The sequence below is a fragment of the Melospiza melodia genome, chromosome 26 (assembly GCF_035770615.1).
Source record: "Melospiza melodia melodia isolate bMelMel2 chromosome 26, bMelMel2.pri, whole genome shotgun sequence".
Classification (NCBI taxonomy): domain Eukaryota; kingdom Metazoa; phylum Chordata; class Aves; order Passeriformes; family Passerellidae; genus Melospiza; species Melospiza melodia.
Window position 1 is genome coordinate 8,164,289 of NC_086219.1, and position 69,498 is coordinate 8,233,786.

A 69,498-nucleotide genomic window follows, 5' to 3' on the forward strand; every position below is an offset into this window, starting at 1 on the left:
GTGACATTTTTGGGGAGGCTCCATTCCCAGCCTATGGCTGCTCTCACTGCAGGGATGCCCATCATGTCTCAGAGCACAAAACCCAGCTGACATACCTTGGACAAACCCTAAATAGCCCAGCACAAGCTCCAGCTGTTGCTGTGTGTCCCTGACTCCATCAGATAAGTCAGGATCCAATCCCACCAGCACTTAAGAGCCTTCCAGACTTACATCCCTTATCCCAAATCATCAGTAACAAAGAGATTCTGTCATCACCCCCTCTGCAACAAGGATGAGCCTGCAGTGAAGGTAAATAGTTCATGCTCTCCATGAACACCTTTGATTATTAACAAGGTTTAGAGCTGATTTTTCCTAGCATTAAGATTTTCTTTCTCTTCCTTTTTCTTGATGTTATAACTGAAGTGGTTGAACAGATTTTCTTCAAAGGCTCCAAAACAGCTGGGCTCTAGCAGAAACAAATAATGCTCTGGGGAATGAGCTCAGAAGAGAGCCTGGGGAATTAAAAAAACTTACTGTAAATTGGGGTCCAAGAGACTGCCCACTTGGAGTGAAGCTGATGGCCATGCTCAGAGATGATGGGAGAGTGATGCATTTACTGCCAGTGAGATGCCAAGAGGGGATGTGGGGGGACATGGGGCACATTGGGTGTGGGGACAACCCTCCTTCCGTCTTTGCCCCTCAGGGAGCCTGTGCCGTGCCAGGGTGGGCGCCCTCTGGCTGGAGGTACTCAACAAGGATGAGTTATCATTTCATGGTAATTAACTCATGTAGCTCAGAAACTCATCTGGTGCTGCTAATTAACTCATTTGTATGAATCCCTGTCCAAAGGGTTATTGCAGTGGTTGCAAATTCAGGCAGTAAAATATTTGGCTTTTTGGGTTGCAAAACATGACAAAATAGGGTTCCTGTCCCGGGTTTGCAGACACAATGTCCCCAGCTCATACCCTGGGCACAGCTCTCTTCTCTCCAGAGCCCCTTCACCTAGGCATGGAAAACATCCATCTAGGATGGAAAACAAATGGTGCCCTCCCTTCTCCTCTGTGGAAAGCCTTGGCAGCTCCTCAGGACACCCACATCATGCCCCAGCAGCGTTTGTCCCACTTGGAATGGGAGATGTGTCTTTGGGCTTGTGCTTAAGATTAGGACACCTCCATGGGACACTTGTTTGTACTCCAATCTGGATGTTTAACACCTCATAGTTTTTCTTGGAGTGAAAAGCTGTCGGTTTCTCGGCTGTTTCAATGACCTGGAAAGGCCCGGGGTGGCCTTGGACAGCCCGCGCTCCAAAGGACGAGAAGGGGCTTCAGATCTTTTCTCGGTCTCGGTGTTTATTAATTGTTTATCTAAAAGATTTTCTCTTGGCCCGACAGAGTCTGCACAGCAGCCAGCCATGAGCACACTGAGAGCCCCCGGGGCGGTCACCTATCTTTATACTCAAAATTACGTATACAATATTTATCATTTTTCCCCAATACCTTTTACCCTTATTAACCAGTGCACTTTTAGTAATAACCAATCCCAAAGTGCCACCATCACCACAGAAGATGGAGGCCAAGAAGAAGAAGAAGAAGAAGGACAGGACACGCCCCAATTCCTCCATCTTACTTCTTTAGACCCCCCCTGTACAGAAATCTTAAACCCTGTGTTTCACTCTCTAATTAACTTATCCCTTCACCATTCACCCAGTGAGATCCTCCCATCCTCATACAGGTGTCGTCTCCCGTGCAGGATCAAAGTCCAGCCACCAGACACTTCTGGCAACATTCCAGGACTCCCGAGCCCCCCAAGGGTGGTCTCGGTCACTCTGCACATCAGTCCTGAGGCGCTGAGATCGCACAAAAAGCAAAAGCAAGAAAAGGCAGATGTACCCACCAAGTCACATGGCAGGGATGGGTCTCTAGAGGTTCTCTGGAAACATGCTTTAGGTCACAGGTTTTCCTAGCAGCAGTTATTTGACAGTGGTTTCCAGCATCTATTGATTGCCAAAGGGCAAGTAATGATGGTTGGCATTTTCTATTTGGAAGAAAGGGAACCAATGTGGGAATGCATCCACTACAAAATTACTGTGTGTCTAAAAGCTCTCTCTACATGTAAACCTCGTGGCCCAACCTTGGCTGAGGATATTAGAGCGTTTTGACAGCAAGTGAGCACTGTGAGACAGGACCCAGATGACTCTTAGGTATCCAGAGGATGCCTGGCCTCGGTGGCACCTTGTCCTTGTAAGATTGGGTGTCTGGCAGTAGCCAGAGCAGAGTTGGTGAACATCTCTGTGCCCTTGCAGGTCTCCCCATGGGTACAGCCCTACAGGTGACAGCATTCGGGCTTGCTCTTCTCTCAACACTCTTCCTACTCCTGGCCACATGCACCGACTGCTGGATGGTCAATGCTGATGACAGCTTGGAGGTGAGCAGAGTAGCCACCTGTTGTGGTGTGCTGTAATGTCCCATTTTGGCCTTCCAGGTCATTCCCCCAGGTGTGCCTATACCTCTCTCCCTTCCCCCTTGCCCCCATGCTGAGTGAGTCCTGTCAATCAGGCTGAACATTCCAGCAAGGCGTTGTGTGCTTGGTCAAGTTCAAAGGATGCCCCTGTGCCCAGAGGTCATTGGCCTGTCTGGGTGTCATCTTCCCCTGAGACCCTGCCCCTCTCACCTGGTTGGTGGCTCACCTGTACCTCCCCTCCCCCTGTCCCTGAGCTTAAAAAGGTGATCAGACCATGCGGCCGGGTTCTGTTGGAGCACTGAGGGCTTCCAAATGGTAGACTTCAGGAGGGGGAGATGAGCTTGAAATTAACTTGAGCACCATGCGTTTGATTAGTCCAAGAACACTGCTAAAAACTACAATAACTATAACTAAAATAAACAGCACTAAAAACACAGTTTTCAGATCCCAACCAGCCCGAGAGTCCTCAGCCTTTGAACAGTCCCTCAGCCCAAACCACATATGGACTACCTTGACAAAGGCTCTCGGACATCAACAGAGAAACTGACAACTGGCTGAATGGACTGTTCAAAGGCTGGGGACTCTCGGGCTGGTTGGGATCTGAAAACTGTGTTTTTAGTGCTGTTTATTTTAGTTATAGTTATTGTAGTTTTTAGCAGTGTTCTTGGACTAATCAAACGCATGGTGCTCAAGTTAATTTCAAGCTCATCTCCCCCTCCTGAAGTCTACCATTTGGAAGCGCTCAGCCACCTTTAAGGTGAGCAAAGCAACCATCATCCTCAAGGTGAGAGCTGAGAGCAGGGTGGGTGCCTTGCCATCCATGAGTGTAGGAGTGACGGGGGTCACGCATGGTAGGGACGGACGGAGACGAGATCTCTTTGAAGCCAAGCCGTGTAACTTGTTTATTACAACGGGCCTGGGTGCAGGGCCCTGCTGGGAGCTCCCAGCCGCAGCTCAGAGCAGGGCCGAGAGAAGAGAGGCCTAAAGTGAAGAGAGTCAACGGCAAAGGTTTAAGAGCGGAGAGCATGTAAAAGGAGGGGGTGAAAGAGTGCAGAGGGAAGACAAAGAGACAAAGAAAGAAAAGGGCGCGAAGAGGAGTGCAAGAGCGAGCAAAGAGATAAGGGAGAAGAGAGATAAGAAAACGCCAAAAGAGAGCAAAGTTCCCGTTACAATACAATAAATCGTCTTCAGTGTTGAATATGCAGATTCTCATTAACCAATCTACTACAGCATCCATATCTTATAACATTTCCACACAACCTATAGGAATCACTACATTACCGTACTATGTTTATGTGTTAAACCCTAAATCTTATTCTTTGGGTCCCGTCTGCCAAACTGCAAGGCCTGCTCTGACTCTTAGGCCTGCCTGCTTGCAGAGGGAATTGTTTCCTCCAGGGGGGAATACATTCAACTGGTCACAACTAAGGTATCTCAAAGGCTGCTTTCATTTCAATCTCACTTATAGTTTCTATATTCTCAAAATCTTTTGCCAGGCAGTCATATTTAAAAGGCTTTCTTGTTTCATCCTCCCCAGCACATGAGGTTGCACAATGGCTCCACAGGCTTGGAAAAGGGACATGATGGGGCAAAGCCACTGCTTTGTAAATTGAAGGATTAGATGATTATGGAGGCAGAGGAATGGAGCAGGAGAAAACAGAGAGCAGGTATGGGCAGGGAGTCACCAGGACATGTCCAGGTGTAGTAGTGGGAGCCTGAAATCTGCCTTGCTGGGCTGGGAGATCCATGGGAAGCTGGGGAGACTCTGGTGCTTTTTGCGCGAATGCCTTTCTCCTGCTTCCAGGTAAGTCACAGATGCCGGGGCCTTTGGAGGGAGTGTGTCACCAACATGCAGGACGGGGTCAGGACCTGCGACCAGTATGACTCAATTCTGGCTGACCACCCAGGTGAGCTGACCTGCCCTGGAGGCATTTATTAAGTTCACAGCTCAGAGTCTTCTTGAAAGGCAAGAGGGAAAGTGATTTTCATTGCACCAAGCTGCCCTTTGTCAGTCAGCCACACCAGCCTGTCTTGATCTCTTGATCTCCTGCCCCAATAGCCTGGTCTTGGCAGAAACTCGGCAGTTAGACCTGCCATGGGGTCATCAGGCAGGAAAGATGCTGTGAAGCTGTGCCACCTCATGACAAACACGCTCCAGCATGTAGAGCCTAGGGTTTGCTACCCACTGTGCTGCAGGCAGAGCAAGGACCATTCCCACTGGCCAAGGACTCATGCCCACAGCTCAGGGACAGTCACATCAGGGTAGGGACATTTCTTCTGGCCTGCACAGGGCCTACCAAGAGAGAGAACCTTTGTACTGGGTCATGACATGGAACAACACAGATTCAGGCAGTGGAGAAGGAAAGTAGTTGGTATGGACTAAGGGGGACTGCCACCTTGCTCTGGGGGAGAAGCGAGCTTTGCAGGGCAGTCCCATCACAGCTACTGATATGATCCATGCCAGCTCTAGTTTTTCACTGGTATATTGACATTTGCTGTTTAAAACACCTGCTACACAACTTGGAGGAAAAAACAGTGTGAGAGGCAGTGTCTTCTGCTCAAGAATGGCTTGAGCAGGCAACTACATACCAGGTGGTGATGGGTATACCTTGAGTTGTTTGGTTTCTTGAGGTGGTCTAATCATGGGTTTAAGTCCTTATTAAGTTTCTGATGAGCTTTTTGAGCACCTTCCCTTGGCCCATGGCAGGGATGGAGTTGGTGGATTCCAGTGTGATGGCCACTGGTGAGCTGGGTGACTCAAAAAGGACATGGGCAGAAATCTGGAGACCCCCATTCCTCTGGTAATTCCTCATTCCTGATTCTGGTTGTTTTTAACTTTTCTACCCAGTGAAGATTGTGGTGACACGGACCCTGATGATCACAGCAGATCTCCTGGCTGGCCTGGCTTTGGCCACACTGGTCCTTGGGCTTGACTGCATCACCTTCCTCAAGGAAGATCCTTGTGTCAAACTGAAGTTGTGCTATGGAGCTGGAGTCATACTCTGCGCTGGGAGTGCGTGGCCGGGAGAGCTTTGGAGCAAACAGACTTCGTGTCCCACAGGGAGCTGGGGACCATGCTGGGGGCTGGTGGCACCCGCTCAGCGGGGCTTGGGGAGCGTGGGGTGTTGTATGGTTGTTTCTAACAAGCCCCTTTTCTCCTAGGCATCCTGGGTCTCATAGGCTCTGTGTGGTACGCAGTGGATGTCTACGTGGAGAGGGCCATGCTGGTGTCACACAATATATTCCTGGGAGTCCACTATGACTTTGGGTGGTCATGCTGGCTGGGGATGGCTGGCTCCATGGGCTGCTTTGTGGCATCTGTCCTGCTGACCTGCTGCCTCCATGCCTGCACAGGTCAGTCTGTCTCATTCCACCCCATCTTATCTCAAGCAGCTTTTTGCCCGGCAGATCTAAGGGGTAAAGGACCAGCTCAGAGAGCACAGAGGCTTCTTGCAGGGCCCAGCCTAACCAAGGGGGACTCCTCAGTGCCCAACCTGTGCCCCTTGGCTGGGAAGGCTACACAAGGCAGAACAGGGCTGAGTGAGGGGCCCCATAAACCCTATAAGGGCGTGAAGAGGGTGCAGGGATCCATCCACATCTGTGGGCCTCCAGGTCCTGATGAAGGTGTGCTGATGTTTACTCAAAGCAGTAGCTGTGCTGAAGTTGAATCCCTGTCATCAGCCAAAGCCTGAGACAATGGCTGCAGGGATGTGCTGGTTGAAATTCAGCCCTCCCACCAGGGACATTGGGCAGATGATGCTTCTCCAGACGTCATCTCCAATCTTTATGCCTGGTCCCATGGGGTGGAAGTTAACCCTGCTGGCTGTCTCAGTTAATTTCTCCTGCTGTGTCCCCATGCTGTGGCAGTCCCGAGTCACCCTGCAACTGCCAGCCATGACACAAGCCCAACTCTTTCCTGGTAGGCCCCAGCAGCCGCTGTCAACCCCAGAGGCATCCCCGGCCCCGGGGCCGAGCAGCCACCAGCAAGATGTACGCCATGGACTCCCGCGTGTGATGGCAGCACCTCCCTGATACGGGACCTCCTCCCTGCCAGTCCGACCCCATTAAAGCACTGGCACCTGTACTCAGACATTTCTGCAGCTGCTTCCAGGTAATGATGTAGCCGGCTGACTGCTAAAAGCAAAGGTACTGCAGCAGTCAGCCAGGGAAGGGTTTTTTCCCCACTTCCAGCCAGGTTTCATGAAGATGAATTCCAGAAAAGTATTGCTTTAAGGAAAGATGCCCCTGTTCCTGGGAAAGCTGTCAGGACACTGAGGGCAGAGTAGCTCCTCTGACATTGCTCAGCTCATGCTTTGGGAAGTCTTTTCCACACGGAGCAGCACTGACTCCATGTGGCTGGCAGCCTTCCCACACCAGCCCCACTGGAAACCTTCCCTGGGCTCGGACTCAGGGCAGTATGAGGCTTGTGCTCAAAAACTGGGTAAAACCAGGAGTCTGGAATACTTAGTTATCCATGTTTTCATGGGGAATCATGAAGGAACACCGAAGCCATACACACAGGGAGGTGAGTCAGTCTGAAGTACTTCTCACGCCAAGCTAAGCGCAGACACCTTTGCAGCACAGGAAAACCAAGCAGAATCTCCTTGGCACTGCCACCCTGAGAGGAGGAAAGTCAAGCTCCAGGCCCAAGCAGATGGTGCTGCAGGGACACAGTGCCCAAAACAGACGGGTGTGAAGACTCGCAGTCCCACTCCCGCAGCCCCGCCAGGCTGCAAAGCACCGGCATCCAAAACCTAGAGAGCTGCAAGGGTCTTCTTGAGCCATTTGCCCCCTCACATGAAGTCAAAAAGCAGCAAAGCTGTTTTTTAGTGCTGCTTCTCACACTTCTTCAAGTCTGGGGCAAGTCTGTCCTGTTTCCCAGGACCCCAGGAACCCGGGAAAGGAGAAAATCCAAACGCTGAGTGGCAGGAAAGAGCAGAGATGAGATGGTGCAGTCAAACAGCAGCGTCTGGAGGGCACGACGCTCACAAATGGCACAGCCAGGGGATGAGCACGTGTAAGCATTAGCAGGGGTAGAGAGCAAAGCCTGGAGCACTAGGACTGTTGGGACACCTGTCATGAGTGGGACACTGGAGCCCACAAGAAAATTTTTAAGGGCACAGAGCTCACTGGTGTGCAGAAGGGTCCCAAAAACTGCCATTGGGCAGTGACCCCCTCGGGCAGGTGCTCTGCAGTGGCTCTGACGGGTGCTGTCAGACCACGGCACAGTGTGGAGCTGTGTGAGCATGGAGCTGTGTGAGCTCCATGCTGAGGGAGCAGCCCCCACTCACCGAGCTCTCACCATGGCAGAGGGGTGCAGCCAAAGGCAGCTCTGTCACAAGGCACAGCCCCATCTCCCTGCTCCTGCACCTGGGGCTCTGCAGGGCATTCACGGAGCAACAGCGCTATAGCACAGCCCCAGGGGCAAGGCTGGGACTTTTTGGTATCCAGAACCTGGCACAGGCTGCCCAGAGAAACCATGGCTGTCCCATCCCTCCAAGTATTCAAGGCCAGCTCGGACAGGGATTGGAGCAACCCAAGCTGCAAGCAGAAGCTGTCCCTGCCCCACTGACAAGGTATGGGATGGGGCAAGCTTTAAGCTCCTCATTCCTCCAACCCAAACCAATGTGTGATTTTACCATTTTTGGGGGAGGGATTCCCCCTTTTTTTTTAAGCACCATCACACCAAGTCAGGTCTGTAAGTGCTGTATTCCAGCAAGGGCACAGCCAAGCTGTACCAGCAAACAGCTCCTGGAAACACACTGGGCCAGCACTAGAAACTCCCACCCCTCTGTGGCTGCCCATCATTGTCCAATGTGACTCAACTGCACCCTCATTGGTTTTTTTACTTCAACTTTTCTGCTTTACCCCACCAGCCTGTATGCCCAAAGAGTAAAGCAGTCATTTTTTTGCCAAACCTTCTACGAATACTGAAAACCTTTAAAACACCTAAGCACATATGGTAACTCTTTAAGACCTTTATTAACAGATGCTTGCAGTTTGACTTGAAAAAATCAGGCGTATATTTCATACAAATTAAAAATGAGGTTCTTAAAAATCTCAACGTGACCAGATATGAAACAATTTACAAACTTTTAAAGGTATATTGAGAAAAACCAGGCTTTTAAAAAACGCGTTTATCATTTCCAAAAAGAGAATTCTTTAGGTAAAAATAATAAAAACCCCATGCTGCATAGATAATGCAGATAGTTCTAGTAATCTGGTCAACAGCAAAAAGCAAGCACTTAAGGTCTTCAGTTCCAATTCTTTTGTTCATTTCTTATTGCTGGAATTTCATTTTCTTCTTCATTTCTTGAAGTCTTTTCTTTGATGACTAAACTGAAAAAGAGGGAAAGAAAGGCTGATCAGACAGGTGTCAAAGGGTTAAAGGGGTGCTTTTTGTACCAAGGCTCACCTGCAACTCAAAAATTCACCCTAAGCTGCCTGACACAAGCTCACAGCCAACACTCACTGCAACTCCTTATCCCCCACAGCCACAGCAGCCACCTTTGCAAAGGAACAATGCCGACTCACGGGGAAGGCTGCTTCCCCCAGGCTCTGCCAACACTCAGCCACTGCTCAAAGCAAGAAACTAAACCCAATGTTCTCCAATGATACCAGACAGCAAGAGGAACAAAGGTGACTTTGTCATCTTCTTCTGAAGCCTACATTTTAAGAATTCATCCAGGAGGTGCTGACCGCAAAGATGAATACTAGGATACAACAAATGTTCACCAAAAGTGCACAGAGATCACTGCAGCACAGTCTGGACAGTGAGGGAATGACCCATCTGCAAGCAGACCATGAAGCAGCAGAGCCCATGCAGATCAAGTCCCCGAGCTCCCACAGCTGGGAGAGGCTGCAGCTGCTGCCAACACTGAGGCACCAGCCCCTGCCCATCCCATCAGTGTGACCACCCAGACTGCTCCCACTACAGCCCAAATGCTTCTTTCACTTTCCTGCCCTCCAATAAGCAAGGAACAAAACGAACAGGATACACACATGGGTGACAAGAAATGCAGAACAAGTAGAGTCTTGGCAATGAAAATATTCCCAAATTAGCAGAACTGTCTCTCAGGAGTCAGCACCAAACAAGCCTCAAACACAAACAGGTTCCCTTGCAACTGACCCAGCCTCTGGCCCCTGCCCTGCACACAACCCTTCCAGAGTCCACATCTCAGTACTGCAACACAACTCCCACGTGCTCTGACAAAGTCACAATCTCTACCAGATTTTTCAGCACTTTGATTAGATAAAAAGCTGCTCCTGAGACACTCCTGCTAATTCTGCATCACCTTTGTAGAAATGGATGCCAAGGTCTCAATGCCATCCATCTCCCTGTAGGGACTCAGCTCAGGCACTGGTGGAGCTAGGGAAATCCCAGCATGTAATTCCCAGCTTCTCCTGACTACTTTCAAGTCTTTACATTTGCACTGCTTGAATTTCTGGGCAAGCAGAGACTGCTGTACACCTGAACTACTGCACACAGCTAAGATTTTAAGCGTAACAGTATTCTATCAATAACAATTGAAGCTTGTAACTAAGTCTTCCTAATTAGTCAGCATTGATGCAACAAAGCCTCGCAATTCAGTTCTGCAGACACAACCACAGATCAGTTACAGCACGCGTGAGCAAGAAGAGTCCAAACACCGTAAGGCACAAACGAAAAGAAGTCAACAAATGGCACCCCCAGGCCCCTGCCACGCACCCGGATGATGGTAGAGATGTTAAGCCGGTATTTACTCAGCCCCGCCCTGCTCAGCCTCGGGAGCGGACGTGTTCTCAGCTGGTGGCTCGGCTGTCTTCGTCTCTTTGCCATCTTGTGGTTTAGGGTTCTCTGGGCGTCTGCGTCGGTAGTTGAAATTACGGCGGTACCGACGTTGAGGTGGCTGCTGACTTTGGGTTTCATCCCCTTGGTTCTCTTTATCTTCTTCGTTTCCATCCTCTCTAGGCTGTCTTTGACGAGGAGGACCCCTGAAAGTCAAGCTAGGCTTTAACTATGCAGCACCTGAGCATCGCCGTGTCCCGGCTCTGTTGCTGAGCAAGGCTAAAGCCAGCAGCTGATCTGCAGCATACCTGCGAAATCTCGGTCTGTAACCCCGGTACATGTTTTGCCTGACTGGTCTGCCGTCTCCTGCACCCTGGTTGTCAGCACCCTGCAAGACATCAGGCCATAGACCTCCTCAGCCCCAACCAGAACTGCGCTAACTCCACAGCTTGTCACTTTGTGAGAAAGGAGCTGGAAGGTCGTCAGTTCAGTCAAGGCGGACAGCAGTTCTAGGGAAGAGGTGCACACATGATGGAGAATCCTCCACTTAATCATACAAACTGGAACACTCTGGTTTTTAGAAGCTATAACATGAAGACCTTCAACTACTTCATCTCACGCTACTGCCAAACCTTACCAAAATCAGCTGGAGTTCCTACAAGAAGTGTCAAAAGCTGCCTCCCATCACCCTGCTCCAAAGCAACCAAGCCCGTTTACCTCCACTATCTCTCCCTGCACGGGAGGGTTGGTGTACTGTGGACGACGCCCGTAGGGCCTACGCATGTAGTAAGGTGGGTACCGCCGCCTGCGATAGGGACGGCGTTGCTGGGCTTGGCCTTCTGGTATGTTCTCTCCTCCTTCATTCTTTTCCCCACTCTCACTGTTCTGGTAGTTCTGCTGATAGTTGCGTGGAGGACCCCTACGACGTGGATATCGTCTGTAATGGTTACGATCTGCTGCGTATTTACTGCCCTGCACTGGAACTCCACCAGGTCCTGTGACATTGGCTGCCTCCGCACCCTGAAGAGTGGAAACAGCGTTAGGGAAACAGTCACCATCCCACCAGCTACAGCATAACTCTAGTACTGAGCAAAGATTTATTACATCCACATTGTGAAGAAATGAAAAACCATTCACCTCCTTGGATGTCATCAGGCATCAGCTCAAACCACAGGCACCACAGCAAGCCTGCAGCCTGAGTTTGCCATGTGCTCTGACACCCGAGAGATGTGTTTACCTTTTCTCCCTCAACCACATCAAACTCCACGGTCTCTCCATCTCCTACGCTGCGGAGGTACTTCCTGGGGTTATTCTTCTTTATGGCAGTCTAACAACACAACAGTGCAGGCACAGCATAAGAATACAAAGGAAGACTTTTTTTTTTTAGATTACTAAATATTCAAGTTTCTTTATCTGAGGAGAAAGACCTGTACTTCTGAAAAAGCAATTGAATAATTGGGAAAATCCAGGAAGTCATAAAATGTACCTGTATTATGCTCTGGACTATTTGAAATGTGCAACAGCTTTACCATTAACTGGAAGCACCTGTCAACATGCTGTCTGCTGGCTAAAAAGACAGTTTGAAAACAAAGAGGAGAACTCTCACACCACACACTGCCTAAAGCACTCCTATAATCAGAGTTTAAAATTCAATATCACTATGATAGTTAAACATTCCTCTGATGCCTATACATCAATATATCACAACCCTTCCAATCACCCTCTTGGATTTCCAGCCCTCCATTATTTCCTACACATCACAGGACACAGCAGCTTCTGTGGTCCATACTCTGCAAACATAAAAATGGCCAGATATCAAGAGATTCCACCACCATAGTTTCTACTACAGGTCTAACCAATTAATCCTAAATCTACTCCAGTTGTGTATTGCACAACAAGGATTGTTCTTTTCCATGCATCAGCACCAGACATGCTCTGTATCAGTGGCCCACCTGTCAAACAACATTACCAGAACAGACTCAGTTTTCAGTGCTCTGCTGCACTGGATGACATCTTCAGCAGACAGGTTAATCCTCAATGCACACCTTGCTCAGGCATGTCCTGCTTATCAAACACTTTAAATGAAGGGCACTAACAGTGTAACAACTTTAATATAAACATCTGCCACACAATTTGATTGGATTTCTTCTGCCCAAATTGTACAAAATCAATGGAAAAACATGCCCACAAATCTCAGTAACTTTAAGGAAAGCCTTATTACAATAAGCAGTCAATCCAACAGCTTTCTGTGACACCTGAAGTATGTAACAGGGATGGAGAAAAGCATACACAGCTAGACTTCTCAAACAACCTGATTTCCTTCTGATTAGAGCCCCATAATGGTTTAATTGTAAAAATATTACACTAAAACAAATCATTACCAAACTGTTATTTCAGAAACACAGATACCAGCTGCATGACAAGTCCTGTAACACAACTAGTAAGTCAAGGTCACTTACAGGTGGCCCTACTTGCCCATTGGGTCTGAAAGCCTCCCCTCAGGGTATGTACAACCTCTCACAAACCAGTGCCTCTAAAAGCTACTAATTCATACAAACAACAAGCATGAAGCTGAGAGATTAAAAAACAAAACACTTTCCAGGCATTGTTTTTCCCTTCCTTTGTGTTAACATCAGCAGCACATCCCTAACTTGAGACAAAAGAATGATTCCTAAATGCCAGAGTAAAGCAGGCTCCACTAAGAATTCTTTGTGGTCTGCTTACCAAGGAGAGAAAGAAAGGGCAGAAATGGCAAAAAGTAAATTGCTGATCACAGCCTCTCAATTAGACAAAGAACTAAACCAAGGCAAACCTGCTCCATAAAGTAAGACACAGGTGTGGTGTGCACTCCTGCTCTATTTTCCAGAAGTTTACCTATTTGCCACACATTATATCTACAGATACATATCAGTTAAATTGAAAAGCCTGTACTAAAATGCTGGTAGACTTCCATGGAAAGCCTAGAGCAATAAAATCTGTAATTCTGCCTAGGAAAAAAAAGTTTCATTGTCACTTCATCCCTAAGTTCAATTCTCTCCCTGCTGCAAGCTATTAATTTAACTTTATCTCCAGATGCTTACTTCCACTGTATGAATGCACAAGGTGACTGAACCCCAAGCAGTTACCCCCAAGCCCATACTAGCACTGAGTGCAATTCTCATCACTGTACAACCTCAGCCCACTTGGCTGATGTGCAAAAACCCCAAAGTGCAAGCAGGCTCTTCTTGCAATGCAACCAAGAATCAGCTGTTTGTGTTCAAGTGACAGTGAAAAGGCAAGGCTCTTCCACAGCTTCAATCCTACTGAAATGGGTCAGGAACAGGCAACTTCTGAGAGAGAATATCTTTTAGTTTCAAGGAAATCTTACCTGATGGACAAACACATCTTCCTTGGTGTCGTTCCTGCAAGACAACAGGAAATTGAACTTCATTAATAAAATGCACAGTAAATTAAAAATTCAGTTGTTTGGTACAAAGGCAAAACATGCAGATCTATTGTAACAGGCTTTCAGCATTACTCCTCAACCTGCTCTCCACTAGTTCCTATGAGCTTACTGTGTGTAGGAAAGAGATCAGCTTACACAAAGCACGGAGCACATGCTGAAGGCACACTCCTCCTCACTGCTGCACCCCTCCACCCTTCACATCCCATCACCAGACATGTCTGAACACCTGACAGTGACCACTCACTCCTTCCAGCAGTGCTCTGTGGACAGAGACTGCCTGCTGCAGCTTTTGGCAGCAGCTCTGCCCTTGCCACTGCAGCCGCACTTGCAACCCCTCAGCCTCAGCATTCCACTTACCTGAGGAGCAGCAACACCAGCTGCCCGTGCAGGCAGCACACTTGGTCAAGCCTTAGTGTCCCCTCTCAATGAACAGAAAAGAGCTCAGGTCTCTCTCTATAAGGACCCAAGAGCACCCATCCTTCAGCAGCGTGACCCTGGCAGAGCTTTCGCAGCTGCCCCGAGCCTGAACAACCACAGCTCAGTGCCAGCTTCAGTCAGAAGTTTCTTTCCTGCTCTGCAGAGCTACAACAGAGACAACCCTGCGCTGGTGAGGCTGCACAAGCCATCTCCCCCACTCCTGAAGCATTCCAGCTCCCACCACACCAACCCACCCTCACTGCAGGGTTAAGTTTCATTACAGCATGGAACAGCCCGAACCAACAGCAAAGTGGCTTTTATTTCCTAGGTAAAGACACAAGTAAGCTTGTGTGAAAACATGCTCTGAACTGAAGTGCTCGTGGCTAGTGGTAACAGAATACTCGGGATGGTTTTTAGTAAGATAAAGCCAGGTGCTCCTTACCCCTGGCTTTAAAAAGTGAGATTTGACAATTAAACTCCTTCCAGAAACTCCATCCAAGCTACAGCTTTTCCATCAGACATCACCAGTAAAAATAAGTCCCCTTGTTTCCTCTTGAAATTGATGCCTACAGACCAAAAAGGTTACTGGGAAAAGGCAGCCAAAAAGCAGAGCCACTCCTCTGTCATCTCCAAAGCCCCAAGAAAGCAGCACTAAGAAGCCCTTGCAAACCCACAGCTGAATGACTCTTCTTCAAAGTAAAATGCCCAAAATGCTGAAAACCTTCACAAGAGAATGGTAACATGCTTCTAGTAAAAATGCTGAGCACCTCCTTTCATCCTCAGCTGAAAAACGGTGGTAGCAAGTGCTCATCCACAACATGGACGCCTTGTACTTTTGTACAGGTTCAATTTTGGACAACCAGACTAAATACTTGTTTTTAAAATCCATTTGCAAAGCAGTTTCCATTCAAGAGGACATCGGAGTTTTGGCTGGACAACTAACAAGGTCCCACAGAGCTCAGTGAATCAAGTGAAACATACACCATGTCATTTTTACAGCCTCATGCCACTGGCTACATCACTCCCAATGCTGTTTCCAGCAAGCATGCTGTCACATGTGGATGATGGAACAACAGGACCATCACTTTTTCAAAGACAATTTGGAAGGGTACAAGAGAAACATCCATTTTGAAGGCCAAACAAATAATTTAACTGATCTTTGCAACTATGCCACTCTTCCATTCACATCTTTTATCCACTAAAATGTATCAGAAAAAGGGAAACAGGCAAGCAGACAGACTAAGAAGATGCCAAGCCCAGCACCAAACACCGTGCCAGACTGTGCAGCCCCAGCTATGGCACAGACCAAGCCTTTGCACATCCACCTGTTACTTTGGCAAACACAAGAAACGACCAAAGACCCAGAATTCAAACTCCTTCCTATTTTGAAACAGGATCACACCTCTAACACTAAGAACACACAGGAAACACCTGAAGTGAGCATGCAACTACATCAGAGCTCATTTCAGTTCCACAGCCTCATTTTATCTGAAAGCAGACCTGGCTCAAACAGAGCCATGCAAGGGCAGGAGCTCCCCACAGCCTCCCTACGGCCAAGCAAAGATTCCAGAGCTGAGGAAATGTCCTCCCCTTCGGTTACCAGGCTCTAATCTCTTGATAATAGCAGATCATGCTGGGTTTCTCATTACAAATGGCAACCTCAGGGATTAAACAGCTGCCAAAGTAATGACTGGGGAAGCTGCTCGGATGTCTCAACTAGCTGCTGCTGCTGCTTCCCTGCTTGACTGACATCACAGAACATTTTCCCTGCCGAGGAAACAGGAAAAGCCTTCCCTCGAGGTGGGGTTTGTGGCCGGGATGTGGGAGGCGTTCCCAAGGCCAGCGACACAGCAGCTCTCAGCACTGGGGACTCCTCAACGCTGGGAGCTGAAGCATGGCACGATGAACAATGCCAACTGGGCAGACTGGGAGGGGAGTTTGTAAAGCTGCAGACACAACACCAATTCAGGAGCTTGACAGACAATTTAGGCTAGTTCATAAAGTAACAGGCAGTTCAAAAAGGCAGTGTTTAAACCAAACATAAATTAAAGTTCCAATAACAACACTATACTTACTTGCCTAAAGGGAGATTTTCCAGTATGCAGCCTCATTCTGAGACTGGGAAGTTTAAGTACCACGAATTAAGGGAAACAGCTCTGGCAACACTCCGGGGAGGCCCCCCCAACTAATGGGGCCAAGAATTGCCCATTTTTAAGAAACTTGTTTGCAGAGCACTTCCTCTCCTTGACAGGCCTACTTCAGGTACTTATTTAATTCCCACAGCATTCAAATTATTCTTTCACATCAACCACTGTCATAAAAAGAATCTTCTAGGCACTTGTTTCATGAGACCAGTCCATACACTCGAGTGTGGCAGCAGACTGTGTGAACTGTGCTCCTTTCACTCATTTTCCTGCTTGCTGGGGGTGTCCTCATTAGAGCGTGTTTTAACTACCAAGTGCTAAAAGCAATTTTTGCTTGCATTGACTGAACTTCATGCAGCAGTTTAAACAAATACTGTCTGTGCTGACAGTCAGTGTACTTTTATATCCTTAAGGGAAAAAAAAAAAAACCAAACATCATAAAAGGATGGACCATAATGTAAGACACATCGCCGTGAAAACAGACTTGCTTCGAGAGCGCAGCCCTTGCCTAGGTTAAAGAAGTCAAAAGCCAGCCAGGCAAGCCCCGAGCAGGTCAGAACCCCCGGGGTGGAGAAAGGGCGCATCGCACCAGCTCCTTCTACCAACAAGGGCGAGAGGCGGCAAAGGCACCGCCGCCCCCCGCCCCGCTGTCACGGCCGCGCCCCCTCCCCGGGCCTCCCCGTAACGAGGCCCCCGCGTCCAGGCGCTCACCTGTTGATGAAGCCGTAACCGTTCCTCACGTTGAACCATTTCACTGTTCCCAAAACCTTCGTTGCTGCGGGAAGGGGCAGAGTGAAGCGGGGAGGGAGGGGGGGGAGCGGCGCGTCAGGGGCACGTGGCGGGGCGCGCGCACAAAGGCCCCGCGTGGCGGACATCTTGCGCCGCCCCGCCCCCACCCGGCACGCGGGGCCGGCGGCGCGCGGGGAGCGAGGGAGAGGGGGGCGAGCAACGGCCCCGCGCGCGCGGGGGAGCGAGCGGGGACACGCGCCGGGGGCGGGCAGGGGGCGCGCGCCGCCCCTCGGGGGGGAAGGGAGCGCGCGCCACCCTCAGCCGTGGCGGGGGAGGGGCAGGGGATCGGGGCTTCCCACCCCGCTCCGGGACCCCAGGCTGCCCTCACCGATGACCTTCTTGTCCCCGCCAGCGGGAGGCGCCGCCGAGGCCAGGCCGCTGCCCCCGTTCCCGGTCCCACCGTTTGGCTTGGAGTCGGCGGGGGCGGCGGGGGCCGCCGCGGGGACGGGGGCGGCGGGCGGCTGGGTCTCGGCCTCGCTGCTCATGGCGGCGGCTGTTCGGTGCGGACGGTGGTGGTGACTGCTGTTTGCGCCGCCTCCCGCGGTGTGATGGTGACTGAGGCCGGCCGTGGGGGGGCTGCTCCCTGCTCCGGGCTCGCTGAGCTCCGCTCTCCGCTCCCGATACCGATCGAACTGGCCACAATGGCGGCGCGCACCGGCTAGCCACCCCGCGCGCCCCGCCCGCACGCGCCGCAATTCGCCACCCGGGCCGCCCGTTAAACGGAGAGCGACCCTATTGGCCTTTCCTCAACCCGCCCCCGCCCCCCACCGAACACCTATTGGCGATGACACCTGCCTTTCCTCAAGAGCGCGCGCCCATTGGCTGCTTCGCCCGCGGCTGCCAAGCTAGCTTTTCTCACCGGCCGAGCTGGGCTCCCCGCCCCCGCCCCCGATTGGCCGCTCCGGCCGCCGCTCCCGCCCTCAACGGGCACGAACGGGGAAGTGCGCGCGCCCATGTGGCGGCGGCTCCCGTCCCCCGGCGGCTCCGAGCCCGCTTCCGCTCGCCGCCACGACCCAGGGCAGCGATCCTGCGGGCGGCTCCGGCCCCAGCGCTCCAGGGGCGCCCGCTCCCGTTAGTGATTGCCACAAAGGGCCCGGGAACGTTAAATTCCAGCGGAAAATGACGGATTTGGAGCCGTGTCAGAGCTCCCCCATCCACGTACGGACATGCGGTTACAGCACTGAGCTGACCCGTGCGGATTCAGCTTGTCCCTAAGCATGCCCTGCTTCACTTCCCGGAGGGGCGGGGGCAGCTCCTCACCCTGAGCCCTCGTACCCACCCAGCTGTCGGGAAAGCATTACCGCTGGGTGCTTTGCTCTGCCAGAGCCTTTCTCCAACCACCACCTCCCAGCTCCTCTTGGCCTCCTTACCCCTGTGTCTTCACCTTACAGCGCACCGGAGATGCGCGACATCTCTTGCTGCATTCCCCAGAGGGAAGGTCGAGAGGAAAACCCTGTCCTTGTCCACCAATTAAATTTTTCTTAGGCAGTTGAAGAATGTGGTTGGTGGCCAGATTGCTGGCCCTGCTTTGGCTATATCATTGGTCTGACATGGCAGGAGGGAAAGGTCATCAGCAACCACCCAGAGTATCTCCGGGAGATGAGCCACCACTCCAGCATTTCTGCCACCAACGTGTGTCCCCTTGGGACCAGCTCTCTCAGCACTGCACACAAATCACTGCCGGTGGCCATCCCAGGTCCCCATATTCCACCCTAGCCAGGGGAGGGTCTCCAAGCTCAACCCACTACATCAACCTCATCCTGCTCTCTTGGGAACTCTTTCACCTCATCTTCAAATCAGTTAATGAAGAGAAGGGCTTGAAAACAATAACGCAATCCCACAAGGATCTGCGCCAGGATGATGACCTGGATAAAGAAGCTAGAATGATATAAAAATTGGATGCTGCTTGGTGACTGTCACAGTTTTGTATGAGAAAAAAACAAAAAAAACAAACACTCTTTTAAAAGTAATAAACTAACAAAAAATTTAAATTTCATTTCTTTACATTATCAGTAAAAAAAAAAAAGTTATGAAAGAATATTCTAAAGAGTTTGTTTTAATTCTTACTACTTTTTTCTCTTAATTACTGTTAATAAAATTTTCTTTATACCCTTTTAAAATTTTAAGCCTACTTTACCCTTCTCCTAATCCTATCTTCCTATGTCACAAGAAATAAGTATGTAAGTAATTAGCCAACACTAAAACCCATCACACTCACCAACATGTTAATTAAAAAAATTTCAACATTAAATCTTAAATTAACAAACCAAAACCACTACAGTGAATCACCTGAAAAATAGTCTTACTATAGAATCAGAATTAGGGAATACAGCAGGCATTCCCCCATGAGGGGGGAAATCTGTGGGGATGTCTCAGGGCCATGCACCTCCAGCCGAAACCCCAACAATGTCTTTGGGGGGTAACACTGTGGGATCCAGAGGCACCTCAGACCCTCAGGGAAATGCACAGGCCATCAGAAACACCATCTCCAGCTGCAGCATCCACAGCTGGAGGAAGATGCTGGAGCTGAGAGGAGGTCCATCATCTCCTCCACAGGACATTCCAGGATTTGCTATGTACAACACAAATGCGACATCTTCATGGGAGAATTCAAACAGAAAATGTGGTTTTTGAGAAGACTTTCAGCCAGCAGGTAAGGAACATGGCACAGAAGCTGGAATCCTGCACACTCCACGTTGAAGGGAAATATAATGGGATGTAATTAGCCATTGTAACAACAAAGAGGTAGTAATGGATTTGCCACTCTTAATTAATCTGGGGAAGCTCTGTGACCCCTGTATGCAGGAAGTGAGGCCAGCTGATGGCAGTGGTATAAATATATCAGGCTGAAAAAGTGCTGCTAAGCCTGGATCAGAAATAAACTGGTTTCCCTGGTGAAAAAATGGTGAATTTGGGTACCAGCAGCCAGTGCAAACCCCAGCACAGCACTGCCAGGCATAGCTCTCTGAGGCACCTGAGCCAGCCTGTTGAGAATCTTCAACCCTCCCCTCACAGGAGAGCCTTCTGCAAAGCATGTCTGGGGCTGGGGAAGAAAGGGTCTGTGTCTCTTTTATCACCTGATGTGCTGCAGGTACACAGTGATGTGCCTCAGGCTGGAGAGAAGTGAGTGCTCCCAGCTGCTGTGCAATCCTAGCAATGAGGACATGGGAATCCTGACAGCCAGAGCCTGCTGCCACGATTCCAAAGAGCCATGAGAGAAAAGAGCACAGCCAAGCCTGTGGAAGCACCCTCATGTGCCAGAACAGGCTCTGTCCTAACTCTCATCAGGTGCTTCACCTTTGAACAGCTGGATGAAAAGCTCCTGCTGGAACCCAGCCCTGGGCAGGGTGCTGGCCTGTCCCCTGCCAGGAGGGTGAGCTCTCAGCCCTGTTCTGGGAGCAGAAAGGCAGCCTCAGCTGTACTCTCCTCGACACACAGGACAAGCAGCCCCAGTTTCATTCCTACAGCATCACCATTCTGGTTTTCCCATATGACAAGCCTGCTCCAACACCTCTGTAAGCACCCAGGTGAAGCCCTCCTCCAACACGTGGCACACAACACCTCAATGGCCTGGTGCTACCCCGTGCTGGGGGCAGGCTGAAAGACACCCGCTCACATCAGAACTGTCCTCAGAGCACAGCACTCACGGTGGTGGAATCTGTGCTACACCAATTCCTCAGCACTCAGAAAGGCTGTACACACAAAGGTTCTGGAGATTCACAAGATGCCAAGAACCTTTCTGCCGGATTCCTCCCGCCTGATTTATGGCCGAAGATAGCCTTGGACAGCCCGTGCCTCAAAGGACGAGAAGAGGCTTCAGGTTTTTTCTCGATCTTCAGTATTTATTAGTTGTTTATCTAAAAGATTTTCTCTCAGCCCAACAGAGGTCTGCACAGCAGCCAGCCATGAGCACACTGAGAGCCCCCGGGGCGGTCACCTATCTTTATACTCAAAGTTACGTATACAATATTTATCATTTTTCCCCAATACCTTTTACCCTTATTGACCAGTGCACTTTTAGTAATAACCAATCCCAAAGTGCCAACATCACCACAGAAGATGGAGGCTAAGAAGAAGAAGAAGAAGAAGGACAGGACACGCCCCAATTCCTCCATCTTACTTCTTTAGACCCCCCTGTACAGAAATCCTAAACCCTGTGTTTCACACTAATTAACTTATCCCTTCACCATTCACCCCAGTGAAATCCTCCCATCCTCATACAGGTGTCGTCTCCCGTGCAGGATCAAAGTCCAGCCACCAGACACTGCTGGCAACATTCCAGGACTCCCGAGCCCCCCAAGGGTGGTCTCAGTCACTCTGCACCTCAGTCCTGAGGCGCTGAGATCCCACACCTTTCTGCCAGCCAGGCAGCTGTAGTTACCTGCCGAGTGAAAGAGCTGGTGCATCACAGCTCTGCCAAGCTCCTTTCACCCCTTCTTTCTCTCAATTCCACGCAGTAAATGTTCCTGACTGAACCAGCCAGGGATAATACATGTTGCTGAAGATGTTACAGCCTTCTCACCCAGAAAGGAATCCATTCCCACTAATGTTAATTGATGTGCACTGCACATGTTTAAACAATTCTTTATTTACATTTCAAAATGTAAAAAAAAAAACAAAAAGAAAAGGAAAAAAAAAGAAAAAAAAAGATGCCCATTATTAAATAATTTCAGGAGAACCTCAAGAGGATGGATCTGGCCTGTGCAGAAGTCTGGGGCAGTAGGTGAGCTGGCTGGAATTAGAATTGCACAGAGCCAGCACAGGTCTGATCACCAGTCAAGGAACACTGAAAGGAAGAAGAAACAGGTAAGTGTAAATGCTGGACAGCCATTCCCAACAGATCCTACAGCAGCCAGGCTGTGCAGTGACGCTGGGGCCACACAGTGATTTCAGTGCATGCCAGCTGCTACACACACCAGCTTTCATCATCCAGAGAACTCAGGAGCTCTCCTAAGTCTGCCTGCTAGGCAACCCATCTACTTCTGAAGTTAAAAGCAGCAGTGCCTGTTTCTCCCAGCTGATTTTCAAGGATCCTGACAAGTAGCTGATGTAGCTGTGTGACATCAGGCAATGCAAAAGCTGTTCTCATCTCCAGTCAGATGAGAGACAGGAGAGCACAGCAAGGCTGCAAGTAAGCAAGGTGGCACCAGCCTTGCACCTGTGAGTGAAAAGCTGCCAGGCTCAAGCTGGGCACTGGCCAGAGATTGGGTACTCCAAACCAAAATGATAAGAAAGTCTGGGACTGAGTACAGCCCTAAAGGGAACTCGACCCCTCAGCACAGCTCTGCAAGAAAAGGAACAGCCTTGCTAGCAGGCTTTTTTCAGAAGCCTGTAAATGCCACCAGAAGTACCAGGGGAATGGAAGAATGATTACATTCCCTGTTGTCACTTCAACAATTAGCAAGAGCTCCAAAGAGTTTGAAGTGCTGCAGGTCTCTAAGACTTTATTACAAAAGAAGGAACATTGTGGGCAATTCCAGTTGCCTTTAGATATCATTTAATGGAAGGTCAAAAACTGTGAGTATGTGCTTTTGTCCAAAATACCTCCTGAAATGTAGAAAAAAACCAGCAACCAAAAGGCTAATACAGCAGATTTTTGACAAGCTGAAGCCCAACACACTGAAATCTAGACAGATTTGTTTAAACACCTGTAGTTTTTACAGTAAATTGAGTAAACAAATGGAAACAGAATACTTACTGTATGTTAGCCTGAGACTATTGGTTTAACCAAAATGAAGCCTGAATAACAGTAAATAGTGGGAACATCTCTCTTCAGATAAAGACAGTGGTACTCTTTTCAAGTCATGGTAAGACTATGCAAAATGGTATTCCTTGGTCCTTCAGTAATGTTGGTCCCATAGCTATATTGAGCAAGGAGGCTTAAGTCCTCCCTTTCTCTTCTCCTTTTCTTGATCCCTGCCTGTCCCACCCATGGATAATCTGCTTTTTGTAGCTGTTGGAAAGTTCTCCAATATGCAGGTCAAAGTGAGGCTTCCCACCAGCTAGACTGCCTGGGTAATGCCAGAGGGATTACTGCTGTAATTCCCTTTCATCCACCTTCTACAATCGAAGCTTCAAGGCAGCCTAGCCCAATCCAAGAAAAAGCTCCCACAAACCCATCTTCTCCTCAACTACAGCTGCAAAATCTTATCCCTGCTGTGCTGCCTCTGGTGTTTGTGCAGCTTGGAGGGAAGCCAGTTCTGGGACTTCAGCTGACAAAAAACAAATGCTGTTAGAGAAGCACTTTCTTGGTCTTTCAACGAGCTGACACAGCTCTCTGCAGGTTCAAAGAAATGTGAAAATAAATCAAGAGAAAAGTAAGAAGCAGAGCAGCCCAGAGTTCATGGCACTGTGCCTGCGAAGATTGAGACTTACCACATTGCCTCTTCATCGCTTCACATTTCCCCACACTGAGAGATCACAACTGGCAACTTGGGTTTGTTATTGGGACCTGTAGGCACGTTCTGGGGACAAACAAATACAGAACATTAAAACTTATAAAAGCACAGCAAACTCAGGCAGTGACAGGTACTGGAAGATTGGCTAAGAGAGATCTCTGTAACACGAGGAACAGGGAATTCCAGACACAGCTCTGAGGAGCAGAAAAGCACCATTACACATTTGGCAACAGGCCCAGCCATAAGCTGGTGAATTCCCTCTGTAAGCAGAGGTTTGGAACACAGACCAGACGCTGGTCCTTTGAATTGAGGGGAGGAATAGAGTAAGAATTGGAGAGCCCCTCATGGACATACTTGAGGCTGCTCTGGCTTTGATACTAAAAGCAGCTGCCACAAGCAAAACAAACCTGTGCTCACACAGAAAGGAAAGAGACCGTGGCAAAGAAACCCTCATTCTGAACCTCCTGATGTGCTAGACTCAGCTGTTCCCTGAATCTCTAATTGTCTTTACTTTGGTCTCACTGTACCGATAGCCAAAGCAGGCTCACCACAGTGCTCCAGCAGATTATACCACGGTGCTACTCCTTCCGTGTAACCTTGTCTCAAAGCCCAACTGTCGGTTTCTCGGCTGTTTGGTGACCTGGAAAGGCCCGGGGTGGCCTTGGGCAGCCCGCGCTTCAAAGATGAGAAGAGACTTAGATCTTTTCTCAGTCTCGGTGTTTATTAATTGTTTATCTAAAAGATTTTCTCTCGGCCCGACAGAGTCTGCACAGCAGCCAGCCATGAGCACACTGAGAGCCCCCGGGGCGGTCACCTATCTTTATACTCAAAGTTACGTATACAATATTTATCATTTTTCCCCAATACCTTTTACCCTTATTAACCAGTGCACTTTTAGTAATAACCAATCCCAAAGTGCCAACATCACCACAGAAGATGGAGGCCAAGAAGAAGAAGAAGAAGGACAGGACACGCCCCAATTCCTCCATCTTACTTCTTTAGACCGCCCTGTACAGAAATCCTAAACCCTGTGTCTCACACTCTAACTAACTTATCCCTTCACCATTTACCCAGTGAAATCCTCCCATCCTCATACAGGTGTCGTCTCCCGTGCAGGATCAAAGTCCAGCCGCCAGACACTTCTGGCAACATTCCAGGACTCCCGAGCCCCCCAAGGGTGGTCTCGGTCACTCTGCACATCAGTCCTGAGGTGCTGAGATCCCACACCCAACAGCTCTGTGTTTTGCCCCATTTTCTAGATTAGAGACCCTTATGCACATTATCCCACACGTGTCATGGAGTCAATGCTGGCTGTCTCAGAGAACTTGCTGCTGTTTGTTAAATCTACTCATTATCCTGCCATGACACCCAGGCCTGATGTTGGCAGCAATCATCACCTGGACTGTATTTATCTTCAGCTCCGGGAAGCCTACCAGGAGATTAGCTTAAATTTTTCTTATGAAACATGATCATAGATCAGCAGAACTGATGATTTTGCATCCACTGAATAATCCCAGTCAATGGCAAAGAAGTGAGATGCTTTACGCTCTTGTCTGAGCTGCTGATGGAACAACTTTTTAATTCAGCCTCTGAACAAATGCAAAGCAAATAAAGCCAAGGGCACAATCCCCGCTCAAAGACTATCACAGTCACAAGATCCTAGCATTTTCAAAGCCAACTCATATGACAGCCTGTGCTTCAACAGATTTCCTGCTACATTATAATGATGACAACCAATAATGCCAGTTATCAACACTGGTATTCACTGGTATCCTGTAAACAGACAGCAGGACAACTCTACTTAATCATGTACATAACTTTCCAATGCAGACATTCACAAGGAAGTAGCCATATTCAAACTTACTTCAATTTTTCTCATGACCAACAGCCCATCGACAATTTTACCTAGAATGAGAAAATGTATCCACTTCAATATGGCTGATTTTTACCTTTGTTCCCCACCACTCCTCACAGGTACACAAATTTTTGTCCTTCCTGAAAAGCCCTGGGCAGTGTGTAGCTACTGGGCACTTCAGGATTTGTTACTGATCTCTAAACTCATAAAGGAAACAATCCCTCTTCAAACATTCTCCACATTCAGCACAGATTAAGTGCCTCTTCCCATCACAGGGGTAGTGTGTCTAGAAATCTGGGGGTTGAGACCACCAGCTTAAGACTGGTCTGGAACTCCTACAGCTCAACCAGCAGTAAATGCAAGTTAGCAGTTACGGTTTCACAGAATTACTGTCCAAAACTCTGGGGAAAGCTCAGCCCTCTCTGATAGTGGAGAAGAAAGGAATCCTTCTGCTCATCTTGATAGTGGAACCCTTGAAAAAGTTAAAGATAGAGTCTAAAATGTTAGGCTTTGTGCTTTCCCAGATCAACTGCACCTGCGTAAGCAGTATGATAAATTATATAATTGTTAGATGTGATGATTGTTTAGTAATTAAATGTAATTATTATATAACCATTAAGAATAGTGAGAAACTATGTTGGAAATTCAGAGAGGTGCTAAATTTATGTATACAATAGAACAATATAAGTTTAATAATTAACATGAAAGTTATGTAACGATAGAGTATAAAACATGATCATTTCGGATGTATGGTCGGAGTCAGATTTGGGTTGAATATACCCCGATTCCCAGAGCTCTTAATAAAAAGCACCGCATATAATTGCTCCGTGATTATGTGTTTTTGAACGCTAACAATCTGTGCCCTCAGCACATGCACAATGATTTGTGCCCAAATACAGTACACTGAACACTGATCTGGATAAAGGCTAACCTGTGAAAAAGGGATTCATTTCAACAGTGATCCAACAGGTAGCACAGATCCCTCAGACAGCACAAGAGAGGAGGGAAGAATGAGCAGTCGATACCCAGAGGTGGCTGGGCACTGAACAGGCACCCCAGGGAATGATTACAGTCCCAAGGCTGCCAGAGCTCCAGGAGAATTTTGACAGAGTTCTTAGGCACAGACTGGGATTTTTTGGGTGACCTATGCAGGGTCAGGAGTTGGTCTTGATGATCCCTCTGGATTCCTCCCAATTCAGAAGATTGTGATTCTCAGTATTTCTTTTAACAGCTTCCCTGCAGGGATGTCTGTGTGCTGCCACTCCAGGACTGTTGCTGCAGGTACTCACCGAACACAACATGCTTCCCATCCAACCAGTCACACTTGGAGCACGTGATGAAGAACTGGCAGCCGTTGGTACTCGGACCGCTGTTTGCCTGGGGGTTGAGAACAGCAAAATACAAGTATACTATTTCAGACTGAACAAAACTGAAGGCAGACACATAAAGAAGAGGTGTTGTGGGATCTCAGCACCGCAGGACTGATGTGCAGAGTGACCGAGACCACCCTTGGGGGCTCGGGAGTCCTGGAATGTTGCCAGAAGTGTCTGGTGGCTGCACTTTGATCCTGCACAGGAGACAACACCTGTATGAGGATGGGAGGATTTCACTGGGTGAATGGTGAAGGGATAAGTTAATTAGAGTGTAAGACACAGGGTTTAGGATTTCTGTACAGGGGGGTCTAAAGAAGTAAGATGGAGGAATTGGGGCGTGTCCTGTCCTTCTTCTTCTTCTTCTTCTTAGCCTCCATCTTCTGTGGTGATGTTGGCACTTTGGGATTGGTTATTACTAAAAGTGCACTGGTTAATAAGGGTAAAAGGTATTGGGGAAAAATGATAAATATTGTATACGTAATTTTGAGTATAAAGATAGGAGACCGCCCCGGGGGCTCTCAGTGTGCTCATGGCTGGCTTGCTGTGCAGACCTCTGTCGGGCCGAGAGAAAATCTTTTAGATAAACAATTAATAAACACCGAGACCGAGAAAAGATCTGAAGCCTCTTCTCGTCCTTTGAAGCGCGGGCTGCCCAAGGCCACCCCGGGCCTTTCCAGGCCACCTAAACAGCCGAGAAACTGACAAGGTGTTATTTAAGTATGTATTATTTTTAGCTTATTGCTAGACAAACCAAAGGAAACAACACATATCTGCAGGAGACCCTGTGCTGGGATGTAGCACGTCACCACACCCGGTCACACCAGAGCGCACAAGCGCCATGTCACTCACTATTCATTATGCTTCTACAAAGGCATGTTCAACACAAAACTGTGCCCAAGTCCAGGCTTTAGAGCAGACTCCTGAAAAAAGGCTGAACGTTTTGGTGACGAGTATTTATCGGCTGCAGCATTACCCTGAGGAAAACTGAACACCAGAAACCAGGGCAAGAAAAGAACCCAGCTGATTTGTGGTTTTTGTGAGGTTTCCTCAGAATACAAATAAAAAACTTTCAATGATCATGATGAGAAAAGTAACAACTGTATTGGCACAGGACTCACAGGAACCTTGGGATGCAGATGTGAAATTTTATTCACACCCAAGTACAAAACCCCAGAGCATTTGCACTCTGTTAAGAAAACATCTCTGGAACACTGAATGCCACTTGTCATATTGACAACCAGGAGCTACTAAAGCAAGTTTCTGTCCTGATGAGTGACCTGGTCAAGTTTTCCAGTTGCAGGACTGCAAAGGACAGGGTCATTTTGGCTTTCTAGTTAATGCTAGCCAGCTTCAAAAGAATCCAGCTGGGATCCACGGTTCCTGGGATCCCAGGTTTGACCCAGTATAATGACTTCAGAGCCATGCCACTTTAATACAAAACTGGCAATACTGGAGTGAATCCCTTCTCTCACACCACAGTACACTAGCTGCTTAGCTGTGCCGTGACATCTTTTTGGGCCATGTTTTCAACATGGATGAATAACTAACCCAAACTACTAAATGTCCTAAGCAAGTGGTTCTAAGGGCAGAGCAGCTGAAAGAGCTGAGGAAGAAGCAGTTGTGCATAGGAACACTGAAGCACTGACTCCATTTGCTTTCCATTCCAAAAGTCCGGGTATTGTTCCTACCAGACAACGTGCAATGGTTGCAGTTTCTCCTACTATGTTGAATAGGAAGGTCTGTTTTAAAAGATACCATGGTAACACTGCTGTGGCTTTGGAACTCCCAAATGTCTCTGCTTCATCCTTACCGAGGTCAGTGTTTGATAGCAGTATCAGGAAAGAAGGAAACACCACCAACTCACCACTGTATGAAAACTGCAAGAATTAAGCTCTTCTGAAAGCAATCAAGCTGAGCCTGTCCCAGCGCTCCAACAGGCAGCAAAGAAAGATGCTGCAGGAACAGGACTGTTGTGTTACTCAACATATTGACCTAAAAGTAGCTGCTTGACTAGCAGCTACAAAGCAGACCTTGTACCCAATGGCAGAGATTCTGCTGCCAAGCAAATACTATATACACTTAGGAAAAGGGCACAGAGAAAGTTCCAAAAGATTTTAGTCTGTAAGGTCATTATTTTATACTCACCATAGAAAGCAGGCCAGGAGCAGAATGTTTCAGCTTGAAGTTTTCGTCTGCAAAAGGACCTCTGTATATGCTGGCTACTCCAGTGCCGTCTCCCTGCACGACAGAGGCACCCTGTCAGCTACAGCATTTGTTCCTAGCAACTGCTACAGAACAATTCAAATTAAAAATTAATTTAAAATCTCTAAGCAAGAGGAAAGGGCAAAATGGACTTTGTATTGCCATTTACATACACCAGCAGTGAACACGTTCAGTGTTTCATTTCAGAACAAGAACAGGAACCAGTTTCTAACTACACAGTTCACTGTTCATCATTCATATACTGGCAGAAGCCCATGCAGATGGTGAGTTTAAGCCTCCCAGAGTGAAGTGGAGGCTACAGATTGCTTGGTACAGACCCATCAGGACTTGGAAGGGAAAAAGCAGGAGACACAGAAGTATGGGATGGTGTGACAAAGAAAGCAGAAGTGGATGCATGGCAAAAGTTGGCTTACAGTGGTTTTATATATTTCACCTTATTTTCTGGGACTTTATTGGAAATAGGAAAGCAATCTTTCTGTTCCACAAGGACAGTTTCTAAAATAAAGATCTTCTGTTTATGTTGTACTTTCTACTAAGTCCTTTTGCTCTACTTGCCCAGCCCTTGTTTGCTTCCCTCCTGCTCTCTGTAGTTTACTTAAACTTTTGGCTCTGAGAAAGAAACCTGCACCCTGTTTCAGGGGTCAGTGTGACTGTGCTTGCTCCCCAGGTGGCTTTGTAATAAATAGAACATATAAATTCCAAATTTATATTTGGAACAATGTGTAAAGCTTGTTGAGATGTAGTGGAAGTAATACAGTGCCCTGGGACATCTGAGCAGTGTGAAGATTAGCAACTACCACAGAGTCTGGTGTTGCTGAAACACCTGCTGTGTGGTCATTTCTCTAAGAGACTTTCATACCACCAAGTTTTACGTTAAAAAAGTTTTATTACTTCCCTCATATTTTGAAACACTTCCAAAAATAAAATCATTTTGCTGGATCCTAGAACAGTGAAGAGATCCTGTGGCCCATCAGCCTTACTCATATGTTCTGCTTATCCCCATGTCAGAGCACGACCACCATTGTGGGTGCAAAGACTTTTCTATTTTGAGAAAATTTCGTAACAAAAGGCTAGTTTTGATTTAAATGACCTCTTACATTACGCACTGGGTTTTGTACTTAGGGTTTATCAACAATGTGAATTGAAATTCACAGAGGTGTTTTGTCTGGAGGAGGTCCACAGAAGGGGGAAGGAAAACAGGGCAAACAAAATTTTTCAAGTTTTGAAAGCTTCCAGGGTTTTGGCAGGTTATTGCAGAGAGAAAATATTTTGGGAAGAATGTGTGTGTTCACCCAAGGCTCCAGATTTGTTTTCAAGTGGTTTATTGTCCGTTGCAGCAGGATGGCAGCAATGCTATGAGGATACCTCCAGTTACTACTGGATACCTCAAAAAAGAAAGAGAGCCCACACATCAGCACAGACCCTTGGAAACAGTAGCATGCTATACCACAGAGGAAAAGGACAAAAAGAGCACAGGAGTACATACATTGACGAAGTCACCTCCTTGGATCATGAAATCCTTTATTACCCTAAAGAAGTAAAACAACACTTAGTTAACAGTCTGTGAATGCTGCAGCCCAAAATCTACAACAAATATCAATTAATGGTTGGTACGAGGTTATTTAGGACTCGTTGCTTTGGAACAGGGACAGTGGTTACGTTACAGACGCCGTGGCACAGACCTGACGTGGCACACGAGAAGCAGGGGATTCCTCCCAGCACCCCCAGGTCCCCAAAGCCACACAATTACATTAGCCATGATCCACAGATGCCTCCAACACCACCAAATAGCTCATGGCACGTCACAAAACCCCGTATGTCTCAGGCTGCCATTCAGTGCCAAAACAAGAGTAGATGATTTACCTGTGGAATGTGCTTCCTTTATAACCTATAGGGACACCATCTTTCCTGCGGGGAAGTGAAAAGGAGAATTATTGCAACCTACTAGATATCCCAACACAAAATTGTCTCAGCAATTCAGAGTCCCACACGGTTGCTGTATACACTAGCAGCTGCCTTGAAATACAGCCAAGTACTGCAGCCTCTCAGCTGCTGCTGTTGGAGGCAAAAAAAACCCTCAAGTGGCCTCTGCACATGAAATGACTCTGTTTCCTGCAACACCCACACCATCACCTTCACAGGATCCCACTGCAATGTGCAGCATGAGCAGGTGGGCTTTGCAGATAGGGCTTTTTAGAGCCACCTGAGCACAAAAAGTCACATCAGAAAGAGAAACCTGCCATCTCTGTGAGTTTCCAGCCCCTCACAATTTCCTCAGAGCAGATTTCTCTTCCATTTTCTACTAGTACAACATGAAGAAGTTCAAAAGAAACCCTTTCTACCTCACCCAGCCCTGTTTCTCCAGTGGGACACTTAAAGGACACTTAAAGCGGGACGCTTAATCTACTTACCTGAATTCACCTGTACAAAACTGCCTGGCAAACAAAAAGAGAGCACAGTGTTAGGTGCATATGAACTCTGAGGGCTGCACCAACAGGTGCACAGGATTTTCCTTATTGCATCAGAGATGTTCCCAGAGGAACAGGAACAGGAAATGGTAACTCCTTCCCCCTGACATTTCAAAACATATTCTGTACTCTTTGTAGCGAGGAAGTCAGAGAGTTAACACCAAGGTTGTAAGAAACTGAATGTGGGGCAGGCACTGTGTTTGACAGAGACCAGGGTATGTCCATGCCTCCAATGGAAGCGGGATTTCACATGGTGCATCCCTCAGTTGATGGCAGGAGAACTGGGTGGCCAGGAGACCTCCAGCACGGCACAAGGCACTGCCTCGCATGGAGCAAATCAGGAGGCTTCACAGAAGAAGCAGAGGAGGACCCCTTCCAGCCAGACAGGGTCCCCTGAGAGACCAGGATGCCACACAGCATCTCTGAGAACAGAGAGACAGAAAGCAGGGGAAGCAGTTTGGGGTGGGTGTCAGCTAATCAGTTTGCCACAAAAAGCCATTCTTGCACCAGAAAGCCTTTGCAGTTCCAGTCCAGGCTGAGCTGCAGGAACGGTGGCTGCTTGTTACCTGAAGTTCTCTGCTGTTTTGGGTACAACATCTGCGAACAGCTCAATCTTCATGCGGCCGACCTCCTGAGGAGAGGAGGGCCAGGTGAGTCTTCCAGGTCCCCTCACACACAGACGCCCGCCGCCCGACCCCAGGCACTCCCACAACTCCGGTCACCTCATTCACCCCCATTCACCCCCAGCCCTGCAGGCTCCCCCTGACGCAGTCCTGCCCCTCTCCCCGGCCCGACGGGCCCGGTGACCGACAGGGCCGCACCCGGCTCCCGGTACCGCCCCTGCCAGCGCTTCCAGGCGCGGCCCCGCAAGCCCCACGCTGAACCCCGCCCGTGCTCTCTCATCCCCACAGCGCTCCGACATCCCCAGTTATCCCCACAGTCCCTCCCCGGGCCTCTCCCCGTCCTGGAGCACCCCCACCTGCCCGCCGATGGTTACATCGAAGAAAACCACGGGGTTGTTGGGATTCGCGGCCAGCGCCGACATTGCGAGCGCCGCTGCAGGAAGCGGAAATGGCGGCGGAAGTGGAAACGGCGACGAAAGGCGGGACGGGCGGGAGACGGACTGAGGTTGGCCGGGACGTGTGGGGTGTGTGCTGTGTGTCCGGACCGCGTCCGTGGTACCCGGGTGGCGTCCGGAGCTCCGTCCTGCTGCGGCAGCTCGGACTGCCCAGAGTAGACCGCTGCTCGGTTGGGAAGGCTTGCCCGTTCATCTCCCTGCCCCCGGGCCCGCGCCGGCTGAACATGAGCCCAGACGGGCAAGGAGGCCAATAGCACATGGGGTGTGTCAGCCACAGCGCGGCCAGCGGAACCAGGGCAGTCACCCCCCAGCTGTGGTGAGGCACCTCTGGTCCTGGGGCCAGTTCTTGGTGCTTCTCTACAAAAAAAGACATTGCGGGGCAGGAGTATGTCTGGAAAAGAGAATGGAACTGTGGAAGGGTCTGGAGCACAAGGAGCAGCTGAGGGAGCTGGGAGGACTCAGCCTGGAGAAAGGGAGGGTTGAGAGGACTTTCTTGCTTTCCACAACCCTGTGGCAGGAGGATGCAGTCGTGTGAAGGTCAGGCTCTGCTCCCAGGGAACAAAGGACAGGACAAGAGGCACTGGCTTCAAGTTGTTGCAGGGGAGGTTCAGGTTGGACGTCAGTAAGAATCTCTGTGGAAAGGCTCATCCAGCCCTGGCAGGACTGTCCAAAGTAGTGGTGGAGTCCCCATCCCTGAAAGGGTTTAAAAGCTGTGTAGATGTGGCACCTGGGGACGTAGTTTAGTGGTGGCCTTGGCAGTGGTGGGTGAGCAATTGGTTTTAATCCTCAGGGTCTTTTCCACTAATTCCACGATGGCAACAGTTAGATCTGTGCTTGTTTCCAAGGTTTGATCAGCTGAACACTGCCTTTGAGAGGTTTACAGGACATCCTTGAATGTCCTGACTTTGTCAATGTGCTTGAGCAGAAGTCATGCTTTCTGTGGCAGAAAGATGAGCAAGGTATGTAAACAAGTGCACTGCAACTTTTCTGCTTGGAAAGAGACCTTTCCGGGATGAGAATTCTGATTTGGAAATTGTTAGGTATGCATTTGTGGAAACCCAGGGCACTGGGAATATTTCCCTGTCTGCTCTGAAGTGCCCTGACCCCCCAGGAGAACACTGACTAAACTGGGCTTGTGTAAATTTCCAGATGCATGCTCTCTGAGAAGGGCCAGCTGTGAAAAGGGGCAAAATGGATGTCTGGGAGCATAAAGATGAGTCACTGCCTGGAAGGGACAGACATGACTGGAAAACAGTGATCTATTTTCCAAAGCCTTGTGCTGCTTCAGTCTTCTGCGCGTCATGTCAAGTGTGCCAGAAAGTGACAGGCTTGAAGCCGCAAGGAGACTGCAAGAAATCAAGGAGGTGGAGAAAGCCCACACACACTGAGGAGGGGCAGATCTTGAATAGAAGCCAGCTCGACATTCCATCTCCCAGGAAGTTCAGGGTGCCCTCACCGCCAGCTGGGACATGGCCATGGGAACCTGCTCAGCTGCTCCCACAGGGAGAGAAAGAGCCTCCTGATGGCAGAAGCTCGGGGGAGGATGGTGCAGGCATGGAGAAAGGGAACTTCTTCATTCATCCTCAAGAGAGGAGGAGTAATGTCGGTTTCTCGGCTGTTTAGGTGGCCTGGAAAGGCCCGGGGTGGCCTTGGACAGCCCGTGCTCCAAAGGACGAGAAGAAGCTTCAGATCTTTTCTCGGTCTCGGTGTTTATTAATTGTTTATCTAAAAGATTTTCTCTCGGCCCGACAGAGTCTGCACAGCAGCCAGCCTTGAGCACACTGAGAGCCCCTGGGGCGGTCACCTATCTTTATACTCGAAATTACATATACAATATTTATCAATTTTCCCCAATACCTTTTACCCTTATTAACCAGTGCACTTTTAGTAAGAACCAATCCCAAAGTGCCAACACCACCACAGAAGATGGAGGCCAAGAAGAAGAAGAAGAAGGACAGGACAGGACAGGACAGGACACACCCCAATTCCTCCATCTTACTTCTTTAGACCCCCCTGTACAGAAATCCCAAACCCTGTGTTTCACTCTAACTAACTTATCCCTTCACCATTTACCCCAGTGAAATCCTCCCATCCTCATACAGGTGTCGTCTCCCGTGCAGGATCAAAGTGCAGCCACCAGACACTTCTGGCAACATTCCAGGACTCCCGAGCCCCCCAAGGGTGGTCTCGGCCACTCTGCACATCAGTCCTGCGGTGCTGAGATCCCACAGAGTAAAAAGTAGCACCAGTTGCAACATTGCAACAGGAGCCTCACTCTTGGCCAATGATTTCAAGTGCATATAGCTTCTGTACAGACCTGTTCAGTACTGGTCACCAAGCTTCCCAGCATGACCTGCCAGTGACCATCAAAGGCTGCAGATATCTCAGAAAAAGGTTGACCATTAAACCTGACGTTTATGATTGAAACAATAAAACCATCAAACCAAACCTGGTCCCATATGGTTGCTTCTGATTGTTCTATAGAGAGTTTGACCGTGCAAGAAACAACAGGATTTTTAAAAAATTTGTTTAACTCAAGACTTCCTTTATGAACACTCCCTTGTTATGTAGAAAGGTGGGAGCTTTGTACAATGGTATTGAAAGAGCGTGCAGAGATCTCAGGGAAAAAGAACTCTCAGGAACAGTGTCTCCAGGGCTCCTGGGTGAGAGGCTCAGCTCCCCTCTGAGTGGCTCACGTTCTCCAGGTGCAGCACCCAGAGAGAGGTATCTCTGCAGGAGACAGGGAAACCCAGGGACTGCAAGCATGGACACTGACAGTTCCCACCAACAGGGCTGTTTGATTAAGCAGGTGAGCTTCCACTCTTTTTACTCCTTCTTTTGGTGAAGAAATTGGTTTCCTGGCAGACTTGGGCAGTGGAGTTTGATTAAAAAACACAACACTTCACCTTGAAGATGATTCTGCAGTGTCTCATACAAGCTGCAGTTCATATACCTTCTGTCCTATTTCTCAGCCATCCCAGAAATCACTTTCTGAGGCAAAACCAAGACAAACATTTAAGCATTTCTTATCACAGAAAGTATAAAGCACCCACTCTCAAGCCTACTGTGAAGCTCACTCCAAAATGAGGAATGATCTCCACTGCCAGTGCTTGGGACTGCTGTGCCCTCTAGCAGTTAAGTCCAATGAGAAAGGTTTTGGGAGTAGGGGATGTGAGCAGGAGCAGAGTCCAGATGAGCATCCAAGTGCAGGGATCTTTCTTGGCACTAGTCACATTCTGTGTAAAAGTCACTTCTTCAGCTGCCCCGGAGAAAGGGAAAGATACTTTACTGTAGAATTACCAACATAAATGATTTTATTATTTAGCTACATGTATTGCATCTGCATAAACCATTTCTTTGTGCCTTGTCCTCTTACCTTCTCAGGCACACATGACATCAAAAAACACCCTTGCACATCATGTAAAAATTGCACTACAAGCCAGGTTACTCTTCCCCATCATCTGTTCAACCAATAGTGTCTCTCTCCAGGGCCTGCACACTATGAGTGGCCTCAGTTTCCACTTTCCATCTTTTTCAGGTCCTCTGTCTTCTCCTGTCTCCCTGGGCTCTCCTCTCTGCTGGGCACTCTTCTCAGTCAGTCCCTGACCTCCCAATGCTTTTCACTGTAATTGTGCTGGCAGGTGTTACCTAAAAGCACTATCCCAGCTTGGTGATCTGCACATTTTCCTCTTCTCTTGCTGCTGTTTGATGCATTTTTTGGATCTTATGGGCCCTTGTGCCCTGGCTCCCTCCTGCTGTTAAACCCCGTTCATGCAAGAGAAATGACAGTCAGTGTCTCCTCCACGGTGCCTTACCTGTGTCTCTCTGATCTGGGACAGCTGGTGGGAACCATCACAGCACCTCCTGGTTTGTCTCTGGGTGTGGAACGTGGTTTCTCAAGGAGAAGAGGGAAACTTACAGTAATGCCTTGGCTATATCCTGTTGGTAGAGCTGATTGGAAGGCAGCTCTCCAGGCTGCTGGTGAGGCAAGTTGGCATCAAGTCCCAGGGCTGGTTTAGGGATGCTCTTGAGTATAAGTGACACATTGTCAGCTCCACAGCTTCGATGGGTAAGCCATGTCAGTGCTTCACCACCCTTGCAGGAAAGAATTTCTTCCCAGTGTCCCATCTAACCCTGCCAGATAACAGTATGATGCCATTCTCCCTTTTCCTGTCACACCACCTTGTCCCAAGTCCCTCCCCAGCTCTTCTGGAGCCCCTTTAGGCACTGGAAGGGGCCCCAAGGTCCCCCTAGAGACTTCTCTACTCTGGGCTGAACATCCCTGGCTCTTAGTCTGTCCCCAGAGCAGAGCTGCTCCAGCCCTCAGAGCAGTTCCATGGCCTCTGGACAGCAGGTTCACATCCTTCCTGTGCTGGAGAACCCAGAGCTGGAGGCAGCACTGCAGGTGGGGTTCTGTCTGAGCAAAGAAGAGGGGCAGAACCCCCTCTCACCTGCTGCCCATGCTGTGGGGATCAGCCCAGGACACAGTTTCTGGGCTGCCAGTGCACATGGCCAGCTCATGTCCAGCCTCTCACCAGCATCCCACATCTTTTTTTGACAGGGCTGCTTTCAATCTCTTTATTTCACGGCCTGTATTGGTACTGGGTGTTACCCTGACCTATGTGCAGCACCTGCACTTGGTCTTGTTCAATCTCATAAAGTTCCTATCAGCCCACTGATTGAGCCTGTCCAAGTCCCTCTGGGTGGCCCTGTTCTCTAGGTGTGTCACCCACACTGCTCAGCTCAGTGTCATCTGCTAATGTGCTGAGGGTGCACTTGATCCCACTATCTGTTTCACTGATGAGGATACTGAATAGCACAGGTGCCAGTACAGACCCCTGAGTGACACCCGTTGCCACAGATGTCCATCAGTACTCAGCCATCCATCATCCATCCATCCATCATCCATGCATCCATCCATCCATCCATCCATCCATCCATCCATCCATCCATCCATCCATCCATCCATCCATCATCCATCCATCCATCCATCCATCCATCCATCCATCCATCCATCCATCCATCCATCCATCCATCCATCCATCATCCATCCATCCATCCATCCATCCATCCATCCATCCATCCATCCATCCATCCATCCATCCATCCATCCATCCATCATCCATCCATCCCCCCAATGGAGAGAGGGAGGTGTTTGTTCATCCATCTATCCCCAGCCCCCACCCTCTCAAGAAGCCTTCTCCACCCAGTTTCCCCCATGACCCTGAAGGGGACAGGCGGGACGATGACCATCCCTGCTGCAAGAACAAGGGCAAAGTGACACCGTGCAGGGGAGCAGAGAGGGACAGGTGGGAATCCCCACCTCCAGCAGACATAGGATGGGGATGAAGATGATGATGGATACCATTCTGGAGCAGAACAACCCCTACACGTGTGACAGCATAGGGGAGTTTGCGGGGAGATGAACCCCCAAAATTGACCCCCACCAAGTACAACGGCGTGACTGGGAGCTGAGGAGCTGGGATAGAAGTGTGTGTGGGTACTCAGAACTCAGCTTGGGAGGATTCCAGACCCCATTTGGATATCCCAGGAGTGCTGGGGGAGCCTCTGTCCTATTGGGGGGGTTCTGGGGGTCTTGGCCTCTTTTAGGGGGCCTCACGTGTTGTGGAGGGGTCCCATGGGTGGTGGGGGGAGGTCTGCCCCTTGCTGTATTTGAGGGTGCTGTGTGGGGATATTGTTGGAGGGTGTCCTGAATGCCTGTGTCGCCTCCACTCTGGATTTTGGTTGGGGTCAGCGCTTCTGGGTGAGTCACCACCAGCTGCTGCTGACAGTGCCTTTGGTGAGGTTCTTGGGTTGTTTTGTCCTTCCCCAAAAATCTCCTTGCAGCCATATCTGACTGGTCTTGGCACTTTGTGCAGCCAGCAATCTCGGTCTGGCGGTGAAGCTCAGGGTGAGTGGAGCTGTTGCTGCCCATACCGTGCCACCAGCACCACCCAAGAGCAGCCACAGGCAGTTTGTAGGCAGGCAGGGCCAAGTGCTGGGAGAGCCTCTGCGGGCTCCATTCAAGGCCAAGGAATATTCTGAATATTCTGCTGAGGAACCACTGGGTCTGGCTGTGCTGACTCTGGCTTCCCACTCCAGTTTGGGGAATGTCACGGGGTGAGTAGAAGCCTTAGACAAGCCTTGCCAGTTTAAATTTAAGAAATTACTCTGGCCCACAAGTTCTAAGGATAGCACATTAGATCTATTTATAAATGAGTTATTTATTAAACAGAAGGCCATAACATGAAAGATATTAATCAGAATTACTTACTACTCAGTATAAAATTAAAGGAGTTACTAGTAGATTATATAGAACAGTGCACAATATTAAGGTATCTATATTAAAGCTAGTAAAAGAAATAGTACTGATTAGGAGTCAAATGTAATTTGCTATCGAGATGATGATTACGTACACAGAGTTCTTTTACTCAGCCTCCAGGGGAGTAATTGGAAAGCAGGCATCCCAGATATGGAGAGAAACTACACACATTTCCAGAAAAATGTGCAGATTTTTGCTTTGTGAAAGTAGCTTTTATAGTTTGTGAAGTGTCTGTCAGTCAGAAATGCAGCTTATCTTGCTAAATTTCACTTCAACAGTAAGGTGTTTATTGGCAGTTGGGAGATGCTAGACTAATGTTAACCCCATGGCACCAAAATAATTCATACAAGACAACTTGCCCTGTTTGAGCTATCTGACAAGTTAACAAGCTACAGATAAGTTTTGTGAGATGTGAGATGCCCTGCTACAGGAGAAAAAGCAGAAACCCCAAGTTTTCTGGAGTTCATGTTGTTGTTGAGCCTGAGGATGGGGGTTCCCCCTGCTGCAATGGTGAAAAGTGACAGGCTCTGCCAGCCCCAGGTGAGAAGCTGGGATACCCCTCAAGTCTTGGCAGTACCAAACTCCCCTGGCAAATAATCAGTTGAAATTCTCATTTTTTGGCGAAACTATTTATTGGGGAATCAATGTGAGAAACATAGCCGGTAGCACCTGGCACAGTATGTTCTACTGCAGCCCTGACTGTGGTCTCCAGCAGCAAGGCGCTGGGTTTTGGTGGTTGGGGTGCTTGAGGGTGAGGAAGAAGAAGGTCTCTTGCAAGCTCTGGACTGCTGGAGTGTATGCAAGGGTTGCTGTGGGGTCTCAGTGGTGCTGGGAGTGCCACTGGCTCTGTGGTAGGAAGAGCATGCTGAGGACTGCAGGGGCATCCCAGCCCAGCCTCTGGAGCCCATTCTCCAAATCCCTGGAGGCTTGGGGTTGCGCCACATCACCAGAGCTCTCTGTGGTGGGGAACAGGGCAGAAAGCATGGGGACAGGGTGAGTGTCACCTCCTTTTCTGTGGGAACCTCAGGCACCCGGGGACATGTGGCACCAGGAAACCCAAGTATGTAAGGGACCCCAAGCACCCTTTGTCGCAGACTCCCCATGCCCAGGAGCCCCCTCCCTGTACCTTGGCACAGGATGAGCTGTAACATCTTCCAGGCAGGTTCTGTTCCATGATGCCACCAACTGGGCTGCCATACCAGTGGCTGTACCGTTTCATTTTGCTGGGAGACCATGGCACAGCCAAGTGACCCTTGGTGGGCTCCATCTGGGGACACTGGTGATGCTGACAGTATTGGCTTCCACAGTGGACGAGACTGGGGGCTTGACAGATGTCCTGCTGACATTTGTCACCAGTGTCCCCAGCTGGCTCAGCCAGGCTGAGCCCATCCATCTGAGCAGTGGCTTTCTGGATGCCTCCCTGGCTGGCAGGGATGAAGGCACCTTTCTCTGTGCCTGGGAAGATCTTGATTATGCTGGAATCCTTACAGGATGCCCTTAGGTCTTCCTGACTGAGCTGGTAGTACTGGGTGGCCTTAAAGCTGGGCTTCACCTCCTTCATGGAGATGAAGGGATGATGAAGGGCAGCACTGGGTGTGATTCGCTCATGCGAGTCCCAAGTGAGCATCCTCTTGACCAGCTCCACCATCCTGTACAGATCACAGTGCTTGGCTAGCTCCTCCTGATCAGGATCAGGCCTCGGGCAGACATTCACCACTGCCAACTGATCCAGTGAGGAAAAAATATGCTCCCTCCTCTCCATCGGCTTTGCCATCACCTTCCCTGGCGGTTTGAGCTGCCAGGTGCCAGTGGAACATGGCGCACGTTGGAAGAAGGACTGTGTCTTTTGGGCAGCACAGAGCAGCTCACCCCGGGGTAGCCCCAAGGTAGAGCAGATGTAGCATACCTGGTCATATTCATCATTGCCAGGGTAGAGTGGCCAACCCAAGTGAAGCTCGGCCATCACACAGCCCAAAGACCAGATGTCCACCTTCTCGCAGAAGGGCAACCCCAGCAAGATCTCTGGTGCCCGGTAGAAGCGAGTTTGGATATAGGGCTCCTGGACATGGCAGACCTCAGGGAGGAGGATAGCCGAACCAAAGTCAACAAGCTTGATGCGGAATGGATAGCGTGCATGGTCCACTAGCATGATGTTCTCTGGCTTAAGGTCAGCATGGATGATGGAGAGCTCCTTCAGCTTCACCAGTGCCACCAGCACCTGGGCTGTGATGGTTCGGATGTGTCGGACTGGCAGTGGTGAGAAGTTGTTTTGCTTTTGGAAGTCAAAGAGGTTTTGCTGCAGCAGCTCGAAGACCAGGTAGGTCCAGACCGTGTCACTGAAGGACTCGAGGAAATGAATGATGTGAGAGTCCTTTGTGTCCCCCTCCCGCAAAGCCTGCAGCAGCCTCAGTTCATTCTTCACTATTTGGCCATCGTGATCACAGTTCTTCAGGATCTTGATAGCCACCATCTCCCCAGTGCTCCTGCACTGCCCCTGGATCACCTGTCCAAAAGTCCCCTTCCCCACCATGGCCATTATATCATAGCACTCGGCACCTACCACTAGTGTCACCATGGTGGGATGGCTCTTCGCCAGGGGCTCAGGATCCTCCAGCTCTGCATCCAGTGGGGACTGGAGACACCCAACTGTGCCAACGCAGCCTCACAACACTGTAGGTTCCAACATCACCACGACAACACATGATGTCACAACAGAAGCAACCTGGGTGGAGGAACCCCCTCAAAGCAACACTGCCCCGCCCGAATCCAGCTCTGTTGTCCCCAAATTCATCTTCAAACCCAATAACACATTCCTGGTCCCCCCAGAAAGGATCCCAGCCCCCCGAAAACTAATTTTCAACCCCCTAACCCCTTTCCCTGGTCCCAAAATCCATCCAAGTCCTCCATGACCCATACACAGTCTCCCCAAACCAATTTCTAGTCATCTAAACACAGTCCCTTGTTCCCCAAAACCCATTAAAGCCCCCCAAGATCTATCCCAATCTATCCCCCAATTCCCCGAAACCCATCCAAGGCCCCCAAAATCTCTCCTAGTCTCCCAAACCCAACTGAGCACCCCATGATACATCCCCAAACTCCAGATCTCCAGCCCAACACAACACACCCTAGGCCCCCCAAACCCAGCCCTAGCCCCCTGAAATCCACTTCTGCTTCCCCAAAACATAGCCTAACTCTGCCCACCCGCCCCCGCTTATTGCCAGCCCCAAGAAAACCTGTCTCTGGCTTCCCAACTCCGTGCCCAGACTGCACAGACATTCTCATTACTTTTTTGGGCGTTAACATTTATTTCAGCCAAGCCAAGTGCAAGGAGCCATTAAACACCTCCCCTGCTTGAAAGTATACACAAAATCTTTGAACACCCACCAAAAAAGATGGTTTTAGGGGAGTAAATGAGTTAAAGATGGTTTGGGGCAGTGATGCTCCACTACTCCATCAACATTTTAAGGGATTGCCAAAGGTTCCCATGCTTGGTGGGGGGTTCATTGCTCACCAAAGAGTTGGGAGCTCAGTGCCAGCTTATGCAGCTGAAACTTAAGAGTTCCCTCACCCCTGAGTTTCCCCAGACTGAAACATGGGGTGACTTCCATCATCACTGGCTGCAGGTTGAATTGGGGGCCCCTGGGGAAGAGCTCAACATTCGGCAACAGCCTCTTCTTCCCCTTGTGCTAGGTGAGGGGGGGCTCTGGTGGGGACCTTCCCAGAGGAGAAACCCATGCTGGGCACCTACTGCCAACACTGGACTTTGCCCTCTGCAGCCCTGTTGAAATGGGGCTGGAAGTTCTCCACCTGTTTGGTTTCTCCTCTCACCTTCAGTTTTACCACTGCTGCTTTCTTCATACTGCCCATCCTCATCCTCCCCTCACCTTCCAACCCACTCCTAACTGAAACTATACCAAATTTTTGCAATTTGATTCTCAATCAGCATCCCAGAGTTGTATCCTTCCTGGTGGTCTTCTTCATTGTTCCATCCATCCTCAGTGGTGCAAATTCAATACTGGCAGCTGCAACACATGCTGGTGGGTTTTGGTATCCTCTGCCTGGCTGGATCCTCTGGTTTTTGCACTGAGACAGTGCAACCCACAGTGGAGACAGTGAACCACTGGGTCAATGGCTGCACTCACTCATCTCCCATTATTTCCCTGGTTTTCAGTTTGAACTGGATTGTGCCAGGAGACTGTGACTTCTTCGTTCCTGCTGTAGCAATGATTAAGCTCCCAGGTTTTTCCCTATGTCTCATTATTTTGGGGTCCTGTTATGATCTGGTTTAAACCCAGAAGAGCAAAGAAAACTAAGTCTCTGTGTATAAAATGGAAAGAATTTGAAGGTTCAAAATATACTCAAAAATGAGATTAAAACCAAATGGGGTTAGATGTTGGTGCCAAAAAATCTATATATTTTATTTAATAGTAGAAGAGGAAAGGAAGGAAGGAAGTGGCAGAAGGAAGGAAGTGGCAGAAGGAACTGTGCCACACCGCAATGAAAAGTATGGAATCCAGTGCATTAACATACATACATACATACATACATTTTGGGCAGGTGGGAATTCCCATGTGCCTCCCTTGCAGGAGGTCACTGTCCCTTGCAACATTGTGAATTTGTTGCATCATCTGCAGTGTTCTGGTGCAGGGTCTGGGGACCCCTTGGGGGTGCCTTTGATGGACCATGGCACTCCTTGTGCTATGGATAAGCTTTGCCTGGGACAAAGGGCCCCTGCATCTTGGGGTCCTAGTAGAGGATGGGTGATAACTGCCTCAAACCAGAGGAATTTTCATCACACACCTAAAGCCTTTTTCCCCCCACCCTTTGGTGTGAGGACCTGTGGGAACCTGGCAGCTGATCGCCCTGGGGCTTTGGTCTCCACTCTGAAGGTGTTAAGCTTGACCCCCGTGTGAATGTGTCGCTGTAGAGCGCGACACAGTACAGTAATACACAGCTCCATCAGAAGGGCGAAAGAAAGATTTTATTAAACCAACGTAACTTTTAGAGTTCCTCCAGATATTGACACCTCTCTAACACATATACAGTGCCCATTGGTCATAAAAGAGAAACAAAGTTCTCAGTAGACACCCAGAGAGCCACGTCACTCTTGAGCCAGCGAGAGTCCGTATCTCCCAACTTTCTCTCCTTCTCTGGTCTCTGTGGTAACAACCTTGGTGTTCCTTCAGGAGAGATATAGGGCTTCTCCTTATCTTCAGGAGGCCCTGCTGGCTCCTAGGGACAACACAGAATGTCTTTCCAACAATTCCCCCTTTTTGTATTTGACCAGCAAATACAACTGCTAAGGACTTCTGCAGGGCCCTTGCAAAAATCCAAGCAGATAGAGGATCCATTCTTCATTCACTTACAGATAACCAACTTCTACCAACTCCACAACACACACCCTCCCAATCGTAAGGTTCATATACAAACAAAACACATAAAGACAGATATTCAAATACCGTTACAGACCTCGCAATTTCCAGATAGCACATTTGTAGCAGAATGACACTTTCACCTCCAATCAAATAACTTTCTCCCACATAGAGTCAGAGACCAAGTCATTTGCCTAGTCACCACTCAGAACTAAGTAGCATCCACTTAACCTTGCAACTGGTTGCTGCTGTCATAATGGGCAACCAACCTAGCTGCTCAAAGTGTGAACTTCAGCTACTAGTTCAGCCCCTATGCAAAAGCAACACTTCTCCCTTAGGTACATCAAATTCCCCTATTTTGGGACCATCGGTGCTCTGCAAAAGGAGATGGTACAAGGCACACTTTTCAGTACTACCAACCTCTCTAAGAGAATTCAAGAAAAGGAAGCAAAAGTGATGTCCGCTAACTTGACTTTTGGAATTTTGATGTCAGCCTATAACTACTCTTACTCTGTCTTGAATTAACATCTTTACCACACAGTCCTTGAGGGTCTATGCTTCCATCTACCTAATAACCAATACAATTACCTATTCATTTTGTTCCCACTGTGGAACCATTCATCCTTTCCTTTTCTTGTGCTCCAAATAAGGTTTGACACAACGGGCAGAGACCGTCGAGGGCCATTTTCTGTTAAAATGCATGCATATCCTTTTCCCCGTGTTACTAATTCTACTGGGCCAGTCCATTTTCCTGTAATTAAATCTTTTACCCAAACCTTAATAGCATTCTTAAAGTTTGGATGTTTTGAATTCAAAGACAAAAAATGGTAGAATATAGGAGAGACTTGTAAGTCAGGTAAAGGACACAAAAAGTTTAAGACATAAATGGCTTTGTCTAATCTCACTTGAGGCCATTCCTTCTGCATTCCCCCTTTTTGTTTTTGCACCTGGCGCTTCAACACACCATGAGCACGCTCAATAATTGCTTGGCCTGTCAAAGCATGAGGGATACCAGTGGAATGACCAACACCCCAAGCATGAAAAAACACTTGCAATTTCTTTGAAACATACACCGGGCCGTTATCTGTCTTTACATGTGATGGAACACCTAAGATGGAAAAGGTGTGGCAAAAATGACTAATAACATCCCGAGATGTTTCACCTGCCAACGCTGAGGCAACCACGGTGTGAGAAAAGGTGTCAATTGTGACATGAACATACTTTAAACGGCCAAATTCAGGCATTTTTGTAACATCTGTTTGCCATTCTTGCAGAGGGAGTAAGCCTCTAGGATTAGTGCCGTAATATTGTGAGACATGAGACATATGACAATCAGGGCAAGAAGAAATAATTGACTTTGCTTCACTGTGTGATAATATAAATTGCTGCCATAGTGCCTGAGCACCCTGATGAAAAAATTGGTGAGATAGAACAGCTTGCTGTTCACATCAGGCACAGTTTTTACTGCTGAGGCAGCCACGAGGGAATCCACATAGGCATTACCTTCCACAAAGAATCCAGGTAGCGATGTATGGCTACAAATACGCATAATAAAATAAGAATGCTTTCAGTTACGAATAACAGTCCACAATTTAAACAACATGACAAATAATGGTTTCTCCTTTACATTGTACAACACAGCTTGATCCAACTGCTTTACTAAATTAGCAACATAAACAGAATCAGCAACTGTATTTACGGAACTAGGAAATAAGGTAAATGCCAAAAGTACGGCACAAAGTTCAATTAACTGAGGAGACCCTTGTTGAACCATTACTTCATGTTTCCAGTGGTCATCTTTCTTCCAGGCTACAGCAGCCTTTCCGTTTCTTCCAGATCCATCCGTAAAAACTGTTGTGCCTTCTACTGGTACTGAAGAGCAAAGTTGTTTTCCCTGAAAAGGAATCTCCTTAGTGAAATTCAAAATAAGATGAGATGGTAAATGATATGCTATTTGACCTGTAAAGGAAGATAAAGCAGATTGTAGCTTGTGATTGTTTTGAAAACACCACTCAAAATACCATTGCTGTACTGGTATGACAATAGTTGCAGGATCACAACCTAGGATTTCATGGCAGCGCCTGCGACCTTTGATAATGATGTCTGCAAAAAGCTCATACAGACCTGGAGCAGTTTTTCGTGGCCTGAAAGACAAAAATATCCACTCCAAAATATGCAATTTATCTTCCCATTTGTCATTCCATTGACACAACAATCCAGATGGTATTTCATTATCTCTCAAAATCAACAATTGCACACCAACAGAAACATCTATCCTGGTGATGTTAAGGCCAATTCAACTTCTTCTACAGCCTTTTTTGCTGCAGCAGTCAAATGTCTCTCATCGGTAGAAGAAGTTATCCCTGATAATAAGTCATACAAAGGTTGCAGTTGATGATAGGTTATCCCCAAGTATGGCCTAAGCCAACCTATTGCACCAACCAATTTCTGCATGTCAACAGCAGTTTTAAGATCAATGTCCAGTTTTATAGGTTGAGGCACAATCTGTGTATTGGTTATTATCAACCCCAAATATTTCCACGGCATCTGTCTTTGGACTTTCTCTGGGGCAATAACCAAACCAAAGGCCTCTAAATTTTTCACAGCACATTTTTCAAGAGCCAACAATTGTTGTTTATTTTCAGAAGCCAACAAGATATCATCCATACAATGATAGCAATAACAGTTGCTAAATTGCTCTTGGACCTTAGATAAAGCCTGTGCCACAAACCACTGACAAATACTCGGAGAATTTCTCATTCTTTGAGGCAAAACAGTCCACTGATATCTTTGGTCCGGTTCCTCATGATTTAAAGAAGGCGCCGTAAAGGCGAATTTTTCTTTATCCTGATCAGCCAATGGAATTGTAAAAAAGCAATCTTTCAAATCAATGATAATTATTTCCCATCCTTGTGGAATCATTGTAGGTGTTGGGAGACCTGATTGTAAAGCACCCATTGCAGCCATCACCGCGTTTATCCGCTGCAAATCGTGCAGAAGTCTCCACTTACCAGATTTCTTCTTTATTACAAACACAGCTGTATTCCATGGGCTAAATGAGTTTCCAATATGTCCAGCTAGTAATTGTTCTTTCACTAAGCTTCACAGGGCAAGAAGCTTTTCAGTAGGCAGGGGCCACTGCTCAATCCAGACAGGCTCATCTCTCAGCCATGTCAAGGACACAACTGGATGTTTAAAGCCCTGCATCCCAGTGGCCCCCACTAAAAATCCATGGTAATTTTAACACCCCATTGAGTTAAACAATCACGTCCCCATAAATTAGGCTGAACATTAGTAACATACGGTCTAATGTCAGCTTGTTGACCTTCCAGATGTATTACAGTGATCGCGATTGCAGATTAAAGCACCAGCAATTGACCCACCTAACCCAACAACTCCAAAGGTTGATTGAGTGAGGGGCCATGTTGGAGGCTAAACAAGCTGTGAAACTATGGTTACATCTGCTCCTGTGTCAAGTAGACCTGATATTGTTGTAGTTTCTGGGTGATATCCCTTAGCAGTGACCAAACATTGTATTTCTGGAAGCTCATTGGTCACCTTTTGAGTCCAGAGAACCTGAGGTGGTCCTGTAGATCTAAAACCTCCAGTGCCACAACTCCGGTCCACTACAGGTAGAACACAACTCATAAAAGGAAAAGTTGAGCAATACAAATACCTTTTTGAATGACAACAGGAGGTTCACTAACAGACACCATCTGAATTTGTCCCACATAATCAGAATTAATAAGACCCAAATGAACATTAATATCTTCAATAGTGCTACTAGATCTTCCCATCAAAAAAGCACTCAAACCTTGACCTATAGGACCATAAGCATCAAGAGGCACTTTACATATATGTCTTGTCAAAATAGTCACTGTGTCAGCTACTGGTATATCAATCCCTGCCAAGCCTCTTGTGGCCCCTGTGTATCGGTCACAAATGGAGAGCTTTGCAGTGCTGGCAGGGCTCGTGATGCCGTCCGGGTATTTGTGCCCCTTCGCATTCCGCCTCCAGCTTCCCTGCGCTTGTTGACCACCTGAAAAAGATCTTAACTTACAAAATTTAGCAATATGGCCAAAGTTACCACATCGATGACAAGGCACTTTACAGGTCCAAACTACTCTAGAGTGTGCGCGTCGCCCAGCAGTTTGCGGGCATTGGGTCTTCACATGTCATGATTCTTCACAAGCAGAACATCTGGGTGAGGACTTCATGACTCTTGCCAAAGCAGCCATTTTATGTTCAACCGAACCGACCTTTGAGCAAGCAACTACAAGATCAGACAGCGAAGGTTCTCCTGGTAAAGAATCAATAATTCTCCTACAATTGTCATTCTCATTTTCTCGTGCTAGCTGTCTGCATAAAATTTGCCTCAACTTATCATCCTCAACTTGCTTCTCAAGGGCTGCAGCAACCCTCTCCACAAACTGCAGAAAAGGTTCCTTCACCCCTTGCTGGATGGTAATATACCTTGGTTTAGGAGCTGCCATCTCCATTGTTTTAAGCAAGGCACTCATACCCGGCTGCTGGGCCTGTGCCAGAACCAGGGGGTCCCATCTTGCCTGCAAATCCAGGTTAGAGAATGGTCCATTGCCCAGCAAGGCATCAACTCCCACAGCGTGACGTGGATCCTGCTGAGGTAACTGCATATTGTCCAATGCTACTCTTTCAACCATTTGTTTCCAGGTAGCTTGAGACACACCATACTGCACTGGCTGAAACAGAATCCTAGAAAGGTGAACAATATCATAAGGGGCGAGTACATCAGCATTTAAAACATGAATCACTTGCATCACCTGCAAAGAGTTAACACCATACTGATCTACTTTGGACTGAAAGTCCTGTACAACCCTCCATGCAAAAACCTGATGGCTATCTTGTCCTGAATTAGGAGCAGCTTTGAAAACAGGAAAAGCCACAGGCCCACCAGAAGCAGCAGCAGTCATCCCCATCCTTCTAGGTGGACCTATTTTCTCTAACAAATTCCAATCCCCTACTTCAGCTGCTTTCATTCTCACGTGCTCCCAAAAATGCAAAGGGTGTCAAGGAGTCACAGCCACCTGGCAGGGAGGCAAGAGTCCAAGAAACAGCAGACCTGGATCTGCTACGAGGTTGAACAGAAACAGATTCCTGCGTGTTTTTAGATGTACTTATAACCGGCAGTTCATCGTCAGAGCTGTCACTAGACAGGGCAGGACACGATGTTAAAGATTGCATTTGTTGGACTAGCTCGGGAAGGAGGGGGCAGACGGCTCCCCGGCGGTTGGAGCGGAGGCAGAGTGCTCGAGGCGGGGCAGAGAGGGGGTGGCTGGCTCAAGGGAACGTGAGGAGCAGGCAGACACCTCGAAGGAGGGCAGAGGCGGGGCGGACGGCTCAAGGGAAAGCGGGGACGGGCACGGGACGGGCAGCTGAGCCGCGGGAAGGCGCGGGGGGAGCAGCCGACCCAGCCTGTGTTTCACTCCGCTTCTTCTGTAACTTCATTTTTGCTAGCTGCTGTGCAGGCGTGAGATATTTTAGTCTAGCGCTCAGTTCAGCTAACTGTTGAGTAGGCGAAGTATACACAGGTTTAACATAGTCTTTAGGAGATAAATACCGAGGAACAGTCCCAGCCTGCCGTTTAATTCTCACGATAGCAAACCCTGGGGGAAGCTCCACAGCAGCAGCAGCTGCAGCAGCCTCCTCAGGGGACGATACATCGACAGGCTCAAGCTCACCTTCCTCCTGTTCCTCTACTCCAGTTTCTTGCTCCAATTCCTGCTCCTCCAATTCCTCCTCTCTCTCTTGTTCTGCTTTCCATTCCTTCAATGCCTCGTACAGCAGCCTCCAAGTAGCAGCCAAATCAACAACAGTCTTATCCCCCTTAGATATCACTTCCCATAGTCTCTTCCCAACTTTTTTCCATGCCCAGACACTGAAGGCAGTGTCGGCATCAGCCTCAAAGTCCTGTGATTTGCACCATATCAGTAAACTGCAAAGCGCATAATCAGAAGTTTCAACCCTTTTTCTTTTCAATAAAGCTTTCCACATGGACAAAACAGTAATTTCCTCCTTTGATAAATTATTTCCCATAATTTTTCCCAATCGCTCACCTCGAATCAGATGTCTGAATTGGATCAGGACCTTCGCAGCGTCCCTGCTGCCTTCACTCAGATTTTTTAGGGTACCCTTCAACTTTTTTTTTTTTTTTTTCCCTTTTACAGTCCGTTGTAATCACGGAGCACGGCCACCAGATGCCGCTGTAGAGCGCGACACAGTACAGTAATACACAGCTCCATCAGAAGGGAGAAAGAGAGATTTTATTAAACCAACGTAACTTTTAGAGTTCCTCCAGATATTGACACCTCTCTAACACATATACAGTGCCCATTGATCATAAAAGAGAAACTAAGTTCTCAGTAGACACCCAGAGAGCCACGTCACTCTTGAGCCAGCGAGAGTCCGTATCTCTCAACTTTCTCTCCTTCTCTGGTCTCTGTGGTAACGACCTTGGTGTTCCTTCAGGAGAGATATAGGGCTTCTCCTTATCTTCAGGAGGCCCTGCTGGCTCCCAGGGACAACACAGAATGTCTTTCCTACATGAATGTATTCTTTTCTTCCCAGACCTGAGTTTACTTTGTCTTTTTCCATCCGTGAATAGTTCAGTGCCCTAGTCAGACAGCCTGTTCAGGCTGTGGTGGTCTTCTTTGCAGCTTTTGTAATGCATTTTGCTATAACAGGCAAAAGTTATCCATGAAAATGTTTAAGTCATAAACTATAACATTTCAGTCTCCAACAGGTTGCCCCAGTCCAGATAGCAGGGTTGGATCTCTCACATTTTGGCAACTTCACCCACCCCACCCAGCTCTGGCCAGACCCAGTGAGCAGTTTAGGCAGTACTGGCCCATCATGAGCAAAGTGATATTGTTCTGCTTACAGAAAGGGAGCAGAGTTTTAGCACTCTGTAGATGTGACCAAGTTGTTATTCTATATCATGCACGTCATCACTAGTTCTGGCCGGAAAACCTGGGCACCCTAACTGGAACTCAGCCATCTTCCCCTCGTTCTGCGAAGGTGTTTCAGCATCAACCTCTATGGCCTCAGTTCCTCTGCCATCTCACTGGTCCCCTCTCCCATTCTTCCTCCACAGTGCAGCCACAGACCATAGTGCTGAAATAGAAAACACTAATTGACTGTAGTGCCGAACTGACAGCACTGTCAGTGTCGCAGACATTTCTCCACAGAAATCCTTTCTTTCGGATTTCTGCGTCTTCTGGAGGGCAAAGGCCTCAGAAGACAAGGTAAACAATTATTATCAGTTGCTGTGGAATGTAACAGGGGCACCTTGATTGGCTCATGCTTCTTGTTTATAATTAAGGGCCAATCACAAAGTGTAAGCCGGGCACTGAGTCCTTGGCCACAACTTTGTTAGAGATTTTTTTTTTCTTTCTTTCTACTCTTAGCTTAGCTTAGCTTAGCTTAGCCTAGCAGCTCTGCAAACTTCTCTCTCTTTATTCTTTTGGGTATAGTCATAATGTATTATATATCATATATCAATAAATCCAGCCTTCTGATCTAGAAACAAGATTCACTGTCTCTCTCTCACCAGCAGCGACCCACACAGGGCGCAGTAATACTGTCAGGGAGGCTGTATTGCAGGAAAGCACTGGCAGGGGAGACCCCACAATGCTGTATAAGCACCAGAGGCATCCATGCAAAACTGAGCTCAGCAGAGTGGCAATGCAACCCCTACTTGGATGACCTGGCTTCCAGGGGGTTTATTTTGTCACTGTTTTTCGTCATTTCAGGCTAGGTAAGCAGGAAATATTAGCCACAGGAGCTTCCCTGCCATCTTGCTTTAGTTCCTGATGACCACATGGGTGTTGTGTGGGAATGCTTGCCATATTAGTCATGTGGACACAATATATACAAGTATCTACCATCTTTTTTTGTTCCCAGTGGTAAACACCTTTCTGTGGGTGAAACACCTTATCTTTTTGTATACTTTTGCTATTAATACTGCCATTGTTATTATTGTGAGAAACAACTGCTCACTTTAAAAAATTTGAAGAGTTTATTAAACCTTAAAAAAATTCAACAAAAGGACTAAATAGGGGAAAATTGCAGCGCTGGGAACTGCCCTCGTGGCTGCCTACCATGTGGCTGGCTCATCTTCTAGATGGATGCTCAGTCTTTTATACCCCTGGGCGGGGGGGTTGCATCAGCCAGCCCTGGCCCCTCCCAGAGTCTGTCAGGCAGCTCTTTGCCATTTATCAGTGGAACCTGCTTTCTTGTAACTGCATTGGAGGGTCAGGGGTTGTCAGGCTGTGCCTGCCTAGCACCAAGCTTTTCCATTCCCAACTGCCCCATGCAAGGGGCACATGTGCACACCTTTCTGCTGGTCCTAGTCAACCCTGGCTGTCTGATGGCAACAATAGGGGGGGGGGGATAGGGAACTGTGAGGAGAAGACATTTAAACTACAATAACATAACTATACATCACTAAAGATTTTCTTAATATTCACGCAATATTCATCCCTTAATTGTGAGAGCCATTCTTCTCATTATCCATCATAGATAATGGATAATCCATAAACAAACCCCCCTTTTCTTTTTTGTAAGTTATTTGGCTCGAGCAATTAACTAATTTTTTTTTTATGAACTACTCCTGTTTTTTTCTTAAGTCAAGTTTGATTATGGATTAGTTATAATAGTATCTGTTGATATGGGTGGGGATAGTGGAAAAGAGTTTTAAGCAAAATGACTGGTGGAGTTTGAGAACAAAGGTCCAGCATGGCTTTTACCCCCACCTCCCATGCCTACAGGATTGCTGCCTGCAGCTGGGTTGTAATCTTCTCGATGGTGAGTACAGGGACCAACTTGGTCTTGGTCTCAGTTCCCACCATACTTTAGTTTTAAGTGAATCCTTATAACACTTTACACTGTTCCTCCCCTTAACAGATACTTGCAATTTTCATAGGACAATTATATTAATGACTAATGCAATTTAAATTCTCCATTATAAATGTTACTTAAGCAGTTATTTAAACCATGGAGAGTAGTCCTGTGAGGCTTTCACTTGTCTTTCACAAAGTATAGCAACAGGGGAATAATGCTAATCTATCAATATACAAGAATGAGTTTACTCATTTACAAGTTTTAACAAGTCTACAGCAAAATTAAGGCACAAGGTAAGAACATAAACTAAGTTGAACTCTACATATTCTAACATAGTGTACACAGGGAGTTGGGGCTACTGTGGTCAGTAGAGCTCAGAGTGACACATATACGTAGACACACACAAACACACATGTTCATTTTCTCAGGTGGGACAGCAGCCAGAGGCACAGAGATGTGCATCCAGAGCCGTGTTTATGGGCGTGCTTAGCCCATGGCTGCACGCAGGGGTATTTGCAGAGCTAGTAGACACACTTGTTTACTGGTATAGAACCTTGGTTCTATAGGTACAGCGGTACCTATCAGCAGCATGCACACACACACAGAGCTGTGCACCCTCTACTTGCACACGCCAGCACACATGTGCCACAAAGACACTCACTTAATGTACACTCTCTACTAATGCACATATGCTCACAAACACGAGACTTGCTCATATGTAGAACTTCTGTATATTAACATAGGCATGTAAATCTGTGCACACTAATATGTGTAATGTCATCAACACACATATCTTACACAGGGCTATGCTCACACTTGTAGAGCCTGTGCACATTCACAAACACAGGGCTGTACACCAATTTAGTCATACCTAAGAAGGGGTAATTTAACACTTATGTATGTAGTAATGCACACATCACGTGTACACCTTGGTACCTGTGTGTGTGCACCCGGCACACACAGGTATCGCATGTGCAGAGTCACGCACCTTGGTACACATGTACACATAGATATACACTGGTACATACTTGTAAAGCATTCCCCAGAGCTCTTCTGGAAAGAGAGCAGTAGGACATCTACTATTTGTTACGCCCTGTCACTTCCAGGCAGTATTTCACCCACTGTACCTTTGGTGTGGGACCAGACAGTGTTGTTTTAAAGGAAAGGTTAAAGAAAAGCTGTGTTGGATTCTTGCCTCTGGCCTCTTACCCTACAACGGCAGGAGGGCACAAAATTGAGCACTTTCTGTTGTTTCGTCTTTCCTAGAGGCTTGATCAGCACTAAGGAGAGGTCATTTATTTAGATTGTGGAGATTTGGACAAGTACTTCTCTTACAAAGAACAAGTATAAAATAATTGGCCTATCTCTTTTATAAGGAAAAGAGGTTTCTCCTTTGAAGTGAATACAAACTAGAACCAGAAAGAAGGGCATGGAAAAGAGAGAGAACAAGGCATAGAACTGGTTATCACCTATTCTCAGGATGATGCAAAGACTGAGGCACTTTCCAGTAGATGAGACTGAAGGCTTTGAAATGAAGAGGTGCCAAATTTCCAAATACTCTCAGTGTTCCCACAGCATACATTACTCTGTCTCATCCAGTACCTCTATTAATTTCAGCCAAGTACAGATTTCTTGCATCATTTCTGAAGATGGAAATACAAAGAGAGCTTGGGAGAGGGCTTTGTAGCCCACTGTCTGCCAGTGCAATTGGAAAAAAAACAAAGGTCCTAGCTGCTGGCAGAATTAGTTTTGGAGAAATCCAGTAAACTTTGCAAATTCCTAGCTTGGCACCAAATGGTCTGCCAGGTTGGGTGGCCGCAAACAGACGCCATTATCCATGGGAAAAAAAAAGTCATATCCCTAGGATCTGAGTATCACCACAGACATGGCATTTGTGGGTCTAAGGACTTGCAGGCTCCTAGTTGCTGGCAGCTTTAGTTTTGGAGAAATCCAGCAAAGTTTGCAAATTTCTCACTTGGAACTGCACTGTTGGCCAGGGCGAGTGGCCGCAAACGAAGGGTATTTCCCATGGGAAAAAGAAGTAATTTCCCCAAGGTCTGGGTACCAGATTAAAAGTGGCATTTGGAGCTCAAAGGACTTGCAGGGTCCTATGTACTGGCAGCTTTAGTTTTGGAGAAATCTAGCAAAGCTTGCAAATTTTTCGCTTGGAATTGCACTGTCTGCCCAGCCGAGAGGCCGCAAAGGGAGGCCATTTTCCATGGGAAAAAGACATCATTTCATCTGTGTTTGTATTTCAGACCAAAGGTGGCATTTGGGGCTCTAAAAACTTGCAGGGTCCTCGATGCCGGCAGCTTTAGTTTTGAAGAAATCCAGCAAAGTTTGCATATTTCAAGCTTGACATTGCAGCGTCTGCCAGGGCAACTGGAAAAAAATGGAGTCCATATGTCATAGGCAAAAGAAGTCATTTCCCCAGTGTCTAGGTCTCACCTCAGAGGTGGCTTTTGAGGCTCTAAGGACTTGCAGGGTCGTAGTTGCTGGCAGCTTTAGTTTTGGAGAAATCCAGCAAAGTTTGCAAATTACTCGCTAAGCACTGCACTCACGGCCAGGCCAAGTGGCAACAAACCAAGGCCATTTCCCATGGGAAAAATAAGTCTTTTCCTTAGTTGTGCATGTCAGATTCAAGGTTGTGTTTCAGGCTCTAAGGACTTGCAGGGTTTTAGTTGCTGGCAGCTTTAGTTTTGGAGAAATCCAGCAAAGTTTGCCAATTTCTCACTTGGAACTGCACTGTTGGCCATGGCGAGTGGCCGCAAACAAAGAGTATTTCCCATGGGAAAAAGAAGTAATTTCCCCCAGGGTCTGGGTACCAGATGAAAGGTGGCCTTAGGGGCTCTAATGACTTGCAGGGTCCTAGTTGCTGGCAGATTTAGTTTTGGAGAAATTCCGCAAAGTTTGCCAATTTCAAGTTTGGAATCGCACTGTCTGCCTGGGCAACTGGAAAAAAAAGGAAGCCATATGTTATAGGCAAAAGAAGGCATTTCCCACTGTCTGGGTCTCACGTCAGAGGTGGCTTTTGGGGCTCTAAGGACTTACAGGGTTCTAGTTTCTGTCAGATTTGGTTTTGGAGAAATCTAGCAAAGTTTGCAAATTTCGAGCTAAGCGCAATCCTGTGCCCAAGGTCAAATGGCTGCAAAACAGAGGCCATTTAACATGGGAAAAAGAAGTCACTTCCTCAGGGTCTGGGGATAAGATTAAAGGTGATATTTGGAGCTCTAAGGACTTGCAGGGTCTTAGTTGCTGGCAGTTTTCGTTTTGGAGAAATCCAGCAAAGTTTACCAATTTCAGGCTTGGCAGCGCACAGTCTGCCATGGTGATAGGCTGCAAAGGGAGGCCATTTTCTGTGGGAAAAAGAAGTCATTTCAACTGTGTTTGTCTTTAAGACTAAAGGTGGCCTTTGGGGCTCTAAGGACTGGCAGGGTTCCTAGTTGCTGGCAGCTTTAGTTTTGGAGAAATCCAGCAAAGTTTGCCAATTTCTAACCTAGCGCCACCCTAGCGGCCAGAGCGAGTGGCCTCAAACAGAGGCCATTTTCCATGTGGAAATGAAGTAGTTTCCCCAGTGTCTGGGTATCAGATGAAATGTGGCTTTTGGTGCTCTAAAACCTTTCAGGGTCCTCGTTGCTGGCTGCTTCAGTTTTGGAGAAATCCAGCAAAATTTGCAAATTACTTGCTAGGCACTGCACTCACGGCCAGGCCAAGTGGCAACAAACCAAGGCCATTTCCCATGGGAAAAATAACTCTTTTCCTTAGTTGTGCGTGTCAGATTCAAGGTTGTGTTTCAGGCTCTAAGGACTTGCAGGGTTTTAGTTGCTGGCAGCTTTAGTTTTGGAGAAGTCCAGCAAAGTTTGCAAATTTCTCACTTGGAACTGCACTGTTGGCCATGGCGAGTGGCCGCAAACAAAGAGTATTTCCCATGGGAAAAGAAGTAATTTCCCCCAGGGTCTGGATACCAGATGAAAGGTGGCCTTAGGGGCTCTAATGACTTGCAGGGTCCTAGTTGCTGGCAGATTTAGTTTTGGAGAAATTCCGCACAGTTTGCCAATTTCAAGTTTGGAATCGCACTGTCTGCCTGGGCAACTGGAAAAAAATGGAGGCCATATGTTATAGGCAAAAGAAGGCATTTCCCACTGTCTGGGTCTCACGTCAGAGGTGGCTTTTGGGGCTCTAAGGACTTACAGGGTTCTAGTTTCTGTCAGATTTAGTTTTGGAGAAATCTAGCAAAGTTTGCAAATTTCGAGCTAAGCGCAATCCTGTGCCCAAGGTCAGATGGCTGCAAAACAGAGGCCATTTAACATGGGAAAAAGAAGTCACTTCCTCAGGGTCTGGGGATAAGATTAAAGGTGATATTTGGAGCTCTAAGGACTTGCAGGGTCTTAGTTGCTGGCAGTTTTCGTTTTGGAGAAATCCAGCAAAGTTTACCAATTTCAGGCTTGGCAGCGCACAGTCTGCCATGGTGATAGGCTGCAAAGGGAGGCCATTTTCTGTGGGAAAAAGAAGTCATTTCAACTGTGTTTGTCTTTAAGACTAAAGGTGGCCTTTGGGGCTCTAAGGACTGGCAGGGTTCCTAGTTGCTGGCAGCTTTAGTTTTGGAGAAATCCAGCAAAGTTTGCCAATTTCTAACCTAGCGCCACCCTAGCGGCCAGAGCGAGTGGCCTCAAACAGAGGCCATTTTCCATGTGGAAATGAAGTAGTTTCCCCAGTGTCTGGGTATCAGATGAAATGTGGCTTTTGGTGCTCTAAAACCTTTCAGGGTCCTCGTTGCTGGCTGCTTCAGTTTTGGAGAAATCCAGGAAAGTTTGCTAATTTCTAAACTGGCACGGCCCTGTCGGTCTGGTTGAGATGATGCAAACAAAGGCCATTTTCCGTGGGAAAAACAAGTCCTTTTCCCAGGTACTGGGAATCAGTTGAAAGGTGACGTTTGGGACTCTAAGGACTTGCAGGGTCCTAGTTGCTGGCAGCTTTAGTTATGGAGAAATCCAACAAGGCTTGTCCATTTCCACCTTGGCACCACCCTGTCGGCAAGGGTGAGTTGCTGCAATTGGAGTCCATTCTTCATGGGAAAAATGAGTCCTTTCCTCAGGGTCTAGGTATCAATTCAAAGGTGGCCTTTGGAGCTCTAAGGACATGCCCCGTCCTAGTGGCTGGCAGCTTTAGTTTTGAAGAAATCCAGTGAAGTTTTCCAATTTCCAACCTGGCGCCGCCATGTCGGTCAGAGCGAGTGGCCTCAAACGGAGGCCATTTTCCGTGTGGAAAAGAAGTAGTTTCCGCAGTGTCTGGGGAATCAGTTGAAAGATGGCATTTGGTGCTCTAAAACCTTGCAGGGTCCTAGTTGCTGGCTGCTTTAGTTTTAGAGAAATCCAGCAAAGTTTGTTAATTTCTAAACGGGTGCAGCCCTGTCGGTCAGGGCGAGATGCTGCAAACAAAGGCCATTTTCAGTGGGAAAAAGAAGTCGTTTCCCCAGGTACTGGGAATCAGTTGAAAGGTGACGTTTGGGGCTCTAAGGACTTGCAGTGTCATATTTGTTGTCAGCTTACGTTATAGAGAAATCCAAGAAAGTTTGCCAGTTTGGAGCTTGGCACTGCACTGTTGACGTGGGCCAGAAGCCACAAAATGGAGGCATTTTTCCGTGGGAAAAAGAAGTCATTTACCCAGGGACTGGATATCAGTTCAAAGGTGACGTTTGGGGCTCTAAGGGCTTGCAGAGTCCTATTCGCTGGCAGCTTTCGTTATGGAGAAATCCAACAAGGCTTATCTATTTCCACCTTGGCACCGCCCTGTCAGCAAGGGTGACTTGCTGCAAACGGAGTCCATTTTCCATGGGAAAAATAAGTCTTTTCCCCAGGGTCTGGGTACCAGATGAAAGGTGGCCTTAGGGGCTCTAATGACTTGCAGGGTCCTCATTGCTGGCAGCTTTAGTTTTGGAGAAATCCAGCAAAGTTTGCCAATTTCTAACCAGGCGCTGCCCTGTAGGTCTGGGCGAGATGCTGCAAACAGAGTCCATTTCCCATGAGAAAAAGAAGTCCTTTTTCCCAGGGTCTTGGTAGCAGATGAAAAGTGACATTTGGGGCTCTAGGGACTTGAGGGTCCTCGTTGCTGGCAGCTTTAGTTTTGGAGAAATCCAGCGAAGTTTGCCAATTTCTAACCAGGCGCTGCCCAGGTTAGAATGAAATCCATTTTCCATGTGAAAAAGAAGACCTTTGCTCACGCTCTGGGTATCAGTTAAGGGATGATTTTTAGGGCTCTATATATTTGCATGGTCCTAGTTGCTGGCAGCTTTAGTTATGGAGAAATTCAGCAAAGTTTGCAGTTTTCTAAGCAGGCACCACTCTGTCAGTCAGGGCGAGATGCTGCAAATGGAGGCCATTTCCCAAGGGAAAAAGAAGTCCTTTCCTCATCGACTGGGTGTCAGTTGAGGGGTGACTTTTGGGGCTCTGAAGACTTGCAGGGTTGTATTTGCTGGCTGTTTTTGTTTTAGAGAAATCCAGAAAAGTTTGCCAATTTCTAGCCAAACACCGACCAGTTAGCCAGACTGGCCTCAGACTTGAGGCCATTTTCTGTGTGGAAATAATTTTCCCAGGGTCTGGGTATCAGTTGAAAGATTTTCTTCAGTGCTACAAAGCCTTGGAGGGTCTCTGTTGCTGGCAAATTTGGTTTTGGAGAAATCCAGAAACGCTTGCCAGTTTCTTGCATGGCACCGCCCTTTCTCCGCTGAACGACCTCCGGGATCGGCGTGTAGCTTCCAAGAGCTTGTCATCTTCATCTTTAGCGTCTCTTGTCGTGTGCATCTTAGCGATAAGATTTCCCACTATGTCTGGCAAGGGGAAACTGTGCCAGCACAGAAAACATCTCCCATCGTGTTCTAGAAGTTGCAGAGAGGTCTGCAGAGTGTTTTGCAAGAAGCAAAAGAAAGTTGTCCAAAATGTCTTCCGTTCGAATGTTCATGTGAATGGAAAAGGCAGGAGAGTGGTAAGGTCCTGTTTTCTATCAGTTGGCAGGCTGCGCACACAACCCCAGTGTGGTGCGGCTCTGTTTTTCGCCTTTCGGAAGCTGCCGCTCTCTCCGGCTCTTCTGATGCGACTCTTAAACCAGACAATATCTCTGGGAAAATTTGCAGTGGCAGAAAGCAAGCCCTTCCTGGGAAATCTACTGAACCCGTTCAGAAGTTATTCCCATTCACTGTTGCTAACCTCTGCTGTCTAGCTGTCAGATATGTTTGGGACCATGTTGAAATAATTCTAAACAATGTACTGATGCTGCACTATTGAGTAAAAATAGGTCTTTTCCATAGGTGTCAGGGAAAAATATTTCTATTGGTAAAAATGACAGAAAACAATACCAGCATGGCAGAAAAAAAATTACAATAGAATGAAGATGCCCAGAATTCTTATTTTGAAGTTACAGAGAGTCAATATTTTCTAAAGAAGGTTGTGAAACTTATTAAGAAGTAGGAGTACATTCCACGTGACTGGTGCACAAGTTCATGTTTCCAACTTACAAAAAACATATTATTAAAAGAAAAATGTTCTGCCTTGTAGAAAAGTAGCCCATTTTATCAAAGGTAGGATTAGATCAAGTATTCCTACAAGACAGTAGTAGTACTACGAAAAGCCTTCTGGCATCTATTGAACTACAGGAAACTTGAGAAAGCAGAAGAGTGTCTTTCCCTGCTGCAAGCTGTACTTCCTATTTGCTAAGTGCTGCTTCAACATCGTTGAAAGAAAACTTGTCAAAATAAGACTATTGTATACAAGCAATTGTAACTATCCATTCTGTTCCAGCTAATTTAACCTAGCAGGTATGAGTCACACACTCTAGCGGAATATTCTAATGCATACATGGAGTATAGCATCACTAATAAATGGGGACTCCGGACAAAGGAGCAAATGCAGATGAATTTCAGGGAAGGAAATTAGTGGAGAGCTAACTGCAGTCCCTCGACTTCACAAGAAATGGTGTCCAGTAATCCCAACCAGAAAGAAATAGAACTCCATTTTCAAATGGGTTGCCATCTATGGTCCTCTCTTCTTCCTGTATGAAGGAACTGTGTTTTGAATCAATCTTCAAGATGGGATGGCTAAAGACCTTAGATGCGTCAATTTTTTTTTTCCAGAAGCAACTATCTCAAAACCTCTTTAAAGCTGACTTTTCCCCTTAAGATGTCATATTTTAAAAGAACACCTTTTCATTTAACAAGGTATTTCAAACATCATTTACGAATTTAGACCAAAAGTAACACTTTTCCTAGTAGTCTTTCATTTTTTGCAGCTCAGTGCTAACATAGGCAGCAAAGAAGAGAACAGAGCGCAGCTCTTTCTGGAGCATCTTGAACAAATGCCCTTGCTTATGTTCTAATCATTCACTTCACCAAAATACCTAATGATGAAGAGAAGGTTGTTTACATGGCAATGAATGGGTGTGATTTCTCAAGTAGAATTTGTATCACGTAGATGATACTTGGCAAACAGCAAATGAAGGGGTTTTCTTCAGCTCTCAGACTGATGTTACGTGTGGGCAATTAAAAGAAAAGATAACAAGAAGGATATTTTTAACATGTGAATTTAATTACACCCCTACCATGGACATCTGAATCTTATGAATAGACAGTGTCTGATTTAGAAAAAAATAATTATCACAGTTTAAAGAAAGATAGGATCATAAACCCTTTGCTGATGGAATGTAGCCTATTCATTGGTTGAAATGAAGCAGGTAGACAGGACATATGAAATATTTCTTTTGTGGATCAAACATTTATTTTCTAAAGTGATGGTGACAGATGTGAACTCACCAACTTAGATATTGCCAGTAGACAAGGTTGCATAACTTGCTCCATCAAGTTATGCCTTGGAATCATCATCCAAGGGGATTTTCCCTGCATCTGTGAAAATGTGCCTACCTTTCTCACAATATTTTTGCAGCAGCATTGTTAGGCCTGATCAGTTGGTATGTAGGGTGAATTAGCAGCAGCAGCAAGGTGACTGGCCAGGAGAATTTGCTTCAATGGATTTTGATCTCCTGGATATTTTGAAGATCTGCTTCAGCCCTGTTTGTCAAACACCACCTTTAAAGGGTGCTAAACAATTGTTCAGGCTATGGATCGCATGAAGAAATACTTTCTGGTGTCCGTACTGGGCCATATGCTCTTTATTCTCTCCCTCAACTTCTCCATCACCTCTCATCTGTTTCACATGCGCTATCTTCAAGGTCCACAGGCTACTTTTCACCGAATCTTCAGGCCTGATGCAGTAAGAATGATGAATAGAACAGAGCTGGGATCAATTTTCCAGTGTGGATAAAATGCATTCTGCACACAAATCCAAGGAGAAGGTGCTGCCCCGATGCCCAGAAAAGCTTTCACTACTGCTAGTGTTCTACGTCAACCGCAACTTAGTCTGAAAGAAAAGCTTTTTCTCTGAGAGCATCTGAGAGGTTTGCATGAAGCACTGATAGCTGACATATGCAATTTTGAATAGGAGAGGAAAAAGAAAATGGCAAGAAGTTTTTAATTGTAGTGGTTTCAATTTTAAATTCCATGCACTTTTTCAAAACTTGTCAGCTCAAATGCCCATCAACATCTTTTAGTCATCTGTAAGTCAGTATTCATATAAAATGTGCTTCCAATCAAAAGAATTTCAAATTTGCACTCCAAGTTTCTATGCCTAGATTTATGATTTGCTACACATATTAGATGAAAGGAAGGCCTTTTTTATTGTGGGAGTGCTGGAACACTGGAACAGGTTGCCCAGAGAAGTTGTGGGTGTCCCATCCCTGAAAGTATTCAAGGTCAGCTTGGACGGGGCTTGGAGCAGCAACAAAGGAGAAGCTTGATGGTAGAGAAACAAAGTTGGACTATAGAAGAAACTCGGATTGAAGTATAGGAGCAAGTTTTCTCTCAGCTCTTGGGGTAAATTCAAAGTTGTACAAAATGACATTTATCTGTGCTATTCACTACTGTAACAGAAAGGTTCATGAAAACTGTACAGAAGATAGCAAATTTTAAAAGAGATAAGAATTACAGCATAAAATCCATGGGATGGGTTACAACATGAGACACTTTCTAAGAGAAAATCTCTGTGTTTCAGCACTTCATCATGGTAAGATTTCATGAAGTGCCAAAGAAGGCGGCAAAATATCATTCGGGACATTATTGACTGGAATTCAGCCTGGCCATTAGTAGGAACTGGGTTTGAACACATCATGTAGATATACCACACACACTTTCCCTTCATTGAAAAATTACTGTTTACAACGAATAAGCAACTGACGATCAAAACTGATTGAAAGCATCTTAAACATGTCAAGTATTTCATTGTAGATGATCTGTGATCCAAATGCTTCTTCCGCCTTAGAGAGGGACAGAACAATTCTTCCATATCATGATGGTTTAAAATTGCATCAACCAATGTTTTGTGCTGAAGAGATATCATCTATTTTTTTCTATTTTTGGAAGAAAATATTCCTAGACATACAACACGTGAGAACGAAGTAATTTTAAAGAAACAAATGAAATGAAAATATTCTGTAAATAGAATGAAATGAAAAGCTGTGTTTTAAATAGGAGCTAAAGATTAAACAGAATTTTTGTACCAGGCATTTGAATTACTGCACCAGCTCTTTTGCCCATCAAGAGAGGTATTTAGCATTTCAGTCTTTTCCAAGGTGTTCATGATCTGCTATGCTGATCTCTGTGTGTGCCTAGGTGTGTGTGGAAGGGGGGGCATGTGAAGGGGAGTGTGTATGTTTGCTTTACAATTGTTGTGGCAGATTCATGCCTCACCTCCACATTTTGTTTTAGAAAGGTCACACAGAGTGGATATGAAGTTTCCTATCAACAAGAGATCAATTCCCAAATCATCCATTTGACTCTACCTTATAAATCATGTGCTTTGTTGCATATTTTATCAAACATACTTTCAAGCCAGATGGAGGAAGGAGGATGTGGGAATCCCTCCACCGTCTTGCAACTTTTATGCAAGTAGATTTTCAAGAAAATCATCATTTCTCTTTTAAATATGTCTGGAACAGGCATGATGGTAGTGTCAACCTGTTGGAGTTTTTGTTGCTGGGAGAAGTTGTACAAAAGGATTGGTTTTTACATTGACCAGTTACTGAATCAAGCGCAGGAATACATTGGAAATTCAACTGGGGGTTCCTTTTCCCAGCAGACTACTTCTAGAACCAGCTTGTACACTGAAGCTGACTCTTTTGCTCTCTTTTTGTTTCTTTCCTATTTTCTTGGCTTCTTTGCCACTATCTAGACAATTTTGGAACTTTTTTCCCAACTAAAATTGTTTCAATAGTCTGATTGTGATCATACATTTTTACAAGGAATTTTTAAAATCTTTCCTCGAGTTAAGAAAGTCAAGGACTTGGGTCTTTTTCTTCCCTTATCAATATTGCAATGAAATTGATAAATAAAGACCAACTCTTTATTTTTATTTTTAACCCAAGTAGATAATTCCCATCCATTCATCCATTTTGTGGACCAATAGTTGCCATTCTGATGTAAGTTGTCACTTCTTAACAATAGGCATTCTGTGACTATGTTGACAGCACTTTGGGTGAAGATCCTAACTGGTCTTAGATACACATAGGGAGAAATTTGCTCAGCCAGTGTCAGTCTTAAGCATGCGTATCAGAAGATCTTTCTAGAGCTGGGAATTTTCCCATGAAAGGGATTCAGGTAGGGAAGAGACACTTGTCCCAGAGTTTTACATTCTTCTTGAACACTGCTGAAGGAACTTAGATGCCATGTCCATTTGGATCTCTGTCTGCACAGAACTTTGTCATGCCAGTGCTTGAAATGCATCTTGAAGAGAATTCACGAGCACAGAATGAATGAGAGTGGAAGGGGTTGGTGGGGCTAACCAGGCCACAGCCCCCTGCCTAAACCAGGATACCTAGAGCCTCTTGCCCAGGACTCTATCTGGGTGTACTTTTAATGTCTTCAAAGATCCAGGCTCCACAATCTTTCTGGGCAGTCTGTGCCGTGGTTCAGTCACCCTCACAGGAAAAAATCATTTGGTGATGTTCAAAGGCAATCTCCTGTATTTCAGTGTGTGCCCACTGCCTCTTGTCTTTTCACTCAGCATCACTGGAAAGACATTGGTTCCCTCCCCTTTGCACTACTGCTTCCATATGTATGTGTGCTGCCATGTAGAGATATGTCAAAAACCTCCCTGAAGCCCAGGCAGACAATATTCTCTTCATCTACCAGTCAAGTTGATTCATCAGAGGAGTTTAAAAAGTTCTTCAGCATAAAGTTCCCCTGGTAAATCCATGCTGACTACATTATTTTGTCCTCCTTCATGTGCCTGGCAATGCTTTCCAGCAATATCTGCTCCATCAATTTCCTGGGGATAAAAAAGAGGCTGGCTGATTTGTACTTTCCCAAGTCCTCCTAGCTGCCTTTTTTGAAGATGGGTGACATTTGCTTTCATCCAGTCTTTGGGCACTTTCCTCAGTCACCGTGATCCATCACACATGATTAGGAGGGGCCTCAGAATAACATCTGCTAACAGCCTTGAGACCCGTGGCTCCATCTCAACGGCGCCTGTGGACTTCATGGAATACCTACCATTTCAGTGACTGTGCCCATAAAAGTTTGCATGGGATAACAGGACATATTAACAGCCACCTGAAGAGTGAGTGAAAAGCTATGGAAGCAATCCAAAAGGACAAAGACTAGAGTTCCCTTTTAAGACAAAGCACCCTATCATGGAGCTGAGCAGCTTTAGATCTAGGGAAGCTTCCCCTCTGGGAAGACATTCTTTTACCTTATCCAGTAATAAAATGGATTGACCATTCACTTGCAATACAAAAAATTAAATTATTTCCAAAATTGTTGCCGCCTAACTAGACAATCATGTACTGGCTGGGTATTCCCCTAAGAGATGACAGCGCCTGCTTGATGTCTCTTATGCCTACAGATTATTCGAATTAGGTCATTTGAATGGGGATTTCTGGTCTTTGAACTTTCTTTCTGATGAATTTGGAATATTTACTGAAGCAAGGACCTGAAGATGAAAACTTCGTTTCCCATCAGTGCACTTGAACATCCATGGCTGTAATGCCATTGTTTCTCACCAACTGAGTCAAGAATTTATGACTACAAAGAGGATCAGCTCCAAAAGGAAAGATAAAGGCTGCATAATATTCTCTCTTGGTAAAGCATTTACCTCAAATGAAGGGACTAAATTCTAATCACTTGAAGCCTAAAGCTTCAAGGAGGGAGAGAGGGACCAGGTTTACTTCCACTGCCTTCTCTTTGTCACCTCAGGGTTTAACAGGGGTATGCAGACATTCGAAAAGGTAGCTCTGCTGAGTTAATAAAATTTAGTCTTAAAAAATAACTTTTTAGCAACTGAAATGAAAAGAACAAATAAAATGCAATTAATTCCACGGAAGATTGAAATGATTATTTCTTCATTTTGCAACTGAGGATGTATATTGTGTAAGTTTGTCTTGTGTTGTTCTACGGGTTTTCTAACTGGCACACCTTTCTTTATGAACGGACTGTCCTTTCCTAAGCACCTTCATATGGAGGAACATGCTTCTGATAAGAAGAGCACTAGGATGTCTTTACTTGACCTTTTATTTTTATGGATGCTTGATCCTCTGAAATGAATGTTTTTTTTAAATTGAAATGTGTTACTATTGTTCCCATGGGACAAGCCTAAGACTCTTCTGGTCACAGCTGTCACTAGTCAGCTATTCTCCTATCTGCCTTGAATTAGTTGAATGTTCTGGTCTAAAAGTAGCACCTTCTATGTAGCCATGCTCTTAGTGCCAGTGTCATCTTGAATCCAAACACCCTCCTGCAAGGGGCTGCTGGTTCTGTAGTCAACTAAGGGGAAAAATCGGTCCATCCACGCTTCCTGATTTAAAATATCAAGGTATATAAAGGTATGGTGTCCCAAAATTATTCTCTGCAGTTGAACACTACTTATCTTTGCCGTGTTTCTTCAACTCACTTGCAAGTCATTCATGCGGTAAGTTATTGTGAGAATTGCTTGGTTTGAAGATGATTAAAAGGGGTCTGAGAATACTTTTGTGCCTCTGCTGTAAGGACGCTTTTCAGATCCATACAAACTTCCTGCAAATACAAAAACATGCATCTTGCATTGTCCTAGGTTACGATACAAAAATGTATTCTGTTCCCATCCTCAAGAGCTGCTGAAGCCAGGAGGGGCATCGTTTTTTTCCTTATCTCCTGTTAACGGGCCCATCAATGTCTTGCCACACGATTCAGAGGTGACTCCCTCCGGGAGCCATTTCTGTTCAACGGGTAATCAAGGACCCACCACGCGACTCAGAGTGATATCAGTGCATTGCGAGGTGCTCCACCCAGGGGAGAGGAGCTAAGCATCCCCAGCTGGATATAATCTGGGTTTTGGACACCACAGGCAGTCTTTGCACTGGATTTCCAGAGGAATGACCACCCTTATTTCTGCGCCTGAGTGGGTCGCAGCTGGTGAGAGAGAGACGGTGAATCTTGTTTCTTGATTCAGAAGGCTGATTTATTATATATTATATAGAATACCTTATAACTATGCTAAAAAGAATATAGAGAGAGGTTTGCAGAGCAGCTAGGCTAGGCTAGGTAGATAGAAAGAATCCACAACAAAGCTGTGGCCAAGGACTCAGTCCCCTGGCTTACACTTTGTGATTGGCCCTTAATTATAAACATAGAAAATGAGCCAATCAGGAAACTCCTGTTACATTCCACAGCATCTGATAATAATTGTTTACCTTGTCTTCTGAGGCCTCTGGCCTCCAGAAGACACAGAAATCTGAAAGAAAGGATTTCTGTGGAGAAATGTCTGCGACACACCCTTACCCACTGGTCTTCCAGAGGACAAGAGCTACCAGATGGTTTCTACAGGATCACCACTTCAACAAGACCATTTCATCCGGACTGCTGCCACCACCCTAGCTAGCAGGGTGTCACATTGTATTCTGTCAGTGGTTTTTCTTTTGTATTATTGCATGGATTTGGGGTTTTTTCCCCTTTTCCAAATAAATTGTATTTATGACTTGGAGTCTTGCTGCGCTGCTGGATTTCTTCAGCCCGACTAGCTCCTGACACCAACAGCGAGAGTGGGCTGCCCCCAGATGTCAGTTTCTCGGCTGTTTTAATGACTTGGAAAGGCCCGGGGTGGCCTTGGACAGCCCGCACTCCAAAGGACGAGAAAAGGCTTCAGGTTTTTTCTCGGTCTCCAGTGTTTATTAGTTATTTATCTAAAAGATATTCTCTCGACCCGACAGAGGTCTGCTCAGCAGCCAGCCATGAGCACACTGAGAGCCCCCGGGGCGGTCACCTATCTTTATACTCAAAATTACATATACAATATTTATCAATTTTCCCCAATACCTTTTACCCTTATTAACCAGTGCACTTTTAGTAAGAACCAATCCCAAAGTGCCAACACCACCACAGAAGATGGAGGCCAAGAAGAAGAAGAAGAAGGACAGGACACGCCCCAATTCCTCCATCTTACTTCTTTAGACCCCCCTGTACAGAAATCTTAAACCCTGTGTTTCACTCTAACTAACTTATCCCTTCACCATTCACCCCAGTGAAATCCTCCCATCCTCATACAGGTGTCGTCTCCCGTGCAGGATCAAAGTCCAGCCACCAGACACTGCTGGCAACATTCCAGGACTCCCGAGCCCCCCAAGGGTGGTCTCGGTCACTCTGCACCTCAGTCCTGAGGGGCTGAGATCCCACACCAGAAAACTGTCGAATCCAGGGTGCGGCTGTAGGGCACAGCTGCTCTATGGCACAGCTGGACTGCATTGGGGACAGGACTGCACCGAGGGCAGGGACGAGGAACAGGGAGAGGTTTTCTGTATGTTTTCCAAAGGAGTTTCTTCCCTGCAGGGTCAGGGACAGCAAGACACTGACTCAAAGGCACCCATCAACTTGGAAATGGGGCGAGGTGCCAGGGCAGGATACAATCTTGAACACACCGGGAGAAACTGGGGGTGGACCACAAGGCGGGGAACATAATGTTTGAACCAATAGGGGACTACAGGGGAGGAGAAGAACTTAAACAAATCAATGGGGTTTTGAAGGATATAAAATTGATAAGGAAGTTTCTAGAGAAAGGGACAGGCTTGAGGAGGGATTGACATTCAGTGGGAGGAGGAACAGGGTAAAAAGGGCAGGTCTTTGGGGAGATGGACAGCTAGGGCAAAAACTAAAAACACAGGGGGGAAAGGAACAATCCATTAATAATAAAATATGCTACAACAGCACAAAAGAGGAAGCATTCTAAAGCTGACTACTAGAACTGCATTACAATCAAACACACACACTGCAACAGGGTCTCTGGCTGGTTTTGCTTTCAAACCAGAAGAGGTGCCGAGCGAAAAGTTTGCAAACTTAAGAGTTAACTGCCTGCAGTTTTGATTTTCTTCTTAAATATATCGCCAAGGTGCTACCAGCTTCTCCAATTGGATTAGCAGCATGTCTTTTCTTAGTGCCAAGCAGGGATTCACTTTGCCAGGCATGGA

General features: G+C 47.1%; 4 protein-coding genes and 1 long non-coding RNA gene across 8 annotated transcripts; 2 read left to right on the forward strand and 3 right to left on the reverse strand.

The window, feature by feature from the left end:
- Positions 1 to 2,289: 2,289 nt before the first annotated feature.
- On the forward strand, positions 2,290 to 6,516 carry LOC134429679 (claudin-16-like). The gene is made up of 6 exons (XM_063176946.1): positions 2,290 to 2,412; positions 3,164 to 3,223; positions 4,244 to 4,346; positions 5,288 to 5,452; positions 5,602 to 5,793; positions 6,363 to 6,516. Exons 1-6 carry the CDS (start codon positions 2,290 to 2,292, stop codon positions 6,452 to 6,454), a joined length of 735 nt encoding a protein of 244 aa, XP_063033016.1. The 3' UTR covers positions 6,455 to 6,516.
- A 1,886-nt stretch (positions 6,517 to 8,402) lies between these two features.
- Positions 8,403 to 17,639, reverse strand: YBX1 (Y-box binding protein 1). Of its 3 annotated transcripts, none has more exons than XM_063177163.1 (8): positions 17,331 to 17,639; positions 16,925 to 16,988; positions 13,575 to 13,608; positions 11,445 to 11,534; positions 10,925 to 11,227; positions 10,516 to 10,595; positions 10,148 to 10,425; positions 8,403 to 8,773 (listed from the first exon to the last, which is right to left on the reverse strand). In XM_063177163.1, the coding sequence occupies exons 1-7, from the start codon at positions 17,485 to 17,487 to the stop codon at positions 10,179 to 10,181; spliced, it is 975 nt and encodes a 324-aa protein (XP_063033233.1). In that variant the 5' UTR covers positions 17,488 to 17,639; the 3' UTR covers positions 8,403 to 8,773; positions 10,148 to 10,178. The 3 variants fall into 3 exon arrangements, with proteins under 3 accessions (XP_063033233.1, XP_063033234.1, XP_063033235.1); XM_063177164.1 differs by having other exon boundaries at positions 8,403 to 8,778; XM_063177165.1 differs by having other exon boundaries at positions 10,148 to 10,413; positions 17,331 to 17,636.
- A 3,916-nt stretch (positions 17,640 to 21,555) lies between these two features.
- Positions 21,556 to 32,408, reverse strand: PPIH (peptidylprolyl isomerase H). Of its 2 annotated transcripts, XM_063176748.1 has the most exons (10): positions 32,299 to 32,408; positions 31,886 to 31,950; positions 31,263 to 31,286; positions 30,715 to 30,759; positions 30,338 to 30,380; positions 28,774 to 28,866; positions 26,545 to 26,632; positions 25,265 to 25,305; positions 23,378 to 23,466; positions 21,556 to 21,788 (listed from the first exon to the last, which is right to left on the reverse strand). In XM_063176748.1, exons 1-9 carry the CDS (start codon positions 32,362 to 32,364, stop codon positions 23,398 to 23,400), a joined length of 534 nt encoding a protein of 177 aa, XP_063032818.1. In that variant the 5' UTR covers positions 32,365 to 32,408; the 3' UTR covers positions 21,556 to 21,788; positions 23,378 to 23,397. The 2 variants fall into 2 exon arrangements, with proteins under 2 accessions (XP_063032818.1, XP_063032819.1); XM_063176749.1 differs by lacking the exon at positions 31,263 to 31,286.
- A 45-nt stretch (positions 32,409 to 32,453) lies between these two features.
- On the forward strand, positions 32,454 to 34,845 carry LOC134429536 (uncharacterized). Its single transcript, XR_010030600.1, has 2 exons — positions 32,454 to 33,437; positions 33,547 to 34,845. It is a non-coding gene; the product is annotated as an uncharacterized LOC134429536 (long non-coding RNA).
- A 224-nt stretch (positions 34,846 to 35,069) lies between these two features.
- On the reverse strand, positions 35,070 to 41,294 carry HIPK4 (homeodomain interacting protein kinase 4). Its single transcript, XM_063176719.1, has 2 exons — positions 39,931 to 41,294; positions 35,070 to 35,127 (listed from the first exon to the last, which is right to left on the reverse strand). The coding sequence occupies exons 1-2, from the start codon at positions 41,292 to 41,294 to the stop codon at positions 35,070 to 35,072; spliced, it is 1,422 nt and encodes a 473-aa protein (XP_063032789.1).
- Between the last annotated feature and the right edge of the window lie 28,204 nt (positions 41,295 to 69,498).

What these genes read in the sequence shown, in the direction of transcription:
- LOC134429679 (XM_063176946.1), top strand. Translation starts at nt 2,290, where the DNA reads ATGGGTACAGCCCTACAGGTGACAGCATTCGGGCTTGCTCTTCTCTCA. An exon ending in AAGCAACCATCATCCTCAAG is followed by an intron (nt 3,224 to 4,243) that starts GTGAGAGCTGAG and finishes TCCTGCTTCCAG; the next exon opens with GTAAGTCACAGATGCCGGGG. An exon ending in CTGCCTCCATGCCTGCACAG is followed by an intron (nt 5,794 to 6,362) that starts GTCAGTCTGTCT and finishes CTTTCCTGGTAG; the next exon opens with GCCCCAGCAGCCGCTGTCAA.
- YBX1 (XM_063177163.1), bottom strand. Translation starts at nt 17,487, where the DNA reads ATGAGCAGCGAGGCCGAGACCCAGCCGCCCGCCGCCCCCGTCCCCGCG. An exon ending in CGGGGACAAGAAGGTCATCG is followed by an intron (nt 16,989 to 17,330) that starts GTGAGGGCAGCC and finishes CCCTTCCCGCAG; the next exon opens with CAACGAAGGTTTTGGGAACA. An exon ending in AAGATGTGTTTGTCCATCAG is followed by an intron (nt 11,535 to 13,574) that starts GTAAGATTTCCT and finishes TTGTGTTGTTAG; the next exon opens with ACTGCCATAAAGAAGAATAA.
- PPIH (XM_063176748.1), bottom strand. Translation starts at nt 32,364, where the DNA reads ATGTCGGCGCTGGCCGCGAATCCCAACAACCCCGTGGTTTTCTTCGAT. An exon ending in AAGGAGGTGACTTCGTCAAT is followed by an intron (nt 28,867 to 30,337) that starts GTATGTACTCCT and finishes TCTGTCGTGCAG; the next exon opens with GGAGACGGCACTGGAGTAGC. An exon ending in TGGGAAGCATGTTGTGTTCG is followed by an intron (nt 25,306 to 26,544) that starts GTGAGTACCTGC and finishes TTCTCATTCTAG; the next exon opens with GTAAAATTGTCGATGGGCTG.
- HIPK4 (XM_063176719.1), bottom strand. Translation starts at nt 41,294, where the DNA reads ATGGTGACACTAGTGGTAGGTGCCGAGTGCTATGATATAATGGCCATG. An exon ending in TCTCCCAGCAAAATGAAACG is followed by an intron (nt 35,128 to 39,930) that starts GTACAGCCACTG and finishes TGTCTCCTGCAG; the next exon opens with AGATACCTCTCTCTGGGTGC.